The sequence below is a fragment of the Oncorhynchus nerka genome, unplaced genomic scaffold, assembly GCF_034236695.1.
Source record: "Oncorhynchus nerka isolate Pitt River unplaced genomic scaffold, Oner_Uvic_2.0 unplaced_scaffold_1246, whole genome shotgun sequence".
NCBI lineage: Eukaryota > Metazoa > Chordata > Actinopteri > Salmoniformes > Salmonidae > Oncorhynchus > Oncorhynchus nerka.
The window spans coordinates 1-71,459 of NW_027040095.1; the positions used below are offsets into that span (position 1 = coordinate 1).

Below are 71,459 nucleotides of genomic sequence, written 5' to 3' on the forward strand. Positions count from 1 at the left end.
AGGGAGGGAGGGTAGAGGATGTATCTCTTACAGGGAGGGAGGGAGGGAGGGAGGGTAGAGGATGTATCTCTTACAGGGAGAGGGAGGGAGGGAGGGTAGAGGATGTATCTCTTACAGGGAGGGAGGGAGGGTAGAGGATGTATCTCTTACAGGGAGAGGGAGGGAGGGTAGAGGATGTATCTCTTACAGGGAGAGGGAGGGAGGGGGAGGGTAGAGGATGTATCTCTTACAGGGAGAGGGAGGGAGGGAGGGGGTAGAGGATGTATCTCTTACAGGGAGAGGGAGGGAGGGTAGAGGATGTATCTCTTACAGGGAGAGGGAGGGAGGGAGGGTAGAGGATGTATCTCTTACAGGGAGAGGGAGGGAGGGAGGGAGGGAGAGGAGGGAGGGAGGGTAGAGGATGTATCTCTTACAGGGAGAGGGAGGGAGGAGGGTAGAGGATGTATCTCTTACAGGGAGAGGGAGGGAGGGAGGGTAGAGGATGTATCTCTTACAGGGAGAGGGAGGGAGGGAGGGAGGGTAGAGGATGTATCTCTTACAGGGAGAGGGAGGGAGGGAGGGTAGAGGATGTATCTCTTACAGGGAGAGGGAGGGGAGGGAGGGTAGAGGATGTATCTCTTACAGGGAGAGGGAGGGGGAGGGAGGGTAGAGGATGTATCTCTTACAGGGAGAGGGAGGGAGGGAGGGTAGAGGATGTATCTCTTACAGGGAGAGGGAGGGGGAGGGAGGGTAGAGGATGTATCTCTTACAGGGAGAGGGAGGGAGGGTAGAGGATGTATCTCTTACAGGGAGGGAGGGAGGGTAGAGGATGTATCTCTTACAGGGAGAGGGAGGGAGGGAGGGTAGAGGATGTATCTCTTACAGGGAGGGGAGGGAGGATGTAGAGGATGTATCTCTTACAGGGAGAGGGAGGGAGGGAGGGTAGAGGATGTATCTCTTACAGGGAGAGGGAGGGAGAGGATGTATCTCTTACAGGGAGAGGGAGGGAGGGAGGGTAGGAGGGAGGGGAGGGAGGGAGGGAGGGTAGAGGATGTATCTCTTACAGGGAGAGGGAGGGAGGATGTAGGGGGGGAGAGGATGTATCTCTTACAGGGAGGGGAGGGATCTCTTACAGGGAGGGAGGGTCTGTATCTCTTACAGGGAGAGGGAGGGAGGGTAGAGGATGTATCTCTTACAGGGAGAGGGAGGGAGGGTAGAGGGAGGGTGTGTATCTCTTACAGGGAGGGAGGGAGGGAGGGAGGGTAGAGGATGTATCTCTTACAGGGAGGGGAGGGAGGGGAGGGGAGGGTAGAGGATGTGTATCTCTTACAGGGAGAGGGGGAGGGGGTAGAGGATGGGGAGAGGAGGGAGGGTAGAGGATGTATCTCTTACAGGGAGAGGGAGGGAGGAGGGATGTATCTCTTACAGGGGGGAGGGAGGGAGGGAGGGTAGAGGATGTATCTCTTACAGGGAGGGAGGGAGGGAGGGTAGAGGATGTATCTCTTACAGGGAGGGAGGGAGAGGATGTATCTCTTAACAGGGAGAGGGAGGGTAGAGGATGTATCTCTTACAGGGAGAGGGAGGGAGGGTAGGGAGAGGGAGGGAGGGTAGAGGATGTATCTCTTACAGGGAGAGGGAGGGAGGGTAGAGGATGTATCTCTAATAGTGGTACATGTCTCCATTCCAGGGAGGCCCGGGAGGATCAGGCTGTGGCTTTGGGAACTTTGAAGAGATCGGACCCCTGGACAGAGACCTTGAGCCTAGGAAAAACTCTTGGGTAAACCTCACACACACAGCTCATCAATGGAAACTGAATGTCAGTGTTTAAAGTGTGTGTGTTTTGCCCCTGCAGGTTCAGTACTCCAGTGTATTGTTCGTTGATAACCCGGTAGGAACAGGCTTCAGCTACACGGACTCAGACGAGGCCTTCGCTACTGACGTGGCTACGGTCGCCTCCGACATGCTGGTGCTGCTCAAACAGTTCTTCAACAAGGAGGAACAGTTCCAGGTGGGTTCAGCTTCACACGGGTCGGATCACCAGGGGTGGGTTCAGCTTCACACGGGTCGGATCACCAGGGGTGGGTTCAGCTTCACACGGGTCGGATCACCAGGGGTGGGTTCAGCTTCACACGGGTCGGATCACCAGGGGAGAGTTCCAGGTGGGTTCAGCTTCACACGGGTTGGATCTCCAGGGGTGGGTTCAGCTTCACACGGGTCGGATCACCAGGGGTGAGTTCAGAACGGTGTTCGGCTTCACACGGGTCGGATCACCAGGGGTGAGTTCAGAACGGGGTTCAGCTTCTAATTCAGTGGAAACGGTACTGTATGGACCAGTTGGAGAACGGTGTGATTATGGAGGCACAGAGGGAGATTGTGTAGCATGGGGTTCAAGTTCTCGTCACTGCGACAGATTTCCGTCATGTGGATGACGCAGGAGGTTTGAGTAAGAACAAAATAATATATTTTTTAGGGGGGGGGGAGGTTATTATTTGGGGAGAAGAAGAGAACCTCCAGGCCACACTGGAACATCTAAAACAACATAGAAAGAATGGAGAAATGATGATGGACTTATATATTTTCAAATAACTGCTATTTTTCTGTCCCGCAAATTTGATTTTGACTTATAAATCGGTCATAAAATAAATCATCTGTGCGGCCCTCTGAATTTCAATGATTTAAACCTCAAACTATCTATAAATTGTAGAAATTCATATACAAATATTGAAAGCATATAATGAGAACTAAAAGATGTGAAAATATTGTCTCATTTACATCAGGGAATTTAACGGGCCCTTAACCAGCCCCGGAGATGGGCTATCCAAAGTCAAACCAATTTTGCCACGGTCGCACACCCTCCGGTTCAAGCTAATTGGCAAAATAATTTGGGTAACTCTTCCCACCTGCGGACACACACGACAACCAGGTCGAACCATACCCTGTAACCAAATGCCGCTAGCATTTCTTAATGAACCAAAACGAGACCAAATCAGGAAGTGCAGTCCCCCTTTTAAGTTTCAGTCCTGGGATTTTGTTGTTGCTTAAACGTGTGTGTGTGCTGCACAAGTTGTGCGATTTTTTTCAAGTGGTCACCCATATTGATCAGACCACACCAAACAGGAGAAAACATAACTCAAAGGCTCAGTTCCTGAGGAAACTTTTCATTCAGTACAAACAGTCACGCAAATGTTGAACCGAACTGAACGCACCCCAGGAGTCTCCTCTAGGGAGGGAAGGATGCATTTCAAAGTATTGGAACAGGGCTGGATTGGCTCAAATGTTGAACCGAACTGAACGCACCCCAGGAGTCTCCTCTAGGGAGGGAAGGATGTATTTCAAAGTATTGGAACAGGGCTGTATTGGCTCAAACTACTCAATGCATTTAAAAATATATATATTTTTAACCTATTATTTTTTGTCTTCTCTAGAGCGTGCCCTTCTACATATTCTCAGAGTCCTATGGAGGGAAGATGGCTGCCGCGATCTCACTGGAACTCACTAAGGTAGGCACAAATTACGTCCCCAATGGCATCCTATTCCCTGTACAGTGTATATGGGCTGTGGTCGAAAGCAGTGCACTCTAAAGGGAGTAGGGGAGCCATTTGGGATGAGAACCTACTGTCTCTGCTGTGGGGAAACCTTTTCCAGTTCTAACACTTGGTATGTAAGTGAATAGGAACCACGCATGGAGAAACTGGTAGCTCAGTTGTACCTGACTCGATAATAGAACAGTGTTTTCAAACTAAAGACTGATATTCACTGTCATGTGTTGAGCCATGCATGACACAGAGAGGAACTAATGACTGGTGCTAAGTTGGGGCCTACTTCCTCAAACCTCTACCCACACTGGTCAGCACAGTACCTTGGGTTCCTGTCTGTCTCGGTCTTTCTGGCTGTCTCTGTCTCTCTCAATTCAATATACTTTAATGACTGGAGGAGTTGTGCCTCTTTGCTAATGATATTCAAGATAATAATTGACTGATTAATTCATTGATATGATTTTATTAATTTGGTTATCCTGTCCAAATGAATCTGAGGGTCACCATTTAAGGGTTGGATTGGAGCTCTTTCGAATAAAATTTATCGGTAGTTATCACTAGCCGGTATACCATTTAATCCTATATCAACAATGGTCTTAATGAACAGTCAATTACTCCATTATCATTACAGTCAATTACTCCATTATCATTACGGTCAATTAATCCATTATCATTACGGTCAATTAATCCATTATCATTACGGTCAATTAATCCGTTATCATTACGGTCAATTACTCCATTGTCAATTACTCCATTGTCATTGTCAATTACTCCATTGTCATTACAATTACTCCATTGTCATTACAATTACTCCATTGTCATTACAGTCAATTACTCCATTGTCATTACAGTCAATTACTCCATTGTCATTACAGTCAATTACTCCATTGTCATTACAGTCAATTACTCCATTGTCATTAGTCAATTACTCCATTGTCATTACAGTCAATTACTCCATTGTCATTCTGAAGTCGTCAAGCTCTGAAACGTCAAGAACCCAATCGCTCACAAATTAACTCGACGCCAAAAATAATTCAGTTTGAAGGTTTTATTTACTAGATGAGGTAGTTAATAGAATATCATAAGCAGGGTAAAACAGAATACAACTCAGTCATTGAGGTGAGAATCTCCACAGGTCAATATCAATGAATTCCGTACTCCATAGTACATTCACCAGACTTGTAATCAGCTGATGCTGCCACACTCTGGTTTCCCTTCTGAGCTGGGTACACTTAATGTCTCAGTCCAGGAAATGTAAAGTCTATTAGAGTTGTCTTGGTTATTTCTCTGATTCACCCCGGCATGTATGGTGAACTCAGTCTATTGGTCTTGAATGAGCATCAGTGGGTTCCATCAGGGTTCTCTGGGGGGGGGGGTGATTTGTTTCTTTCTGCGTAGGAATAATTCTCGTCCAAGGAGATGGGCTCATTCGTTCAAAGGGTGTGGCCTCGACAAAACCTGATCTGATGTCTGTTAGCAGATCCTGTCATTTATAGGGATACTGAAGAGGGCGGGCCTTGACAACGTGGCACGGGAACGCCCCCCGTTGATTCAGAGAAACCCGCACATTTTCAAAGTTCATATGAGGATAAGTGTCCACAACATCTTTTTCTTGTACAGAAGTTTCACAATCTCTGCCCTGAAATGCGTAGCCGGTCGGTACTCAGCACTCGTTGTGTAAATGTGTGTACATTCATGCAAAATACCCGTTATGTTGCTTTTCTGACGTTGGAGGATCAGAAGAGAAATATCACATTGCTCCGAGTTGTATCAACATGTCCTGAGTCTGTCAGTTTTTTAAAAGAATTTGTTCTTAACTGACTTGCCTAGTTAAATAAAGGTTAAATAAAATAAGTGTTTAAGAAAACGTGTTTACTTTGTCATTTTGTGCTTATTGGCGCCAGATTTTCTCTTTGTCACAAAAAAATGGGACGAAAGTCCCTGACTCTTTTCTCTCTCTCTCTCTCTTTCAATACACATCTCTTGGTACACATCTCTTGGCTCTCAAGCCTGGCTGGTGGTAACCCATGCAGATCACAAGGTGTACTGCTGACAGACTGTCTTCTGACCTCCTCAGGCCATTCAGTCGTAAAGGTAGAGCAGTTTATTAGTCTTGTGATCGCTTGAAAGGGGCGCCGTCAAACACGGACCTGTACATCTGGAATGTAGCACTCTGTTCTCCATCAACCCCAACTGAGGGGGACTTCATCTGCTCTGTTCTCCATCAACCCCGACTGAGGGGGACTTCACTTCATCTGCTCTGTTCTCCATCAACCCCAACTGAGGTGACTTCACTTCATCGGCTCTGTTCTCCATCAACCCCAACTGAGGGGGACTTCAGTTCATCGGCTCTGTTCTCCATCAACCCCAACTGAGGGGGACTTCAGTTCATCGGCTCTGTTCTCCATCAACCCCAACTGAGGGACTTCACTTCATCTGCTCTGTTCTCCATCAACCCCAACTGAGGGACTTCACTTCATCGGCTCTGTTCTCCGTCAACCCCAACTGAGGGGGACTTCACTTCATCGGCTCTGTTCTCCGTCAACCCCAACTGAGGGGTACTTCATCGGCTCTGTTCTCCATCAACCCCAACTGAGGGGGACTTCACTTCATCGACTCTGTTCTCCGTCAACCCCAACTGAGGGGGACTTCATCGGCTCTGTTCTCCGTCAACCCCAACTGAGGGGGACTTCACTTCATCGACTCTGTTCTCCATCAACCCCAACTGAGGGACTTCACTCATCGGCTCTGTTCTCCGTCAACCCCAACTGAGGGGGCTCTTCCATCTGAGGGACTTCACATCGGCTCTGTTCTCCATCAACCCCAACTGAGGGACTTCACTTCATCGGCTCTGTTCTCCATCAACCCCAACTGAGGGGGACTTCACTTCATCGGCTCTGTTCTCCATCAACCCCAACTGAGGGGGACTTCACTTCATCGGCTCTGTTCTCCATCAACCCCAACTGAGGGACTTCACTTCATCGGCTCTGTTCTCCATCAACCCCAACTGAGGGGGACTTCATCGGCTCTGTTCTCCATCAACCCCGACTGAGGGGGACTTCATCGGCTCTGTTCTCCATCAACCCCAACTGAGGGGGACTTCACTTCATCGGCTCTCGGCACCACAAAAGTAAAACCTTTCCATGAATCAAAGTAAACGTGTAACAACGATGGTCAAATAAGACTGGAATATACTCTGGTGGTAATAATATTAACAGCAATTACAATACATAATGATAATTTTCTGGTACCTGTTGTAAAATGACTGTTAGTAATGGCATGTCAAAGACTAGTAATTGTGTGTCACTCACTCTCTCGAATTGTCTGCTATTCTAACACATCTCTCTTTCTCTCTCTCTCTCTCTCTAGGCCGTAGAAAAAGGAACCCTGAAGTGTAACTTTGTCGGAGTGGCTCTGGGAGACTCTTGGATCTCTCCACTGGGTCAGTATTTACCTCCGTGCACGGAACATCAGAACGCCCACTTAGAACATCAGAACGCCCACTTAGAGCATCAGAACACCCACTTAGAGCATCAAACGCCCACTTAGAGCATCAGAACGCCCACTTAGAGCATCCAAACGCCCACTTAGAGCATCCAAACGCCCACTTAGAGCATCAGGACGCCCACTTAGAGCATCAGGACGCCCACTTAGAGCATCAGGACGCCCACTTAGAGCATCAGGACGCCCACTTAGAGCATCGGAACGCCCACTTAGAGCATCAGAACACCCACTTAGAGCATCAGGACGCCCACTTAGAGCATCAGAACACCCACTTAGAGCATCAGGACGCCCACTTAGAGCATCAGGACGCCCACTTAGAGCGTCAGGACGCCCACTTAGAGCGCCCAGGACGCCCACTTAGAGCCTCAGGACGCCCACTTAGAGCCTCAGGACGCCCACTTAGAGCCTCAGGACGCCCACTTAGAGCCTCAGGACGCCCACTTAGAGCCTCAGGACGCCCACTTAGAGCCTCAGGACGCCCACTTAGAGCCTCAGGACGCCCACTTAGAGCCTCAGGACGCCCACTTAGAGCCTCAGGACGCCCACTTAGAGCCTCAGGACGCCCACTTAGAGCCTCAGGACGCCCACTTAGAAGAACGTCAGAACATGACTTTTCCCTTGTGAATATCAGATAATGTCAGAACATGTCTGATAGAACCTTCAGCAGACGGCTGTTTTAAAAGTCAGACCAGTCTTTACAACACTGTATTGGTCAGAAAGGTCTACTCTAACCCTGAAACGCCTGAGATTTACCACTAGTGTCCAGTTCAGGCTCACTAACCACAGGTGAACACACTGCGTACCAAATGCCACACTATTCCCTATATAGTGTACTACTTACGTCAAGAGCCCTATAGGCCACTACGGTTGACCAGGGCCCAACAGGAAATAAGGTGTAATTTGGTACTCCGCTGTTGTTCCCTGTGTGGTCATGTGACTGACTGAACAAAAGGTTAATCTACTGCTGCAGGTTTCTCCTCTTGTAAAAACCCTTGTCTGGATGGCTCAGTACAGCTTCATGCATGAGGGAGTTGTTGTACTATTCCGGTCAAAGTCACCAGGGGTGTGTTCATAAGTGCACACCCGTAGCAAACTGTTTTTGCAACGTGACCACGCATTTCTTATTGGAGAAGTTCAGGTAGGTCCCCTTTCGGTTTCAGCCCTGGTTGCTTCTGCGTTGTTCCACCCCCCCCTGGCTAGCTAACCAGTGTGTTCCCTACTGACGGTATAACCCTGGCTAGCTAACCAGTGTGTTCCCTACTGACGGTATAACCCTGGCTAGCTAACCAGTGTGTTCCCTACTGACGGTATAACCCTGGCTAGCTAACCAGTGTGTTCCCTACTGACGGTATAACCCTGGCTAGCTAACCAGTGTGTTCCCTGTGTATAACCCTGGCTAGCTAACCAGTGTGTTCCCTACTGACGGTATAACCCTGGCTAGCTAACCAGTGTGTTCCCTACTGACGGTATAACCCTGGCTAGCTAACCAGTGTGTTCCCTACTCACGGTATAACCCTGGCTAGCTAACCAGTGTGTTCCCTACTCACGGTATAACCCTGGCTAGCTAACCAGTGTGTTCCCTACTCACGGTATAACCCTGGCTAGCTAACCAGTGTGTTCCCTACTGACGGTATAACCCTGGCTAGCTAACCAGTGTGTTCCCTACTGACGGTATAACCCTGGCTAGCTAACCAGTGTGTTCCCTACTGACGGTATAACCCTGGCTAGCTAACCACTGTGTTCCCTACTGACGGTATAACCCTGGCTAGCTAACCACTGTGTTCCCTACTGACTGTATAACCCTGGCTAGCTAACCAGTGTGTTCCCTACTCACGGTATAACCCTGGCTAGCTAACCAGTGTGTTCCCTACTCACGGTATAACCCTGGCTAGCTAACCAGTGTGTTCCCTACTGACGGTATAACCCCGGCTGGCTAACCAGTGTGTTCCCTACTGACGGTATAACCCTGGCTAGCTAACCAGTGTGTTCCCTACTGACGGTATAACCCTGGCTAGCTAACCACTGTGTTCCCTACTGACGGTATAACCCTGGCTAGCTAACCACTGTGTTCCCTACTGACGGTATAACCCTGGCTAGCTAACCACTGTGTTCCCTACTGACGGTATAACCCCGGCTGGCTAACCAGTGTGTTCCCTACTGACGGTATAACCCCGGCTGGCTAACCAGTGTGTTCCCTACTGACGGTATAACCCTGGGTAGTGTTCAGTATGGCACCACTGTATTGGACGAGTCCAGGTAGTCCCCTTCCATTTCCCATTTTGTTATTGTCCCCATTTGGTGCCTAATGAACTGCACAGCAAAGCAAACTTTCTTCTCTTCATTTGCAGACTCTGTTATGACCTGGGGTCCTTATCTGTACACCACGGTGAGTCTCTCTCTCACACACACACACACACACACACACACACACACACACACACACACACACACAGCCTAGTAAAATGCGTTTTCCATGTTTTTTTACAGGCACATTTAGCTTTTGTTATATTTTACATTCTATGTAGTTCTTTCTGCAGACTGGGTTGTTTAAAGTCTGGAGAATACAAAATGCAGCTTGTTTTGGTACCTAGGTATTGTACTTTTTCTCTTCGACCGTCTCCCCATTGTCCTCCAGTCCCTGCTAGATGACTACGGCCTGCGGGAGGTGAACCGTGATGCATGTTGGGTAATGTAGTTCTCTGACCCGTCTCCCCATTGTCCTCCAGTCCCTGCTAGATGACTACGGCCTGCGGGAGGTGACCAGTGCAGCAGAGGCGGTGAAGCAGGCGGTGGATCAGGGGCAGTACCTGAAGGCCACAGAGCTCTGGTCTGTCACTGAGAGTGTCGTGGAACAGGTCAGTACCTGAAGGCCACAGAGCTCTGGTCTGTCACTGAGAGTGTTGTGGAACAGGTCAGTACCTGAAGGCCACAGAGCTCTGGTCTGTCACTGAGAGTGTCGTGGAACAGGTCAGTACCTGAAGGCCACAGAGCTCTGGTCTGTCACTGAGAGTGTCGTGGAACAGGTCAGTACCTGAAGGCCACAGAGCTCTGGTCTGTCACTGAGAGTGTCGTGGAACAGGTCAGTACCTGAAGGCCACAGAGCTCTGGTCTGTCACTGAGAGTGTTGTGGAACGGGTCAGTGGTGTGTGTTGGTGTGAACGCCATGGTCATTCCGCTCCCGTCTGATTTCAGAACACAAACGGAGTCAACTTCTACAACATCCTCACCCAGGAACCTGATGAGGAGATGTCCTCCGTGGCTGGAGAAGGATTCCTCTGTAAGATGCCTTTTCAGTTCTGTCTTAAACGAGAGAATAACAAACAAAAAACTGGTTTATTTGAACATCCTGGTACATATATGCAGAAACATACATAAAATATGATGTTATACAATATTTTAAAACACAAGTAACACAAGTTTTGATACAAATGATAGTCTGTGAAAAGATGGTCCTTACTAGATTACACTGTCACTTCCTGTTTTTTAAGTTAGTTTACTTTCCGTGGTCCCTCCCACAGCCCTGCTGATGCGGCATCACATTAGCCCCCTCCACCGCCAATCACTGAGCCAGTTGATGAACGGGCCAATCAGGAAGAAGCTGGGAATCATCCCTCAGAACGTCACCTGGGGAGGTAAGACACTGCTACTGGGTCAAAAATGGATTCATTTAAAAAGTGCTTTGTTTTAAAGCTGCAACATTTAACTTTTTTTGGCAACCAGACCAAATGCACAGATGTATGTTTTATAAATCTGTCATTCTACTTGAAAGGAAGTCTAGGAAGCGGTAGATCTATTCTAGGTGTGCTATTTCTATGCGTCACATTCTTAAGTTACATTTTGTGCGTCTTGTATACCAGCTTCAAACAGCTCAAATACAGTATTTTTGCTTATGGAAAGCTATTGCACCGCGCTTTAGATGGTACAATGATTCTCTACACAATGACTGTTTTGTCACAAACCGAAATTAGGCGAACTATTTAAAAATATATATATATATATTTTAAAAAAAATGTAACCAGGAAATGGTTGCATATTGTACCTTTCTTTAGAAATAAATGTGCCCTCCTCTCTGACCTCTCTCCCGCTCCACTTCTCAATCTCTCACCACCTCCTCCCTCCTTCCCTTCCCCCCTCTAGGTCAGGCTGAGGCAGTGTTCAGCAGCATGTCAGGTGACTTCATGAAGCCAGTGGTGGACGTGGTGGATCAGCTGTTGGATGCCGGGGTCAACGTCACTGTCTACAACGGACAGCTGGACCTCATAGTGGACACCATGGGTCAGTGATTCCCCTAGCTAGAGTTGTTTACAGGCGGAGGGGCACAATCATCATGCAACACTTACATTTTGTAGTGAAATCTGTTGAAGCATAAACAGTGGAGGCCGGGGAGGTGTCGTCGGGGCCGGGGAGGTGTCGTCGGGGCCGGGGAGGTGTCGTCGGGGCCGGGAGCGGGGCCGGGAGTTGTCGGGGCCGGGAGGTCGTCGGGGCCGGGGAGTTGTCGTCGGGGCCGGGAGTTGCGTCGCCGGGGAGGCGTCGCCGGGGCCGGGGAGGTGTCGTCGGGTGTCGCCGGGGCCGGGGAGGTGTCGCCGGGGCCGGGGAGGTGTCGCCGGGGCCGGGGAGGCGGGGCCGGGGAGGTGTCGCCGGGGCCGGGGAGGTGGCGTGGCCGGGGAGGTGGCGTCGGGAGGTGTCGCCGGGGCCGGGGAGGTTACTTTCTGAATGGAATCAGTTAGTAGCAGCTTGACAGGGGGGCGACGTGGATCTGGACAGGGGGGCGACGCAAACATTATTTCTGAATTTAAAAGTAATCTGGGTGATCTAGTTTTTCAAAAGTATCTGTAGTCATCTGATTATATTTTAGCTGGTAACGGATTATTTTTTATAATCTGTTACTCCCCAACCCTGGCTATAGTGCCGTCAACCATTTTATAAATATTACATTAATACATTGACTATTGGTCCCTGATAGACTTTCATACATGAGGATTGTTGATTGGATACAGATGATCAATTGATTACTGATCACTGATTTTGTCCAATCACAGGTCAGGAGCAATGGGTGAAGCAGCTGAAGTGGGTGGGGCTCCAGAGCTTCAGCCAAATGAAATGGACTGCCCTTAATGACCCCGCCTTCCCGGGGGTGACCGGCGCCTTCTACAAGACCTACAAGAACTTCTCCTTCTACTGGATCCTCAAGGCTGGTCACATGGTGAGGAAACAGAAACACGTGTCCTAAAATCTCTTTTCTTTTCAACATTTATATTTATTAGCTTTTCAAACGGGGTCAAGCATCAGTTGGTACAGTAATATTGCTCTCTCCTTTTCTCCCAAAGTGCAACCTTGTTTTACTTCTCTTCATGGATTTGAAACAAAATGACTAGTATATGGAAACATCCCCTATAGCCCATGCCTACATAAATCTGTTGTTTTTACAATGGTGGAGAGTAGTGAATGAGTGTACACTTCAGGAGGGAGAGATTATTGGGACGTGAGCCTAGTGTTGGAGTAGGAAGGGTGATGCAGAAGATTGAACCCCAGTATTCAGTCATTATAGCCTTTCATTGGGAATATCTCAATTGCCTCCTCTCTCCTTCTCAAAGCCTTGTTGGAGGAGAAGATAAGAGGGGAGGGGCCTCTGGCGTTCTCATCCAATGGGTTTTGAGAAGGAGACAAGGAGAAAGGTTATGCAATTGAGATCCTCCCCTAGTATCCCTTTTTGTCTTTCACTCCCATGATTCATTGCTCTCTCTCTCTGTTACCAGATCCCCTCGGACCAGGGACCCATGGCACTGCAGATGCTGAGGATGATCACACAACAGGACTGACACACACACATACTGCACACACTCTCTCATTTAGTAACACACACACATACTGCACACACTCTCTCATTTAGTAACACACACACATACTGCACACACTCTCTCATTTAGTAACACACACACATACTGCACACACTCTCTCATTTAGTAACACACACACATACTGCACACACTCTCTCATTTAGTAACACACACACATACTGCACACACTCTCTCATTTAGTAACACACACACATACTGCACACACTCTCTCACTTAATAACACACACACATACTGCACACACTCTCTCACTTAATAACACACACGCATACTGCACACACTCTCTCACTTAATAACACACACGCATACCGCACACACTCTCTCACTTAATAACACACACACATACCGCACACACTCTCTCACTTAGTAACACACACACATACCGCACACACTAGAGCTGGACGATATGGAGACAAACAAATCCAGGTTGTGATATATTTCCTTTTTTATTTTTATTTGTTGCGATATTCTTAGATCAGTTATTTTGGGGGAGGTGTGCTAAAGCCGGACCACATGGACTAAAAGTCCTATCGTGATGAATGGAACTATAGTGTTTAATGGTCAGTTACTTTACGTAATGAACCATAACGTTGGATGCCAACTCTCACCCTGTCGGACACACACAGTTCTGTTAACGACGTCGATGGCAGGCACACTCTCACTTAGGAACACACACACATACACTGGTTGCACTCTCTCACTTAATAACACACACACATACCGGACTCCGTTACACACTCTCTCACTTAATAACACACACACATACAGCGGTAACTCTCTCAGCTAGCTAACTCACACACACATAACTGGTTGGTAGCTAGGACACACTAAAGGCGGGAGGCAGCGGTAACTGGTTGGTAGCTAGCTAGGACTCCGTTACACAAGGTGGGAGGCAGCGGTAACTGGTTGGTTGCTAGCTAGGACTCCGTTACACAAGGCGGGAGGCAGCGGTAACACTGGTGCTATATTTCCGTTTTATTTTTATTTGTTGGCGGGATAACACTGGTCTTAGCTCAGTTATTTTGGGGGAGGCAGCGGTAACACTGGTTGGTTGCTAAACGAGCTAGGACTCCGTTACACAAGGTGGACAGCGGTAACACTGGTTGCTAGCTAGCTGACTGAACAAGGAACAGCGGTAACACTGGTGCTTTAACTGGTCACAAGGCGGGAGGCAGCGGTAACACTGGTTAGCTAGTAGGACTCCGTTACACAAGGCGGGAGGCAGCGGTAACTGGTTGGTAGCTAGCTAGGACTCTGGTACACAAGGCGAGAGGCAGCCGTAACTGGTTGGTTGGTAGCTAGCTGGGACTCCGTTACACAAGGCGGGAGGCAGCGGTAACGTTGGTTGGTAGCTAGCTAGGACTCCGGAACAAGGCGGGAGGCAGCGGTAACTGGTTGTTTACACAAGGCGGGAGGCAGCTGTAACACTGGTTGCTAGCTAGCTAGGACTCCGTTACACAAGGCGGGAGGCAGCAGTAACTGGTTGGTTGGTAGCTAGCTAGGACTCCGTTACACAAGGCGAGAGGCAGCGGTAACTGGTTGGTTGGTAGCTAGCTAGGACTCCGTTACACAAGGCGGAGGCAGCGGTAACTGGTTGGTAGCTAGCTAGGACTCCGTTACACAAGGCGGGAGGCAGCGGTAACTGGTTGGTTAGGACTCCATTACACAAGGCGGGAGGCAGCGGTAACTGGTTGGTAGCTAGGACTCCGGTACACAAGGCGGGAGGCAGCGGTAACTGGTTGGTTGATAGCTAGGACTCCGGTACACAAGGCGGGAGGCAGCGGTAACTGGTTGGTAGCTAGCTAGGACTCCGTTACACAAGGCGGGAGGCAGCGGTAACTGGTTGGTAGCTAGCTAGGACTCCGGTACACAAGGCGGGAGGCAGCGGTAACTGGTTGGTAGCTAGCTAGGACTCCGTTACACAAGGCGGGAGGCAGCGGTAACTGGTTGGTAGCTAGCTAGGACTCCGGTACACAAGGCGGGAGGCAGCGGTAACTGGTTGGTAGCTAGCTCCGGTACACAAGGCGGGACTCCTGGTTACAGCTAGGACTCCGGTACACAAGGCGGGAGGCAGCGGTAACACTGGTTGCTAGCTAGCTAGGACTCCGTTACACAAGGCGGGAGGCAGCGGTAACTGGTTGGTAGCTAGCTAGGACTCCGGTACACAAGGCGGGAGGCAGCGGTAACTGGTTGGTTGGTAGCTAGGACTCCGGTACACAAGGCGGTAACTGGTTGGTAGCTAGCTAGGACTCCGTTAGCACTAGGACTCCGGCGGGGAGGCAGCGGTAACTGGTTGGTTGCTAGCTAGCTAGGACTCCGTTACACAAGGCGGGAGGCAGCGGTAACACTGGTTGCTAGCTAGCTAGGACTCCGTTACACAAGGCGGGAGGCAGCGGTAACACTGGTTGCTAGCTAGCTAGGACTCCGTTACACAAGGCGGGAGGGTTGGGAGGCAGGTAACAGCGGTGGTTGGTAGCTAGCTAGGACTCCGGTACACAAGGCGGGAGGCAGCGGTAACTGGTTGGTTGGTAGCTAGCTAGGACTCCGGTACACAAGGCGGGAGGCAGCGGTAACTGGTTGGTTGGTAGCTAGGACTCCGGTACACAAGGCGGGAGGCAGCGGTAACTGGTTGGTAGCTAGCTAGGACTCCGGTACACAAGGCGGGAGGCAGCGGTAACTGGTTGGTTGGTAGCTAGGACTCCGGTACACAAGGACAGCCTGGTTGGTAGCTAGGACTCCGTTACACAAGGCGGGAGGCAGCGGTAACTGGTTGGTAGCTAGCTAGGACTCTGGTACACAAGGCGAGAGGCAGCCGTAACTGGTTGGTTGGTAGCTAGCTGGGACTCCGTTACACAAGGCGGGAGGCAGCGGTAACTGGTTGGTTGGTAGCTAGCTAGGACTCCGGTACACAAGGCGGGAGGCAGCGGTAACTGGTTGGTAGCTAGCTAGGACTCCGGTACACAAGGCGGGAGGCAGCGGTAACTGGTTGGTAGCTAGCTAGGACTCCATTACACAAGGCGGGAGGCAGCGGTAACTGGTTGGTAGCTAGGACTCCGGTACACAAGGCGGGAGGCAGCGGTAACTGGTTGGTTGGTAGCTAGGACTCCGGTACACAAGGCGGGAGGCAGCGGTAACTGGTTGGTAGCTAGCTAGGACTCCGGTACACAAGGCGGGAGGCAGCGGTAACTGGTTGGTTGGTAGCTAGCTAGGACTCCGGTACACAAGGCGGGAGGCAGCGGTAACTGGTTGGTAGCTAGCTAGGACTCCGGTACACAAGGCGGGAGGCAGCGGTAACTGGTTGGTAGCTAGCTAGGACTCCATTACACAAGGCGGGAGGCAGCGGTAACTGGTTGGTAGCTAGCTAGGACTCCATTACACAAGGCGGGAGGCAGCGGTAACTGGTAACTGGTTGGTTGGTAGCTAGGGACTCCGGTACACAAGGCGGGAGGCAGCGGTAACTGGTTGGTAGCTAGCTAGGACTCCGGTACACAAGGCGGGAGGCAGCGGTAACTGGTTGGTAGCTAGCTAGGACTCCGGTACACAAGGCGGGAGGCAGCGGTAACTGGTTGGTTGGTAGCTAGGACTCCGGTACACAAGGCGGGAGGCAGCGGTAACTGGTTGGTAGCTAGCTAGGACTCCGGTACACAAGGCGGGAGGCAGCGGTAACTGGTTGGTAGCTAGCTAGGACTCCGGTACACAAGGCGGGAGGCAGCGGTAACTGGTTGGTAGCTAGCTAGGACTCCGGTACACAAGGCGGGAGGCAGCGGTAACTGGTTGGTAGCTAGCTAGGACTCCATTACACAAGGCGGGAGGCAGCGGTAACTGGTTGGTAGCTAGCTAGCTAGGACTCCGGTACACAAGGCGGGAGGCAGCGGTAACTGGTTGGTAGCTAGGACTCCGGTACACAAGGCGGGAGGCAGCGGTAACTGGTTGGTTGGTAGCTAGGACTCCGGTACACAAGGCGGGAGGCAGCGGTAACTGGTTGGTAGCTAGGACTCCGGTACACAAGGCGGGAGGCAGCGGTAACTGGTTGGTAGCTAGCTAGGACTCCGGTACACAAGGCGGGAGGCAGCGGTAACTGGTTGGTTGGTAGCTAGGACTCCGGTACACAAGGCGGGAGGCAGCGGTAACTGGTTGGTAGCTAGCTAGGACTCCGGTACACAAGGCGGGAGGCAGCGGTAACTGGTTGGTAGCTAGCTAGGACACGGTTTAGTTTGCCCCTCATCATCAAGGCTAACCTCCTTCATGAAGTGATTTGTTTGACAATCAGATGAAAACCAGTCATGATGTTGTGTTCATGGCACATTAAAAGGTCATACATTTTCAGTTAAATGACATGTCTTCACACAGAGGAAGTCCCGTGAAGAAAACATAAGTGCCTCCTTATGGAAATCAAATGCCTGTCCAACTGATTCATCCTGGTGCCAGCCCTGAGGGACAGGTAGAGTTTTCATACAGGAATCAACAACAATGCATAGGCTATTACTGTTGACCAGGTAATGGTTCTAGAACAATCCACAGGAACATTGTGTAGCAAAATAACCCAAAACGATTTGGTATGAGGAAGATGGTGTCTGTAATTTTTTGGTTTATCGTCCCAGCTCTAGTACGTGCGCGCGCGCACACACACACACACACACTCTCTGATGCCAGCTGGAATGGCTCTGTCAGATATAAGACAATCAGGAAGAATCACCAAATATAACCGATTGCTCAGTCAGATTGATCTCTATCTCGTACCATTACTGACGACCAACTGCTCAGTCCCACATCATCCACACTACCATTATCCACCACAGAATCTGCTTCCAGACTGGTGCACTATATAGGGAATAGGGTGCCATTTCAGATGGTGCACTATATAGGGAATAGGGTGCCATTTCAGATGGTGCACTATATAGGGAATAGGGTGCCATTTCAGATGGTGCACTATATCAGTGTTCAGCTCGTCTCTTGCAGCAGTAGCTCTGGTCCAGGGTGTTTTTCCCCCGGCTTCGCTCTTCACTATTGGAAGACAATGGTGAGAGAGCAGCTGAAAGACACCCTGCACCAGAGCTACTGCTGGGGATACGGACTGGTACTCAAGATCTGTTGATTTAACTGATTGATTTTCTTTGTAAATTTGAGCTTAAGAACAATAATAAATAAAAGCTTTTCTAAATAGTGTGCCTGTTTGAATGCTTTGGTGGAGATTTGTTGAAACTAAGTCTTTAATTCTTTCATACATTTCTAAACTGTCCTCCATGATGTTTTGTCAAACAGAACTCTGTCAGACATTCAGTAACCAACATGGAACGCTGTAGTGGAACAAAATTCAGAAAGTTTAAACATATATTTTTAAGTATCTTTATTGATGCTTCAATTCATTTAGCATGTGGTGAACAATATTTTTCTAGATAAAAGGATGCGTAGCGTGTAGTTTAAACGTGTGCTTGCTTTTCTCCTTAGAAAAAAATAAAAGGGTGAGTGTCACTTCCTGTCGTGAGGAGACTGGTGCATCCTCTGTGGAAATCTGTAATGGGAGGGGCCACAGCCTCCTACGTTCTCCGATTAACGTATTGACACGCTCCTTGACCACTTGGTTTCTGGGTCACGGAGGGGAAGGTCTTTTGCCCAATTAGGGAGTATGTATTGTGTGTATTGTGTGTACTCTATGTATTGTGGGGAGTCTCTATGTTCTGCTGGAAGTATCCTTTCCTTGCTCTGCACCCAGAAGACACTGGACTGCGTTCTGGCTTCCTCTCACCTGTCCAGTCCTGCTTGCTCTCCGAGGATTCAATCTGGGGGCACGTTGTAGAGAGCTCTCAACAATGCACCTTTTTAAAGGCAATGTCCCTGCATCTGCTCAGATTGCATTCACAGTAAGGGCTGCAGATGTCTGCTCAATCAGGAATTACCTACAGCGCGCTTCATGTTGAATTCTGGCCTTAATTGAGTTCCCCTAATTGTTCTGGGAAGATTATATATATATATTTAATACTTTCTTGACTAGAAAACAATGGTTAACTCTATAGGTGACGAGGAGGATCACATCACTACAAACTAGCTTACTGAATCAGGATATCACTGACTGGCCAGGAGACCGGAAGTGGAGTAGCAAGTCCAGTAGTACATCCCAAATGGCACCCTATTCCCTATATAGTGCACTACATTGGCCAGAGCCCTATGGGTCCATGTAGTGCACTATATAGGGAATAGGGTTCCATTTGGGACAGCCAATACATTGCTACCCTTTCAGTGTCTTATGATTGGTCCGTCCTCTCCTCAGTATAACTGAGACTCCTCCTCCCCCATTGGGACTCAGGAACACGGAACCCCTCCCGGGACACGGGTTCCACCACCAGTTCTAGAAGACCTGGAGGTTCTGGAACCGTCAGCTCAGTCACCCGGAATAAGGGGCAGTAGGCTCGGCCAATCAGGGCCAGCTTGCCAGATGGGATCCGGGGGTCTGGACCCCTCAGCCGGCGCCAGTACACCAGGAAGTGGCGTACGAGTTGGGCAGGGTAGCGCCAGCGCAGGGTGGCGTTGAGATTAAGTTTATTGGCGCCCCTCAGCCACACCACGTCATAGAGACACACACTCTGGACTGGGAGGGGAGGAACGGAGAGGACTCAGCATCCAGGATCTGGGAGGAGGGAGACAGACAAACGTCTTATAAGAAACACGGACACACACTCTGGACTGGGAGGGGAGGAACGGAGAGAGACTCAGCATCCAGGATCTGGGAGGAGGGAGACAGACAAACGTCTTATAAGAAACACGGACACACACTCTGGACTGGGAGGGGAGGAACGGAGAGGGACTCAGCGTCCAGGATCTGGGAGGAGACAGACAGACAGACGTCTTATAAGAAACACGGACACACACTCTGGACTGGGAGGGGAGGAACGGAGAGGGACTCAGCATCCAGGATCTGGGAGGAGGGAGACAGACAGACGTCTTATAAGAAACACGGACACACACTCTGGACTGGGAGGGGAGGAACGGAGAGGGACTCAGCGTCCAGGATCTGGGAGGAGGGAGACAAAGACAGACATCTTATAAGAAACACGGACACACAAATCAATTACTTTTATAAATGATTGAAATGTACAAACAGTTACAACATTACTTATACTGAACAAAAAGATCTGGGAGGTGGAAAACACGACTGGTTCATTCTGCTGTATGTGGTGACCAGGTGGAAAACACATTCTGCTGTATGTGGTGACCAGGTGGAAAACACATTCTGCTGTATGTGGTGACCAGGTGGAAAACACATTCTGCTGTATGTGGTGACCAGGTGGAAAACACATTCTGCTGTATGTGGTGACCAGGTGGAAAACACATTCTGCTGTATGTGGTGACCAGGTGGAAAACATGACTGGTTCATTCTGCTGTATGTGGTGACCAGGTGGAAAACACGACTGGTTCATTCTGACTATATGTGGTGGCCAGGTGGAAAACATGACTGGTTCATTCTGCTGTATGTGGTGGCCAGGTGGAAAACACATTCTGCTGTATGTGGTGACCAGGTGGAAAACACGACTGGTTCATTCTGCTGTATGTGGTGACCAGGTGGAAAACATGACTGGTTCATTCTGCTGTATGTGGTGGCCAGGTGGAAAACACGACTGGTTCATTCTGCTGTATGTGGTGGCCAGGTGTAAAACACGACTGGTTCATTCTGCTGTATGTGGTGACCAGGTGGAAAACACGACTGGTTCATTCTGCTGTATGTGGCGGCCAGGTGGAAAACACGACTCATACATTCTGCAGAACAGGTATCGGCCTACTACATCTACAGGAGAGAGCTGTTGAGGAGAGTGTTGCCCAGCTACTCATTTGAAGTATATTTGCCATTTGCTAAAGCAACTAGAATTGTCCTAATGGTCCTGCCTTTGTAGCTATGTTGTCATTTGTACAGGTCAAACCGCAACTGAGCGAGTCCAATCAAACATTGTGGTTGTACTCGACCTCTGACACGAGGCCCCTCTGTTTCAGTCTCTGGCTGAGTCGTTGTATTTCCTGGTATGGCGTTGTGTTATTCCCCACAGGGATGATTCAGTCTCTGGCTGAGTCGTTGTATTTCCTGGTATGGCGTTGTGTTATTCCCCACAGGGATGATTCAGTCTCTGGCTGAGTCGTTGTATTTCCTGGTATGGCGTTGTGTTATTCCCCACAGGATGATTCAGTCTCTGGCTGAGTTTCCTGTTGTATTTCCTGGTATTTCCTGGTATGGCGTTGTGTTATTCCCCACAGGGATGATTCAGTCTCTGGCTGAGTCGTTGTATTTCCTGGTATGGCGTTGTGTTATTCCCCACAGGGATGATTCAGTCTCTGGCTGAGTCGTTGTATTTCCTGGTATGGCGTTGTGTTATTCCCCACAGGGATGAGTCAGTCTCTGGCTGAGTCGTTGTATTTCCTGGTATGGCGTAGTGTTATTCCCCACAGGGATGATTCAGTCTCTGGCTGAGTCGTTGTATTTCCTGGTATGGCGTTGTGTTATTCCCCACAGGGATGATTCAGTCTCTGGCTGAGTCGTTGTATTTCCTGGTATGGCGTTGTGTTATTCCCCACAGGGATGATTCAGTCTCTGGCTGTCGGTGTATTTCCTGTATTTCCTGGTGTATTTGATTCAGTCTCTGGCTGTGTGTTGTATTTCCTGGAATGGCGTTGTTTATTCCCCACAGGGATGAGTCAGTCTCTGGCTGTGTCGTTGTATTTCCTGGTATGGCGTTGTGTTATTCCCCACAGGGATGATTCAGTCTCTGGCTGTGTCGTTGTATTTCCTGGTATGGCGTTGTGTTATTCCCCACAGGGATGATTCAGTCTCTGGCTGTGTCGTTGTATTTCCTGGTATGGCGTTGTGTTATTCCCCACAGGGATGAGTCAGTCTCTGGCTGTGTCGTTGTATTTCCTGGTATGGCGTTGTGTTATTCCCCACAGGGATGAGTCAGTCTCTGGCTGTGTCGTTGTATTTCCTGGTATGGCGTAGTGTTATTCCCCACAGGGATGAGTCAGTCTCTGGCTGTGTCGTTGTATTTCCTGGTATGGCGTTGTGTTATTCCCCACAGGGATGATTCAGTCTCTGGCTGTGTCGTTGTATTTCCTGGTATGGCGTTGTGTTATTCCCCACAGGCTTTAAAGGGATGATTTTGACCATACGGGTGTTTTGAAATGCTAATAGCCAAGGTCAAAGCACGAGCACTGAGGCAGAGAACAATGGGTATGCATCAACGGTTATACCCTACCTGCCTATAATGCTCTTAGGATTGTTCTAGAAATGTCTCTTTTTTTTCTATGCGTACGAACATTCTAAATTCCGTATTTTAAAACAGTTTCTAAACAATATTGATAAGTGAGGCCTAAGAGTCGGGGACAATATTGATAAGTGAGGCCCCAGGCCTAAGAGTCGGGGACAATATTGATAAGTGAGGCCCCAGGCCTAAGAGTCGGGGACAGTATTGATAAGTGAGGCCTAAGAGTCGGGGACAGTATTGATAAGTGAGGCCCCAGGCCTAAGAGTCGGGGACAGTATTGATAAGTGAGGCCCCAGGCCTAAGAGTCGGGGACAATATTGATAAGTGAGGCCTACGAGTCGGGGACAGTATTGATAAGTGAGGCCCCAGGCCTAAGAGTCGGGGACAGTATTGATAAGTGAGGCCCCAGGCCTAAGAGTCGGGGACAGTATTGATAAGTGAGGCCCCAGGCCTAAGAGTCGGGGACAGTATTGATAAGTGAGGCCTAAGAGTCGGGGACAGTATTGATAAGTGAGGCCCCAGGCCTAAGAGTCGGGGACAGTATTGATAAGTGAGGCCCCAGGCCTACGAGTCGGGGACAGTATTGATAAGTGAGGCCCCAGGCCTACGAGTCGGGGACAGTATTGATAAGTGAGGCCCCAGGCCTACGAGTCGGGGACAGTATTGATAAGTGAGGCCCCAGGCCTAAGAGTCGGGGACAGTATTGATAAGTGAGGCCCCAGGCCTACGAGTCGGGGACAGTATTGATAAGTGAGGCCCCAGGCCTAAGAGTCGGGGACAGTATTGATTCCATTGATGGGTAATTCTGTGGTGAGGTCTCTCTCTCTCACCATAATCTCTCCGACCCGGCATTTGAAGGGTGTGTCCTTATCTCCTCCATCACGCTGCACGCTGACACACACGTCCCTCAGAGCACAGCCCTGCAGCTCCAACTGGGAACACCTGGCACACACACACACACGTTATTACAAACAGTATTACTAGCCTATATCACACACACACACGTTATTACAAACAGTATTACTAGCCTATATCACACACACACACGTTATTACAAACAGTATTACTAGCCTATATCACACACACACATCTCTCAGAGCACAGCCCTGCAGCTCCAACACACACTCACACAGAGGTCTTCTTACCTGACAGTCCATCCGTCTGGGTTCCACTGTCCACAGCTCTGAGAGAACTGTCTCATTAACTGGTGGTCCTCTGTTAAAGCAACAGGCTCAATACTGCTGGCTACACACACACACACACACACACACACACACACACACACATCAATAATAATACAACACTTTTACAACTCAGGGATATCCTGAACTGTGTGTGATATGACTCACTGGGTATATCCTGAACTGTGTGTGATATGACTCACTAGGTATATCCTGAACTGTGTGTGATATGACTCACTAGGTATATCCTGAACACCTCTGTGTGATATGACTCACTAGGTATATCCTGAACTGTGTGTGATATGACTCACTAGGTATATCCTGAACACCTCTGTGTGATATGACTCACTAGGTATATCCTGAACTGTGTGTGATATGACTTTCTAGGTATATCCTGAACACCTCTGTGTGATATGACTCACTAGGTATATCCTGAACACCTCTGTGTGATATGACTCACTAGGTATATCCTGAACTGTGTGTGATATGACTCACTAGGTATATCCTGAACACCTCTGTGTGATATGACTCTCTAGGTATATCCTGAACTGTGTGTGTGATATGACTCACTAGGTATATCCTGAACACCTCTGTGTGATATGACTCACTAGGTATATCCTGAACTGTGTGTGATATGACTCACTAGGTATATCCTGAACACCTCTGTGTGATATGACTCACTAGGTATATCCTGAACACCTCTGTGTGATATGACTCACTAGGTATATCCTGAACACCTCTGTGTGATATGACTCACTAGGTATATCCTGAACACCTCTGTGTGATATGACTCACTAGGTATATCCTGAACTGTGTGTGATATGACTTACTGGGTATATCCTGAACACCTCTGTGTGATATGACTCACTAGGTATATCCTGAACTGTGTGTGTGATATGACTCACTAGGTATATCCTGAACTGTATGTGATATGACTCACTAGGTATATCCTGAACTGTGTGTGTGATATGACTCACTAGGTATATCCTGAACACCTCTGTGTGATATGACTCACTAGGTATATCCTGAACACCTCTGTGTGATATGACTCACTAGGTATATCCTGAACACCTCTGTGTGATATGACTCACTAGGTATATCCTGAACTGTGTGTGATATGACTTACTGGGTATATCCTGAACACCTCTGTGTGATATGACTCACTAGGTATATCCTGAACTGTGTGTGATATGACTCACTGGGTATATCCTGAACACCTCTGTGTGATATGACTCACTAGGTATATCCTGAACTGTGTGTGTGATATGACTCACTAGGTATATCCTGAACTGTGTGTGACATGACTCACTAGGTATATCCTGAACTGTGTGTGATATGACTCACTAGGTATATCCTGAACATCTCTGTGTGATATGACTCACTAGGTATATCCTGAACTGTGTGTGTGATATGACTCACTAGGTATATCCTGAACTGTATGTGATATGACTCACTAGGTATATCCTGAACTGTGTGTGATATGACTCACTAGGTATATCCTGAACTGTGTGTGATATGACTCACTGGGTATATCCTGAACTGTGTGTGATATGACTCACTAGGTATATCCTGAACTGTGTGTGACATGACTCACTAGGTATATCCTGAACTGTGTGTGATATGACTCACTAGGTATATCCTGAACATCTCTGTGTGATATGACTCACTAGGTATGTCCTGAACACCTCTGTGTGTGCAGAGTGTAGCATCAGCAGTCTTTAACTCCAGAGAGACAGTGACCCCAGGAGACGGCTTATAGATCAGAGACACAAAGACCCTGGAGGATAGAGGCACCTGGAGAGAAAAGATCCTGGGAGGGGAGAGAGGGAGAAGAGAGGGAGCGATGAGAAGGGGAAGAGAGGGAGAAGAGAGGGAGCGATGGGAAGGGGAAGAGAGGGAGAAGAGAGGGAGCGATGGGAGCGATGGGAAGGGGAAGAGAGGGAGAAGAGAGGGAGCGATGGGAAGGGGAAGAGAGGGAGAAGAGAGGGAGCGATGGGAAGGGGAAGAGAGGGAGAAGAGAGGGATGGGAAGGGGAAGAGAGGGAGCGATGGGAAGGGGAAGAGAGGGAGTGATGGGAAGGGGAAGAGAGGGAGCGAAGGGAAGGGGAAGAGAGGGAGCGATGGGAAGGGGAAGAGAGGGAGCGATGGGAAGAGAGGGAGAGAGGGGAAGGGGAAGAGAGGGAAAGGGGAAGAGATGGAGCGATGGGAAGGGGAAGAGAGGGAGAGAGGGTAAGGGGGAGAGAGGGGAAGGGGAAGAGAGGGAGAAGAGAGGGGGAGCGATGGGAAGGGGAAGAGAGGGAGCGAAGGGAAGGGGAAGAGAGGGAGAAGAGAGGGAGTGATGGGAAGGGGAAGAGAGGGAGAAGAGAGGGAGCGATGGGAAGGGGAAGAGAGGGGAAGAGAGGGAGCGATGGGAAGGGGAAGAGAGGGAGAAGAGAGGGAAGGGGAAGAGAGGGAGCGATGGGAAGGGGAAGAGAGGGAGAAGAGAGGGAGCGATGGGAAGGGGAAGAGAGGGAGAAGAGAGGGAAGGGGAAGAGAGGGAGAAGAGAGGGAGCGATGGGAAGAGGGAGAAGAGAGGGAAGGGGAAGAGAGGGAGAAGAGAGGGAGGGAAGGGGAAGAGAGGGAGAAGAGAGGGAGGGAAGGGGAAGAGGGAGAAGAGAGGGAGTGATGGGAAGGGGAAGAGAGGGAGCGATGGGAAGGGGAAGAGAGGGAGAAGAGAGGGAGCGATGGGAAGGGGAAGAGAGGGAGAAGAGAGGGAAGGGGAAGAGAGGGAGAAGAGGGAAGGGGAAGAGAGGGAGAAGAGAGGGAGCGATGGGAAGGGGAAGAGAGGGAGAAGAGAGGGAGCGAAGGGGAAGAGAGGGAGCGATGGGAAGGGGAAGAGAGGGAAAGAGAGGGAGTGATGGGAAGGGGAAGAGAGGGAAGAGAGGGAAGGGGAAGAGAGGGAGAAGAGAGGGAGCGATGGGAAGGGGAAGAGGGAGAAGAGAGGGAAGGGGAAGAGAGGGAAGAGAGGGAGAGAGGGAGGGAAGGGAGAAGAGGGAGGAAGGGGAAGAGAGGGAGAAGAAGGGGGGAAGGGGAAGAGGGGAAGAGAGGGAGGGGAAGAAGGGGGAAGAGGGGAGAGAGAGGGGGAAGAGGGAAGAGAGAGAGGGAGCGATGGGAAGGGGAAGAGAGGGAGAAGAGAGAGGAGGGAGAGGAGGAAGAAGGGGAAGAGAGGGAAGAGGAAGAGAGGGAGAGAAGAGGAAGGGAAGGGGAAGAGAGAGAAGAGAGGGAGAAGAGGGAAGGGGGAAGAGAGGAGAAGAGAGGGAGCGATGGGAAGGGGAAGAGAGGGAGAAGAGAGGGAGCGAGGGAAGGGGAAGAGAGGGAGCGAGAGGGAAGGGGAAGAGAGGGAGGAAGGGGAAGAGTGAGGGAAGAGAGGGAGAAGAAGAGAGGAGAAGAAGGGAGAGGGGAAGAGAGGGAGCGATGGGAAGGGGAAGAGAGGGAAGAGAGGGAGCTGAGGGGAAGAGAGGGAAGGAGGGAGCGAGGGAGAAGGGGAAGAGGGGAAGGGGAAGAGAGGGGAGAGAGAGGGGAAGGGGAAGAGAGGAGAAGAGAGGGAAGAAGGGAGAAGAGAGGGAGAGAGGGAAGAGAGGGAGAAGAGAGGGAAGGGGAAGAGAGGGAGAAGAGAGGGAGCGATGGGGGAAGAGAGGGAAGAGAGGAAAGAGAGGAGGGAGCGAAGGGGAAGAGGGGAGCGAAGGAAGGGGAAGAGAGGGAGCGAGGGGAAGGGGGGAGAAGAGAGAGGGAGAAGGGGAAGGGAAGGGGAAGAGAGGAGAAGAGAGGGAGTGATGGGAAGGGGAAGAGAGAGGGAAGGAGAGAGCGAGGGAAGGGGAAGAGAGGGAGCGAGGGGAAGGGGAAGAGAGGGAGAAGAGAGGGAGCGAGGGGAAGGGGAAGAGAGGGAGAAGAGAGGGAGCGAGGGGAAGGGGAAGAGAGGGAGAAGAGAGGGAGCGAGGGGAAGGGGAGAGAGGGAGCGAGGGAAGAGAGGGAGAAGAGAGGGAGAAGAGGGAAGGAGGGGAAGGGGAAGAGAGGGAGAAGAGAGGGAGCGAAGGGAAGGGGAAGAGAGGGAGCGAGGGAAGGGGAAGAGAGGGAGCGAGGGAAGGGGAAGAGAGGAGAAGAGGGAGCGAGGGAAGGGGAAGAGAGAGAGGAGGGAGCGAGGGGAAGGGGAAGAGAGGGAGCGAGGGAAGGGGAAGAGAGGGAGAAGGGGAAGAGAGGGAGAAGAGAGGGAGCGAGGGGAAGAGAGGAGGGAGAGCGAGGGGAAGGGGAAGAGAGGGAGAAGAGAGGGAGCGAGGGAAGGGGAAGAAGAGGGAGAAGAGAGGGAGAGGGGAAGAGAGGGAGAAGAGAGGGAGCGATGGGAAGGGGAAGAGAGGGAGCGAGGGAAGAGAGAGGAGCGGAAGGGGAGAAGAGGGGAAGAGAGGGAGCGAAGAAGAAGGGAGAAGAGGGGAAGGGGAGAAGAGAGGGAGGGAAGAGAGGGGAAGAGAGGGAGCGAGGGGAAGGGGAAGGAGGGAGAAAGAGGAAGAGAGGGAGCGAGGGGAAGGGGAAGAGAGGGGGAGGGAGGGGGGGAAGGGGAAGAGAGGGAGCGAGGGGAAGAGAGGGAGAGAGGGGAAGGGGAAGAGAGGGAGCGAGAGGGAAGGGAAGGGAGAAGGGAGAGAGAGAGGGAGCGAGGGAAGGGGAAGAGAGGGAGAAGAGAGGGAGCGAGGGGAAGGAAGAGAGGGAGAAGAGAGGGAGCGAGGGGAAGGGGAAGAGAGGGAGAAGAGAGGGAGCGAGGGAAGGGGAAGAGAGGGAGAAGAGAGGGAGCGAGGGAAGGGGAAGAGAGGGAGAAGGGAGAAGGGAGAGGGGAAGGGGAAGAGGGGAAAGAGAGGGAGCGAGGGAGGGGAAGAGGGAAGAGAGGGAGCGAGGGGAAGGGGAAGAGAGGGAGAAGAGAGGGAGCGAGGGAAGGGGAAGAGAGGGAGAAGAGAGGGGAAGAGAGAGGGAGCGAGGAAGGGGAAGAGGGGAGAAGAGGGAGCGAGGGAAGAGAGGGAGAAAGAGAGGGAGCGAGGAAGGGAAGGAAGGAAGAGGGGAAGGGGAGAGAGGGGAGCGAGGGGAAGGGGAAGAGAGGGAGAAGAGAGGGAGCGAGGGGAAGGGGAAGAGAGAGAGAAGAGAGGGAGCGAGGGGAAGGGGAAGAGAGGGAGCGAGGGGAAGGGGAAGAGAGGGAGCGAGGGGAAGGGGAAGAGAGGGAGAAGAGAGGGAGCGAGGGGAAGGGGAAGAGAGGGAGAAGAGAGGGAGCGAGGGGAAGGGGAAGAGAGGAGAGGGGAGCGAGGGAAGAGGGGAGCGAGGGAAGGGAGAGAGAGGGAGCGAGGGGAAGGGGAGAAGAGAGGGAAGGGGGAAGGGGAAGAGGGAAGAAGGGGGAGAAGAGAGGGAGCGAGGGGAAGGGGAAGAGGGAGAAGAGAGGGAGCGAGGGAAGGGGAAGAGGGAGAGAGAGGGGAAGGAGGGAAGGGGAAGGGGAAGAAGAGGGGAAGGGGAAGAGAGGGAGAAGAGAGGGAGCGAGGGGAGAAGGAGGGGAGCGAGGAAGGGGAAGAGAGAGAAGAGAGGGAGCGAGGGGAAGGGGAAGAGGGAGAAGAGAGGGAGAAAGAAGAGAGGGAGAAGAAGAGGGAGCGAGGGGAAGGGGAAGAGAGGGAGAAGAGAGGGGAAGGGGGAAGAAGAGAGGAAGAGAGGGAAGGGGAAGAGAGGGAGAGCGAGGGGAAGGGGAAGAGAGGGAGAAAGGGAAGAGAGGGAGCGAGGGGAAGGGGAAGAGAGGGAGAAGAGAGGGAGCGAGGGGAAGGGGAAGAGGAGGGAGCGAGGGGGGGAAGGGGAAGAGAGGGAGAAGAGAGGGAGCGAGGGGAAGGGGAAGAGAGGGAGAAGAGAGGGAGCGAGGAAGGGGGAAGAGAGGGAGAGGGAGCGAGGGAAGGGGAAGAGAGGGAGAAGAGAGGGAGCGAGGGGAAGGGGAAGAGAGGGAGAAGAGAGGAGCGAGGGAAGGGAAGAAGAGAGGAGGGAAGGGGAAGAGAGGAGAAGGGAAGAGAGGGACAGAAGGGGAAGAGAGGAGAAAGGGGAAGACAGGGAGAGCGAGGGGAAGGGGAAGAGAGAGAAGAGAGGGAGCGAGGGAAGGGGAAGAGAGGGAGAAAGGGGAAGAGAGGGAGAAGAGAGGGAGCGAGGGGAAGGGGAAGAGAGGAGAAGAGAGGGAGGAGGGAAGAAGAGAGGGAAGGGGAAGGGAAAGAGAGGGAGCGAGGGGAAGAGGGAGAGAGAGGGAGCGAGGGGGAAGAGAGGGAGAAGAGAGGGAGCGAGGGAAGGGGAAGAGAGGGAGAAGAGAGGGAGCGAGGAAGGGGAAGAGAGGGAGAAGAGAGGGAGCGAGGGAAGGGGAAGAGAAGCTAGGGAAGGGGAAGAGAGGAGGAGAAGGGGAGAGAAGAGAGGGAGCGAGGGAAGGGGAAGAGAGGGAGAAGAGAGGGGAGCGAGGGGAAGGGGAAGAGAGGGAGAAGAGAGGGAGCGAGGGAAGGGGAAGAGAGGGAGAAAGAAGAGAGGGAGCGAGGGAAGGGGAAGAGGGAAGAGAGGGAGCGAGGGGAAGGGGAAGAGAAGAGAGGGAGCGAGGGGAAGGGGAAGAAGGGAAAGAGAGGGAGCGAGGGGAAGGGGAAGAGAGGGAGAAGAGAGGGAGCGAGGGGAAGGGGAAGAGAGGGAGAAGAGAGGGAGAGCGAGGGAAGGGGAAGAGAGGGAGAAGAGAAGGGAGCGAGGGGAAGGGGGAAAGAGAGGGAGGGAGCATTATAAGGGGAAGAGAGGGAGAAGAGAGGGAGCGAATGGGAAGGGGAAGGGAGGGAGAAGAGAGGGAGAAGGGGAAGAGAGGGAAGAAGAGGGAGCGAGGGGAAGGGGAAGAGAGGAGAGAGAGGGAGCAGGAAGGAAGAGGAAGAGGGAAGAGAGGGAGAAAGGAGGAAGAGAGAAGCGAGGAAGGGAGAAGAGAGGGAGCGAGGGGAAGGGGAAAGAGAGGGAGAAGAGAGGAGCGAGGGGAAGGGGAAGAGAGGAAAAGAGAGGGGAGAAGAGAGGGAGCGAGGGGAAGGGGAAGAGAGGGAGAAGAGAGGGAGCGAGGGAAGAAGGAAGCGAGGGGAAGGGAAGAAGGGAGAAGGAGGAGCGAGGAAGGGAAGGGAAGGGAAGAGGGAGAAGAGAGGGAGCGAGGGGAAGGAAGAGGGAAGAGAGGGAGAAGAGAGGGAGCGAGGAAGGGGAAGAGAGGGAGAGAGGGGAGAGGGAGGGGAAGAGAGGGAGCGAGGGAGAAGGGGAAGAGGGAGAAGAGAGGGAGCGAGGGGAAGGGGAAGAGAGGGAGAAGAGAGGGAGCGAGGGGGGAAGGGGAAGAGAGGGAGAAAGGGAGAGAGAGGAGCGAGGGAAGAAGAGGAAGCTACAGAGAGGGGAAGAGAGGGAGAAGAGAGAAGAGAGGGAGAAGAGAGGGAGCGAGGGGAAGGGAAGAGAGGAGGCCATAGCATTTGAATCCTTAAAGCTGTAAGAGGAATATACAAGCCCTCATGAACACACACTCCCCACACTCCCCCACACAAAATCCCAACACTCCCCCACACACTCCCCCTACACTCCCCCACACACACTCCCTACACACTCCCCCACACTCCCCCACACACACACCCCCTTCACACTCCCCCCACACTCCCCCACACTCCCCACACACTCCCCCACACACACCCCCACACACTCCCCCCCCACACACTCCCCCACACACTCCCCTTCACACACACTCCCCCACACACAGCTCCCACTCCCCCACACACTCCCCACACACACTCCCCCACACACTCCCCAAACACTTCACACTCCCCAAAACTCCCCCCACACACCCCCCACACACTCCCCCCCCACACTCCCCTTCACACTCCCCTTCCACACACTCCCCAAACTCCCCCACACACTCCCCTTCACACTCCCCTACACTCCCCCACACACTCCCCCACACACTCCCCACACACTCCCCTTCACACTCCCCTTCACACTCCCCACAAATCCCCTTCACACTCCCCTACACTCCCCTACACTCCCCCACACACTCCCCTACCTGGCGCAGACTTTAGACAGCATGGAGGGTAGGACGCCCTCTACGAGCAGAGAGCTGCCCCCGCTCCAGGCATCTTCAGGGCAGCCCTGGGTCCTCAGCCAGCCCTCCCCCTCGAGGGTCTCTCTGTAGTATAGGGGTTGCAGCTCCTGGGCATCCAGGTTGAACCAGCTACGATCCACCTCACGCTACACAACCCAGCAGACACACACAGGACAGATCAGAGGGTAACTACAGGACACGAATAGGACAGAATCCCATCCAATGATACATATTGCAGTACAATGCATTCCAAAGAAGACCCAGATCCTTGTTGTTCCTCATAGTGTGACAGTCATGGACTTTTGGATGCATGATAATTGGGCAGCCAAACGACCGCAGTCTCCGTAATAACCGCTGAGCACATTTTCTCCCTTCCTCCTCTCCTAACTGCATGTGCTGCCATAGAAATCTAATGAATAGAACAGGCGTCCCCATTCAAGTCAATTATGGCATAATGGGTGGACTGGCAGCCATTGCGAGTGTACCCCATAGGAGCAGAGCAGGAAGTGTACCCATTGGAGCAAAGCAGGAAGTGTACCCATCAATATGTGCTGTGATTTGTTGATACAATTCAACTGACAAATACATTATATTGCATGAGGCACATCAGTTAACATAATTTGAATGAAAATTCTACATTATCATGGAAAGTATTGCATCACAATACCCAGGCAGCCATGGTGGGGGCAATTTTATGAATATTCTAGACATAGAACCCGTCCTCTGATTGGTTGACTCACTCACCTGTCCCCTCCAGTAGAGGCTGGTCCCAGCACCCTGGCAGAAGGATGAGACGAAAGGGAGGGGCGACGAGGGCCGGTGGACATATAGGAAGTCAGACAGAAGAGACCAGAACCTGCACACAGGAAATAGGATGTGACATTGTAGGATACGACATAGGAGGGTCACTTTCGACTGTGGCTATGCTACGTGTGGTATGAGTGAGCGCTTTTATAAGAGAGAAAATATAGTCTATTTTATTAGTTTATTCAACAGGGTCCAGGGACCATGTATAACAAACATGGCACCAGATGTTAGCATCAGATGTTAGCGCCAGATGTTAGCATCAGATGTTAGATGTTAGCACCAGATGTTAGCACCAGATGTTAGCACCAGATGTTCGCACCAGATGTTAGCGCAGATGTTAGCGCCACATGTTAGCGCCAGGTGTTAGCGCCAGGTGTTAGCACCACATGTTAGCGCCAGATGTTAGCGCCAGATGTTCGCATCAAGTGTTAGCACCAGATATTGGCACCACATGTTAGCATCACATGTTAGCGCCACGTGTTAGCGCCACGTGTTAGTGCCACGTGTTAGCGCCAGGTGTTAGCGCCAGATGTTAGCGCCAGATGGTAGCGCCAGATGTTATACGGTGTGGCGTTCGAAAAAACATCCCACTACACTAGACAAAATCCCCAAAACAACCACAGCGCTACACTAGACAAAATCCCCAAAACAACCCCAGCGCTACACTAGACAAAATCCCCAAAACAACCACAGCGCTACACTAGACAAAATCCCCAAAACAACCACAGCGCTACACTAGACAAAATCCCCAAAACAACCACAGCGCTACACTAGACAAAATCCCCAAAACAACCCCAGCGCTACACTAGACAAAATCCCCAAAACAACCACAGCGCTACACTAGACAAAATCCAAAACAACCACAGCGCTACACTAGACAAAATCAAAACACAGCGCTACACTAGACAAAATCCCCAAAACAACCACAGCGCTACACTAGACAAAATCCCCAAAACAACCACAGCGCTACACTAGACAAAATCCCCAAAACAACCACAGCGCTACACTAGACAAAATCCCCAAAACAACAACCCAGCGCTACACTAGACAAAATCCCCAAAACAACCCCAGCGCTACACTAGACAAAATCCCCAAAACAACCACAGCGCAAAATACACTAGACAAAATCCCCAAAACAACCCCAGCGCTACACTAGACAAAATCCCCAAAACAACCACAGCGCTACACTAGACAAAATCCCCAAAACAACCACAGCGCTACACTAGACAAAATCCCAAAACAACCCCAGCGCTACACTAGACAAAATCCCCAAAACAACCACAGCGCTACACTAGACAAAATCCCAAAACAACCACAGCGCTACACTAGACAAAATCCCCAAAACAACCCCAGCGCTACACTAGACAAAATCCCCAAAACAACCACAGCGCTACACTAGACAAAATCCCCAAAAACAACCACAGTGCTACACTAGACAAAATCCCCAAAACAACCACAGCGCTACACTAGACAAAATCCCCAAAACAACACAGCGCTACACTAGACAAAATCCCCAAAAAACAACCACAGCGCTACACTAGACAAAATCCCCAAAACAACCACAGCGCTACACTAGACAAAATCCCCAAAACAACCCCAGCGCTACACTAGACAAAACCCCAAAACAACAGCGCTACACTAGACAAAACAACCCAGCGCTACACTAGACAAAATCCCCAAAACAACAGCGCTACACTAGACAAAATCCCCAAAACAACCACAGCGCTACACTAGACAAAATACACTAGACAAAAAAATCAACCACAGCGCACACTAGACAAAATCCAGCCAAAACAACCCCAGCGCTACACTAGACAAAATCCCCAAAACAACCACAGCGCTACACTAGACAAAATCCCCAAAACAACCACAGCGCTACACTAGACAAAATCCCCAAAACAACCCCAGCGCTACACTAGACAAAAACAACCACAACCTACACCCCAAAATCCCCAAAACAACCACAGCGCTACACTAGACAAAATCCCCAAAACAACCCCAGCGCTACACTAGACAAAACAACCACAGCGCTACACTAGACAAAATCCCCGCTACAAGACAAAATACAGCAGCTACACTAGACAAAATCCCCAAAACAACCACAGCGCTACACTAGACAAAATCCCCAAAACAACCCCAGCGCTACACTAGACAAAATCCCCAAAACAACCACAGCGCTACACTAGACAAAACAACCACAGCGCTACACTAGACAAAACAACCACAGCGCTACACTAGACAAAACAACCACAGGGCTACACTAGACAAAACAACCACAGCGCTACACTAGACAAAATCCCCAAAACAACCACAGCGCTACACTAGACAAAATCCCCAAAACAACCACAGCGCTACACTAGACAAAATCCCCAAAACAACCCCAGCGCTACACTAGACAAAATCCCCAAAACAACCACAGCGCTACACTAGACAAAATCCCCAAAACAACCACAGCGCTACACTAGACAAAATCCCCAAAACAACCACAGCGCTACACTAGACAAAATCCCCAAAACAACCCCAGCGCTACACTAGACAAAATCCCCAAAACAACCACAGCGCTACACTAGACAAAATCCCCAAAACAACCACAGCGCTACACTAGACAAAATCCCCAAAACAACCACAGCGCTACACTAGACAAAATCCCCAAAACAACCCCAGCGCTACACTAGACAAAACAACCACAGCGCTACACTAGACAAAATCCCCAAAACAACCACAGCGCTACACTAGACAAAATCCCCAAAACAACCACAGCGCTACACTAGACAAAATCCCCAAAACAACCCCAGCGCTACACTAGACAAAATCCCCAAAACAACCACAGCGCTACACTAGACAAAATCACCAAAACAACCACAGCGCTACACTAGACAAAATCAAAACAACCAGCGCTACACTAGACAAAACAACCACCTAAAGACAAAACCCACAGCGCTACACTAGACAAAATCCCCAAAACAACCACAGCGCTACACTAGACAAAATCCCCAAAACAACCACAGCGCTACACTAGACAAAATCCCCAAAACAACCACAGCGCTACATTAGACAGTAAAAGCAGCAGAAGTTCATCTCACTTGTCCTGTTCCTTCCTGAAGTCATTCTTGTCTGGGATGGACTCGTACACCCAGCCTGGAGCAAAGATGGCCGTGGAGAAGTCATGTTTACGAATCATCTCCAGAGCCTGGGGAGGGAGGGAGGGACAGATGTTTATATATTGTTACGAGTACACACCACTTTATGATCACACACACACACACACACACACACACACACACACACACACACACACACACACACACACACACGCAACCATAATAAACTCCACTTCTTTAAGAAGACACACACACACGTACCTGTGACTAAGCACTGACACACACACCCTCCCCCAAAATCTCCCACCATCCCCCCTCCCACCCACACACCCCACCCTTCTCCCACCATCTCCCTACTCTCCCCCTCCCAAAATACCCACACACCCCACCCTTCTCCCACCATCTCCCTCCTCCTCCCCTTCCCCACTCCGACCCTCCCCAAAACCCTCCGCTACCCTCCAACCCTCCTACCCACACACCCCACCCTTCTCCCACCATCTCCCTCCTCCCCCTCCCCCCCTACCCCCTCCTAGACCCTCCGACCCGACTCTTCCAGTTCTAACCTTATTAGTCTCCAGCTTCCCCCCCACCACCTCTCCCCTGGCGAACACGTCCACCCCAACAAAGATGTCCGCCAGCCGGCCCTGAGCAGCTGAGTAGGCCTTCATTCCCTCCAGGTTCTGCTCTGTCCAGTTATAGTTGGTGAAGATACCATCACACGCTGAGAAAAACACTCTGAGAGAAGGGGGGAGTGGAGAGAGAGAGAGAGAGGTGGGGAGTGGAGAAAAGAAACAGAGGTGAAGGGGGAGTAGAGAGAGAGAGAGAGAGGGTGAAGGGGGAGTGGAGAGAGAGAGGTGAAGGGGGAAGTGGAGAGAAGGTGAAGGGGGAGTGGAGACAAAGAGACCACAGCGCTGAAGGGGGAATGGAGAAGAGAGGTGAAGGGGGAAGTGGAGAGAGAGGTGAAGGGGGAGTGGAGAGAGAGAGGTGAAGGGGGAGTGGAGAGAAGAGGTGAAGGGGGAGTGGAGAGAGAGAGGTGAAGGGGGAGTGGAGAGAGAGAGAGGTGTAAAAGATCTCCTTATCTTCCCTATCCGCATTTTCCACTCCCTCCCCTCCTCTCCCCCTCCCCTCAACCTCCTCTCCCCCTCCCTCCTCCTCCCCCTCCCTCACCTCCTCCCCCCCACAGCCTCACCTCCTCTCCCCTCACCTCCTCTCCCCCTCCCTCACCTCCTCTCCCCCTCCCTCACCTCCTCTCCCCCTCCCTCACCTCCTCTCCCCCCCTCCCCTCACCTCCTCTCCCCCCCCTCACCTCCAAAATCCCCAACCCCCTCACCTCCTCTCCCCTCACCTCCTCTCCCCCATCCCTCACCTCCTCTCCCCCTCACCTCCTCTCCCCCCTCCCTCACCTCCTCTCCCCCGTCCACCTACCTGTTGGATGGGTTGAGTTCGTTCTGCCATTTGAGCTGTCCGTTCTCCAGAACAGAGTCATACCACAACACCATACTACCAGGGACTCTCTCGTGCATCTGGTCCGTCAGATAACGTAGAAACAGAGGAGTGTTCTTCACAGCAGTCTCCTAATTACACGAGAGGAGACGGAGGGCAGGGAACATACACGTTATCAATCATCGACGTGTTTCCCAAATGGCCCCCTCTGTCCCCTAGTCCACTACTTTAGACCAGGGCCCATTACGTCTGCACTGTTGTCATGTTGTATGTGGCAGGCCAACGTGTTTCCCAAATGGCCCCCTCTGTCCCCTAGTCCACTACTTTAGACCAGGACCCATTACGTCTGCACTGTTGTCATGTTGTACGTGGCAGGCCAACGTGTTTCCCAAATGGCCCCCTCTGTCTCCTAGTCCACTACTTTAGACCAGGGCCCATTACGTCTGCACTGTTGTCATGTTGTATGTGGCAGGCCAACGTGTTTCCCAAATGGCCCCCTCTGTCTCCTAGTCCACTACTTTAGACCAGGGCCCATTAAGGCTGCACTGTTGTCATATTGTACGTGGCAGGCCAACGTGTTTCCCAAATGGCCCCCTCTGTCTCCTAGTCCAGCAGATAACAGGGAGGCTGTCGACCTAAAGGAGACGTGTCATTGTTGACGTTCAGCACAGTAATACAGGTCAGTATACTGTAGGACAGCAGATAACAGGGAGGCTGTCGACCTAAAGGAGACGTTTCATTGTTGACGTTCTGGGTTCAGCACAGCGTGCAGGCAACTGATGAGGTCATTATTGCTGTTTCTACCATACTGATTTAGCCTGTACAACCTGTATGTAGTGCACTAGTTATAGGGAATATAGTGCACTAGTTATAGGGAATAGAGGGGGAATATAGTGCACTAGTTATAGGGAATAGAGGGGGAATATAGTGCACTAGTTATATGGAATAGAGGGGGAATATAGTGCACTAGTTAGGGAATAGAGGGGGAATATAGTGCACTAGTTATAGGGAATAGAGGGGGAATATAGTGCACTAGTTATAGGGAATATAGTGCACTAGTTATAGGGAATAGAGGGGGAATATAGTGCACTAGTTATAGGGAATAGAGGGGGAATATATAGTGCACTAGTTAGGGAATATAGTGCACTAGTTATAGGGAATAGAGGGGGAATATAGTGCACTAGTTATAGGGAATATAGTGCACTAGTTATAGGGAATAGAGGGGAATATAGTGCACTAGTTATAGGGAATATAGTGCACTAGTTATAGGGAATAGAGGGGGAATATAGTGCACTAGTTATATGGAATAGAGGGGGAATATAGTGCACTAGTTATATGGAATAGAGGGGGAATATAGTGCACTAGTTATATGGAATAGAGGGGGAATATAGTGCACTAGTTATATGGAATAGAGGGGGAATATAGTGCACTAGTTATAGGGAATATAGTGCACTAGTTATAGGGAATAGAGGGGGAATATAGTGCACTAGTTAGGGAATAGAGGGGGAATATAGTGCACTAGTTATAGGGAATAGAGGGGGAATATAGTGCACTAGTTAGGAATAGGGAATATAGTGAACTAGTTATAGGGGAGGGGAATATAGTGCACTAGTTATAGGGAATAGAGGGGGAATATAGTGCACTAGTTATAGGGAATATAGTGCACTAGTTATAGGGAATAGAGGGGGAATATAGTGCACTAGTTATAGGGAATATAGTGCACTAGTTATAGGGAATAGAGGGGGAATATAGTGCACTAGTTATAGGGAATAGAGGGGGAATATAGTGCACTAGTTAGGGAATAGAGGGGGAATATAGTGCACTAGTTATAGGGAATAGAGGGGGAATATAGTGCACTAGTTATAGGGAATAGAGGGGGAATATAGTGCACTAGTTATAGGGAATAGAGGGGAATATAGTGCACTAGTTATAGGAATAGAGGGGGAATATAGTGCACTAGTTATAGGGAATAGAGGGGGGGAATATAGTGCACTAGTTATAGGGAATAGAGGGGAATATAGTGCACTAGTTACCATATGGAATAGAGGGGAATATAGTGCACTAGTTATAGGGAATAGAGGGGTTCTTCAATATAGTGCACTAGTTATAGGGAATAGAGGGGGAATATAGTGCACTAGTTATAGGGAATAGAGGGGAATATAGTGCACTAGTTATAGGAATAGAGGGGAATATAGTGCACTAGTTATAGGGAATAGAGGGGGAATATAGTGCACTAGTTATTTCCCAATATGGTGCACTAGTTATAGGAATAGAGGGGGAATATAGTGCACTAGTTATATGGAATAGAGGGGAATATAGTGCACTAGTTATAGGAATAGAGGGGGAATATAGTGCACTAGTTATGGGAATAGAGGGGGATATAGTGCACTAGTTATATGGAATAGAGGGGAATATAGTGCACTAGTTAGGGAATAGAGGGGGTTTTCCCAATATAGTGCACTAGTTATAGGGATAGAGGGGGAATAGTGCAGGCTATAGGGAATATAGGGGAATGTCACTAGTTATAGGAATAGAGGGGGAATATAGTGCACTAGTTATAGGGAATAGAGGGGAATATAGTGCACTAGTTATAGGGAATAGAGGGGAATATAGTGCACTAGTTATAGGGAATAGAGGGGGAATATAGTGCAATATAGTAGAGGGGGACACTAGTTATAGGGAATAGAGGGGGAATATAGTGCACTAGTTATAGGGAATAGAGGGGGAATATAGTGCACTAGTTATAGGGAATAGAGGGGGAATATAGTGCACTAGTTATAGGGAATAGAGGGGAATATAGTGCACTAGTTATAGGGAATAGAGGGGAATATAGTGCACTAGTTATAGGAATAGAGGGGAATATAGTGCACTAGTTATAGGGAATAGAGGGGGAATATAGTGCACTAGTTATAGGGAATAGAGGGGAATATAGTGCACTAGTTATAGGGAATAGACTAGTTAGGGAATATAGTGCACTAGTTATAGGGAATAGAGGGGAATATAGTGCACTAGTTATAGGGAATAGAGGGGAATATAGTGCACTAGTTATAGGGAATAGAGGGGAATATAGTGCACTAGTTAGGGAATAGAGGGGGAATATAGTGCACTAGTTATAGGGAATAGAGGGGAATATAGTGCACTAGTTATAGGAATAGAGGGGGAATATAGTGCACTAGTTATAGGAATAGAGGGGGAATATAGTGCACTAGTTATAGGGAATAGAGGGGAATATAGTGCACTAGTTATAGGGAATAGAGGGGGAATATAGTGCACTAGTTATAGGGAATAGAGGGGAATATAGTGCACTAGTTATAGGGAATAGAGGGGGAATATAGTGCACTAGTTATAGGGAATAGAGGGGAATATAGTGCACTAGTTAGGGAATAGAGGGGAATATAGTGCACTAGTTATAGGGAATAGAGGGGAATATAGTGCACTAGTTATAGGAATAGAGGGGAATATAGTGCACTAGTTATAGGAATAGAGGGGGAATATAGTGCACTAGTTATAGGGAATAGAGGGGAATATAGTGCACTAGTTATAGGGAATAGAGGGGGAATATAGTGCACTAGTTATAGGGAATAGAGGGGAATATAGTGCACTAGTTATAGGGAATAGTGCACTAGTTATAGGGAATAGAGGGGAATATAGTGCACTAGTTATAGGGAATAGAGGGGAATATAGTGCACTAGTTATAGGGAATAGAGGGGAATATAGTGCACTAGTTATAGGGAATAGAGGGGAATATAGTGCACTAGTTATAGGGAATAGAGGGGAATATAGTGCACTAGTTATAGGGAATAGAGGGGAATATAGTGCACTAGTTATAGGGAATAGAGGGGAATATAGTGCACTAGTTATAGGGAATAGAGGGGAATATAGTGCACTAGTTATAGGGAATAGAGGGGAATATAGTGCACTAGTTATAGGGAATAGAGGGGAATATAGTGCACTAGTTATAGGGAATAGAGGGGAATATAGTGCACTAGTTATAGGGAATAGAGGGGAATATAGTGCACTAGTTATAGGAATAGAGGGGAATATAGTGCACTAGTTATAGGGAATAGAGGGGGAATATAGTGCACTAGTTATAGGGAATAGAGGGGGAATATAGTGCACTAGTTATAGGGAATAGAGGGGGAATATAGTGCACTAGTTATAGGGAATAGAGGGGAATATAGTGCACTAGTTATAGGGAATAGAGGGGGAATATAGTGCACTAGTTATAGGGAATAGAGGGGAATATAGTGCACTAGTTATAGGGAATAGAGGGGAATATAGTGCACTAGTTATAGGGAATAGAGGGGGAATATAGTGCACTAGTTATAGGAATAGAGGGGAATATAGTGCACTAGTTATAGGGAATAGAGGGGGAATATAGTGCACTAGTTATAGGGAATAGAGGGGAATATAGTGCACTAGTTATAGGGAATAGAGGGGAATATAGTGCACTAGTTATAGGGAATAGAGGGGAATATAGTGCACTAGTTATAGGGAATAGAGGGGAATATAGTGCACTAGTTATAGGGAATAGAGGGGAATATAGTGCACTAGTTATAGGGAATAGAGGGGAATATAGTGCACTAGTTATAGGGAATAGAGGGGAATATAGTGCACTAGTTATAGGGAATAGAGGGGAATATAGTGCACTAGTTATAGGGAATAGAGGGGGAATATAGTGCACTAGTTATAGGGAATAGAGGGGGAATATAGTGCACTAGTTATAGGGAATAGAGGGGAATATAGTGCACTAGTTAGGGAATAGAGGGGAATATAGTGCACTAGTTATAGGAATAGAGGGGAATATAGTGCACTAGTTATAGGGAATAGAGGGGGAATATAGTGCACTAGTTATAGGGAATAGAGGGGAATATAGTGCACTAGTTATAGGGAATAGAGGGGAATATAGTGCACTAGTTATAGGGAATAGAGGGGGAATATAGTGCACTAGTCATAGGGAATAGGGGGAATAGACTAGGGAATATAGGGGAATATAGTGCACTAGTTATAGGGCATAGAGGGGAATATAGTGCACTAGTTATAGGGAATAGAGGGGGAATATAGTGCACTAGTTATAATAGGGGGGAATAGAGGGGAATATAGTGCACTAGTTACAGGGAATAGAGGGGAATATAGTGCACTAGTTATAGGGAATAGAGGGGAATATAGTGCACTAGTTATAGGGAATAGAGGGGAATATAGTGCACTAGTTATAGGGAATAGAGGGGAATATAGTGCACTAGTTATAGGGAATAGAGGGGAATATAGTGCACTAGTTATAGGGAATAGAGGGGAATATAGTGCACTAGTTATAGGAATAGAGGGGAATATAGTGCACTAGTTATAGGGAATAGAGGGGAATATAGTGCACTAGTTATAGGGAATAGAGGGGAATATAGTGCACTAGTTATAGGGAATAGAGGGGAATATAGTGCACTAGTTATAGGGAATAGAGGGGAATATAGTGCACTAGTTATAGGGAATAGAGGGGGATATAGTGCACTAGTTATAGGGGGGAATAGAGGGGAATATAGTGCACTAGTTATAGGGAATAGAGGGGAATATAGTGCACTAGTTATAGGAATAGAGGGGGAATATAGTGCACTAGTTATAGGGAATAGAGGGGAATATAGTGCACTAGTTATAGGGAATAGAGGGGAATATAGTGCACTAGTTATAGGGAATAGAGGGGAATATAGTGCACTAGTTATAGGGAATAGAGGGGAATATAGTGCACTAGTTATAGGGAATAGAGGGGAATATAGTGCACTAGTTATAGGGAATAGAGGGGGAATATAGTGCACTAGTTATAGGGAATAGAGGGGGAATATAGTGCACTAGTTATAGGGAATAGAGGGGAATATAGTGCACTAGTTATAGGGAATAGAGGGGAATATAGTGCACTAGTTATAGGGAATAGAGGGGAATATAGTGCACTAGTTATAGGGAATATAGACTAGTTATAGGGGGAATATAGTGCACTAGTTATAGGGAATAGAGGGGAATATAGTGCACTAGTTATAGGGAATAGAGGGGGAATATAGTGCACTAGTTATAGGGAATAGAGGGGGAATATAGTGCACTAGTTAGGAATAGAAGGGGAATATAGTGCACTAGTTATAGGGAATAGAGGGGAATATAGTGCACTAGTTATAGGGAATAGAGGGGAATATAGTGCACTAGTTATAGGGAATAGAGGGGAATATAGTGCACTAGTTATAGGGAATAGAGGGGAATATAGTGCACTAGTTATAGGGAATAGAGGGGAATATAGTGCACTAGTTATAGGGAATAGAGGGGAATATAGTGCACTAGTTATAGGGAATAGAGGGGAATATAGTGCACTAGTTATAGGGAATAGAGGGGGAATATAGTGCACTAGTTATAGGGAATAGAGGGGAATATAGTGCACTAGTTATAGGGAATAGAGGGGGAATATAGTGCACTAGTTAGGGAATAGAGGGGAATATAGTGCACTAGTTATAGGGAATAGAGGGGAATATAGTGCACTAGTTATAGGGAATAGAGGGGAATATAGTGCACTAGTTATATGGAATAGAGGGGGAATATAGTGCACTAGTTATAGGGAATAGAGGGGAATATAGTGCACTAGTTATAGGGAATAGAGGGGGAATATAGTGCACTAGTTATAGGGAATAGAGGGGAATATAGTGCACTAGTTATAGGGAATAGAGGGGAATATAGTGCACTAGTTATAGGGAATAGAGGGGAATATAGTGCACTAGTTAGGGGAATAGAGGGGAATATAGTGCACTAGTTATAGGGAATAGAGGGGAATATAGTGCACTAGTTATAGGGAATAGAAGGGGAATATAGTGCACTAGTTATAGGGAATAGAGGGGGAATATAGTGCACTAGTTATAGGGAATAGAGGGGGAATATAGTGCACTAGTTATAGGGAATAGAAGGGGAATATAGTGCACTAGTTATAGGGAATAGAGGGGGAATATAGTGCACTAGTTATAGGGAATAGAGGGGGAATATAGTGCACTAGTTATAGGGAATAGAGGGGGAATATAGTGCACTAGTTATAGGGAATAGAAGGGGAATATAGTGCACTAGTTATAGGGAATAGAGGGGGAATATAGTGCACTAGTTATAGGGAATAGAGGGGGAATATAGTGCACTACTTATAGGGAATATAGTGCACTAGTTATAGGGAATAGAGGGGGAATATAGTGCACTAGTTATATGGAATAGAGGGGGAATATAGTGCACTAGTTATAGGGAATAGAATGGGAATATAGGGCACTACTATAGGGAATAGAAGGGGAATATAGGGCACTACTATAGGGAATAGAGGGGGAATATAGCGCACTAGTTATATGGAATAGAGGGGGAATATAGCGCACTACTTACAGGGAATAGAAGGGGAATATAGTGCACTAGTTATAGGGAATAGAAGGGGAATATAGCGCACTACTTACAGGGAATAGAAGGGGAATATAGTGCACTAGTTATAGGGAATAGAAGGGGAATATAGCGCACTAGTTATATGGAATAGAGGGGGAATATAGCGCACTACTTACAGGGAATAGAAGGGGAATATAGTGCACTAGTTATAGGGAATAGAAGGGGAATATAGCGCACTACTTACAGGGAATAGAAGGGGAATATAGTGCACTAGTTATAGGGAATAGAAGGGGAATATAGCGCACTACTTACAGGGAATAAAGGGGCAATATAGTGCACTACTTATAGGGAATAGAGGGGGAATATAGTGCACTAGTTATAGGGAATAGAAGGGGAATATAGTGCACTAGTTATAGGGAATAGAAGGGGAATATAGCGCACTACTTACAGGGAATAGAAGGGGAATATAGTGCACTACTTATAGGGAATAGAAGGGGAATATAGTGCACTAGTTAGGGAATAGAGGGGGAATATAGTGCACTAGTTAGGGAATAGAGGGGGAATATAGTGCACTAGTTAGAGGGGAATATAGTGCACTAGTTATAGGAATAGAAGGGAATATAGTGCACTAGTTATAGGGAATAGAGGGGGAATATAGTGCACTAGTTATAGGGAATAGAGGGGGAATATAGTGCACTAGTTATAGGGAATAGAGGGGAATATAGTGCACTAGTTATAGGGAATAGAGGGGAATATAGTGCACTAGTTATAGGGAATAGAGGGGAATATAGTGCACTAGTTATAGGGAATATAGACTAGGGGGGAATATAGTGCACTAGTTATAGGGAATAGAGGGGGAATATAGTGCACTAGTTATAGGGAATAGAGGGGAATATAGTGCACTAGTTATAGGGAATAGAGGGGAATATAGTGCACTAGTTATAGGGAATAGAGGGGGAATATAGTGCACTAGTTATAGGGAATAGAGGGGAATATAGTGCACTAGTTATAGGAATAGAGGGGGAATATAGTGCACTAGTTATAGGGAATAGAGGGGAATATAGTGCACTAAGTTATAGGGAATAGAGGGGAATATAGTGCACTAGTTATAGGGAATAGAGGGGAATATAGTGCACTAGTTATAGGGAATAGAGGGGAATATAGTGCACTAGTTATAGGGAATAGAGGGGGAATATAGTGCACTAGTTATAGGGAATAGAGGGGGAATATAGTGCACTAGTTATAGGGAATAGAGGGGGAATATAGTGCACTAGTTATAGGGAATAGAGGGGGAATATAGTGCACTAGTTAGGGAATAGAGGGGGAATATAGTGCACTAGTTATAGGGAATAGAGGGGGAATATAGTGCACTAGTTAGGGAATAGAAGGGGAATATAGTGCCATTTTTCAACGCACCCACAACATAATGAAAACCAACGTCTCTACAGCACAGCAATAGACAAGAGTTTAGTACAGAATAACAAACTGTTAAAAGTTATAAAACTCACACCGAGAGGGTTCTCGATGTTGATCAGCCAACCATCGAAGCCGTAACAGTGGGCTATCTGAACCAGCCTATCAGCTACGGCCCTGTAAGACTCCTCCTCTTTCAGGAAGACCTCGCACATCTTCCCCCCGTCCGTCCACTCAGTGATGAAGGTGCCTGGAGAACAAGCCAATCACAGCCGTCGATCAGTCACTGTGGAACTCAAACAGACCAATCAGCAGTGTGACTTTGAGGCCGTCAGATCGGCACCTATATTCTCAACGTGAGCCCTATCAGTACTGAAGAAGGAAAACGTTCCAACCGTTTCAGATATGAATCCAACACTTAGAATATAATCTGTTTGACATAGAAGGCTTGTGTTCTCTCTCATGTACATTGTGTAAACTATTAGAATTTCATCTGTTAGGTTCAACCCCTTATTGTGTACATCTCACTGTATATGACCTGAGTGAGACAGTCACTCTGACACACACACAGTCACGTACACAGTGAGACAGTCACTCCGACACACACACACACACACACACACACACAGTGAGACGTGAAAACCACAGACTAAATCCTGAAGGTCACAAACAATAGAGGTTTTAAAAGTGAAACTAAACCTCTCGACTGGCTGAGAAAGTAGAGCAGCGTCTCTCCAACACTTCCTCTGAGTGTAGACAACACTTCCTCTGAGTGGTAGACAACACTTCCTCTGAGTGTAGACAACACTTCCTCTGAGTGTAGACAACACTTCCTCTGAGTGTAGACAACACTTCCTCTGAGTGTAGACAACACTTCCTCTGAGTGGTAGACAACACTTCCTCTGAGTGGTAGACAACACTTCCTCTGAGTGTAGACAACACTTCCTCTGAGTGTAGACAACACTTCCTCTGAGTGTAGACAACACTTCCTCTGAGTGTAGACAACACTTCCTCTGAGTGTAGACAACACTTCCTCTGAGTGTAGACAACACTTCCTCTGAGTGTAGACAACACTTCCTCTGAGTGTAGACAACACTTCCTCTGAGTGTAGACAACACTTCCTCTGAGTGTAGACAACACTTCCTCTGAGTGTAGACAACACTTCCTCTGAGTGTAGACAACACTTCCTCTGAGTGGTAGACAACACTTCCTCTGAGTGGTAGACAACACTTCCTCTGAGTGTAGACAACACTTCCTCTGAGTGTAGACAACACTTCCTCTGAGTGACAACACTTCCTCTGAGACAACACTTCCTCTGAGTGTAGACAACACTTCCTCTGAGTGTAGACAACACTTCCTCTGAGGCCGTGTAGACAACACTTCCTCTGAGTGTAGACAACACTTCCTCTGAGTGTAGACAACACTTCCTCTGAGTGTAGACAACACTTCCTCTGAGTGTAGACAACACTTCCTCTGAGTGTAAACTACGAATTCCTCTGAGTGTAGACAACACTGCCTCTGAGTGTAGACATCTCACTTCCTCTGAGTGTAGACAACACTTCCTCTGAGTGGTAGACAACACTTCCTCTGAGTGTAGACAACACTTCCTCTGAGTGTAGACAACACTTCCTCTGAGTGTAGACAACACTTCCTCTGAGTGTAGACAACACTTCCTCTGAGTGTAGACAACACTTCCTCTGAGTGGTAGACAACCCTTCCTCTGAGTGGTAGACAACACTTCCTCTGAGTGGTAGACAACACTTCCTCTGAGTGTAGACAACACTTCCTCTGAGTGTAGACAACACTTCCTCTGAGTGTAGACAACACTTCCTCTGAGTGTAGACAACACTTCATCTGAGTGTAGACAACACTTCCTCTGAGTGTAGACAACACTTCCTCTGAGTGTAGACAACACTTCCTCTGAGTGTAGACAACACTTCCTCTGAGTGTAGACAACACTTCCTCTGAGTGTAGACAACACTTCCTCTGAGTGGTAGACAACACTTCCTCTGAGTGTAGACAACACTTCCTCTGAGTGTAGACAACACTTCCTCTGAGTGTAGACAACACTTCCTCTGAGTGTAGACAACACTTCCTCTGAGTGTAGACAACACTTCCTCTGAGTGTAGACAACACTTCCTCTGAGTGGTAGACAACCCTTCCTCTGAGTGGTAGACAACACTTCCTCTGAGTGTAGACAACACTTCCTCTGAGTGTAGACAACACTTCCTCTGAGTGTAGACAACACTTCCTCTGAGTGTAGACAACACTTCCTCTGAGTGTAGACAACACTTCCTCTGAGTGGTAGACAACACTTCCTCTGAGTGGTAGACAACACTTCCTCTGAGTGTAGACAACACTTCCTCTGAGTGTAGACAACACTTCCTCTGAGTGTAGACAACACTTCCTCTGAGTGGTAGACAACACTTCCTCTGAGTGTAGACAACACTTCCTCTGAGTGTAGACGCTTCCTCTGAGTGGTAGACAACACTTCCTCTGAGTGTAGACAACACTTCCTCTGAGTGTAGACAACAGTAGACAACACTTCCTCTGAGTGTAGACAACACTTCCTCTGAGTGTAGACAACACTTCCTCTGAGTAAAGGCAGAGAACAGACTGGTGGAAACCAGTAGTGTACAATAATGTACTACATACTGTACCCCTTTCACACTGCTGGGCCGGCCAGAATGAACCTAACCGTGATGACTTGAATATTTGGACATTTCAGCATGCTTCACGACACATTACCAGGCCCACTTAGACCCTACAGCTGGGGTTCGGCTCGGTTCGGCACTGTGAAAAGATATATAACTACAAGGGCATTATTGACTCCCAATAATCTCTGCTTTCTCCCAAAGTGTGCACTTATTCACTTTCCTTCATGGATTTGACAGGAAATGACTGTTATAAAAAAAAAATCCCCTCTCTACCCCCATCTCTATACCAATCCAATGTTTTCCCATTCGTGGGGAGTAGTGAACAAGTACACACTTGTTCAGGAGGAAAGAGAGGTTATTGGGACGTGGCCCCGTTGACTCTCACCCAGGACGATGACTCCGTGTCGGTGAGCAGCGTTGGTCCAGACGGCAGGGGGGATGGTCACCGTGTTGTGGCTGAAGTAGTTAAACACGTCGATGTACTGCCAGTGGTAGAACACATAGGGAGCATCCGACTCTGTTCCCTGCAGAAACCTGAGGGGGAGAGGTCAGGGGTCAAAGGTGAGAGGGAATTTAGTCGTACCACTTAGCAAAGGGCCTTCCAACACAATGAGTACGTTGTTATGTGAGAATTTAGTAATAGCCCATCGTAGAAGAGTCATGGGTGTGCAAACAAAGTCTACAGCAGTTCATTGATTCCACAGGTGAGAGTTCAGAGGTGAGAGGTCAACCTACCTGTCATCCAGGTATCCGCCCATCATGTCGTGACTCACCAGAGTCCGGTGCGGCGTGCTGGCCAGAGAAGGCTCCCGATTGGCCAGGGGCACCGTCGCCACGTTGAAGGGGTTGGCCTCGCTGCGTTTCCACGACAACAGCTCCTCCAGGGACTGAAGGCCGGAGCTGATTGGCTCGGTGGTGTCCGGGTCATAATGCTTAGCTGTAAAGGGAAAGGCACAGATTGGTTCGTTCTTTGTGCTTTAGGTAACATTTGAGTTTTCACTGAATACGGTTGATTACTGTGTCTTCAGGTCGGCCTGGCGACCAAACAACTGGGTGAGCAGAACGAACAGGGACAGTATCACTATAACCTGAGTGTTAGAGCTATTTCATCATTCCACTGTCCTGTCATTTCCTAAGGATGAAAACCCTTCTGAATCTCAGAGGCTCTGTACTGTTAGACATTCTATACTATGTACTGTTATACAGTCTATACTCTGTACTGTTAGACAGTCTATACTCTGTACTGTTATACAGTCTATACTCTGTACTGTTAGACAGTCTATACTATGTACTGTTAGACAGTCTATATTCTGTACTGTTAGACAGTCTATACTCTGTACTGTTATACAGTCTATACTATATACTGTTAAAGAGTCTATATTATGTACTGTTATACAGTCTATACTCTGTACTGTTATACAGTCTATACTCTGTACTGTTATAGTCTATACTCTGTACTGTTATACAGTCTATACTCTGTATACAGTCTATACTCTGTACTGTTATAGTCTATACTCTGTACTGTTATACAGTCTATACTCTGTATACAGTCTATACTCTGTACTGTTATACAGTCTATACTCTGTACTGTTATACAGTCTATACTCTGTATACAGTCTATACTCTGTACTGTTAGACAAGTCTATATTCTGTATACAGTCTATACAGTCTATACTCTGATACAGTCTATACTCTGTACTGTTCTACACTCTGTACTCTGTACTGTTATACAGTCTATATTATGTACTGTTATACAGTCTATACAGTCTATACTATGTACTGTTATACAGTCTATGCTCTGTACTGTTATACAGTCTATACTCTGTACTGTTATACAGTCTATACTCTGTATACAGTCTATACTCTGTACTGTTATACAGTCTATATTATGTACTGTTATACAGTCTATACTCTGTACTGTTATACAGTCTATACAGTCTATACTCTGTACTGTTATACAGTCTATATTCTGTATACAGTCTGTATTCTGTACTGTTCTACAGTCTATACTCTGTACTGTTATACAGTCTATACTCTGTACTGTTCTACACTCTGTACTCTGTACTGTTATACAGTCTATACTCTGTATACAGTCTATACTCTGTACTGTTATACAGTCTATACAGTCTATACTCTGTACTGTTATACAGTCTATACTCTGTTATACAGTCTATACTCTATACTGTTATACAGTCTATACTCTGTTATACAGTCTATACTCTGTATACAGTCTATACTCTGATATACAGTCTATACTCTGTATACAGTCTATACTCTGTATACAGTCTATACTCTGATACAGTCTATACTCTGTACTGTTATACAGTCTATACTATATACTGTTATACAGTCTATATTTTGTACTGTTATACAGTCTATACTCTGTACTGTTATACAGTCTATACTATATACTGTTATACAGTCTATATTTTGTACTGTTATACAGTCTATACTCTGTACTGTTATACAGTCTATACTCTGTACTGTAATACAGGCTGTACTCTGTTATACAGTCTATACAGTCTATACTCTGATACAGTCTATACTCTGATACAGTCTATACTCTGTACTGTTATACAGTCTATACTCTGTACTGTTATACAGTCTATACTCTGTACTGTTATACAGTCTATACTCTGTATACAGTCTATACTCTGTACTGTTATACAGTCTATACTCTGTACTGTTATACAGTCTATACTATATACTGTTATACAGTCTATACAGTCTATACTCTGTATACAGTCTACACTCTGTACTGTTATACAGTCTGTACTCTGTACTGTTATACAGTCTATACTATATACTGTTATACAGTCTATACAGTCTATACTATACAGTCTATACTCTGTATACAGTCTATACTCTGTACTGTTATACAGTCTGTACTCTGTACTGTTATACAGTCTATACTATATACTGTTATACAGTCTATACTCTGTATACAGTCTACACTCTGTACTGTTATACAGTCTGTACTCTGTACTGTTATACAGTCTATACTATATACTGTTATACAGTCTATACAGTCTATACTCTGTATACAGTCTATACTCTGTACTGTTATACAGTCTGTACTCTGTACTGTTATACAGTCTATACAGTCTATACTCTGTATACAGTCTATACTCTGTACTGTACAGTCTATACAGTCTATACTCTGTATACAGTCTATACTCTGTACTGTTATACAGTCTATACTCTGTATACAGTCTACACTCTGTACTGTTATACAGTCTATACTCTGTATACAGTCTATACTATGATACAGTCTATACAGTCTATACTCTAATACAGTCTATACTCTGATACAGTCTATATAGTCTATACTCTGTACTGTTATACAGTCTATACTCTGTACTGTTATACAGTCTATACTCTGTACTGTTATACAGTCTATACTCTGTATACAGTCTGTATTCTGTACTGTTATACAGTCTATATTTTGTACTGTTATACAGTCTATACTCTGTATACAGTCTATACTCTGATACAGTCTATACTCTGTACTGTTATACAGTCCATACTCTGTACTGTTATACAGTCTATACTCTGTACTGTTATACAGTCTATACTCTGTACTGTTATACAGTCTATACAGTCTATACTCTGATACAGTCTATACAGTCTATACTCTGTACTGTTATACAGTCTATACTCTGTACTGTTATACAGTCTATACTCTGATACAGTCTATACTCTGATACAGTCTATAGAGTCTATACTCTGTACTGTATACAGTCTATACTCTGTACTGTTATACAGTCTATACTCTGATACAGTCTATACTCTGATACAGTCTATACAGTCTATACTCTGTACTGTTATACAGTCTATACTCTGTACTGTTATACAGTCTATACTCTGTACTGTTATACAGTCTATACTCTGTACTGTTATACAGTCTATACTCTGATACAGTCTATACTCTGTACTGTTATACAGTCTATACTCTGTACTGTTATACAGTCTATACTCTGTACTGTTATACAGTCTATACTCTGATACAGTCTATACTCTGATACAGTCTATAGAGTCTATACTCTGTACTGTATACAGTCTATACTCTGTACTGTTATACAGTCTATACTCTGTATACAGTCTATACTCTGTATACAGTCTGTATTCTGTACTGTTATACAGTCTATATTTTGTACTGTTATACAGTCTATACTCTGTACTGTTATACAGTCTATACTCTGTACTGTTATACAGTCTATACTCTGTATACAGTCTATACTCTGTATACAGTCTATACTCTGTACTGTTATACAGTCTATACTCTGTACTGTTATACAGTCTATACTCTGTACTGTTATACAGTCTATACTCTGTACTGTTATACAGTCTATACTCTGTACTGTTATACAGTCTATACAGTCTATACTCTGATACAGTCTATACAGTCTATACTCTGTATACAGTCTGTATTCTGTACTGTTATACAGTCTATACTCTGTACTGTTATACAGTCTATACAGTCTATACTCTGATACAGTCTATACTCTGTACTGTTATACAGTCTGTACTCTGTACTGTTATACAGTCTATATTCTGTACTGTTATACAGTCTGTACTCTGTACTGTATACAGTCTGTACTCTGTACTGTTATACAGTCTGTACTCTGTACTGTACAGTCTATACTCTGTACTGTTATACAGTCTATATTCTGTACTGTCATACAGTCTATACTCTGTACTGTATACAGTCTGTACTCTGTACTGTTATACAGTCTATACTCTGTCTGTACTCTATACAGTCTGTACTCTGTACTGTTATACAGTCTGTACTCTGTACTGTTATACAGTCTGTACTCTGTACTGTTATACAGTCTGTACTCTGTACTGTTAGACAGTCTGTACTCTGTACTGTTAGACAGTCTGTACTCTGTACCAACCTGGCAGAGACGAGGCTCCATACTTGATGACTTCATGAACACTTCTCAACTCAACTGGCTCATCCAAGCAAGACTCCAAACTGGTGAAATATGAATGACAATACATTTAAAATGTACAGTACAGTACCATACAGTACAGTACCATACAGTACAGTACCATAGAGTACAGTACAGTACCATACAGTACAGTACCATAGAGTACATTACAGTACCATACAGTACAGTACCATACAGTACAGTACAGTACCATAGAGTACAGTACAGTACCATACAGTACAGTACCATAGAGTACAGTACAGTCCATAGAGTACAGTACCATATAGTACAGTACCATAGAGTACATTACAGTACCATAGAGTACAGTACAGTACCATGCAGTACAGTACCCAGAGTACAGTACAGTACCATAGAGTACAGTACCATACAGTACAGTACCATAGAGTACAGTACAGTCCATAGAGTACATTACAGTACCATACAGTACAGTACCATAGAGTACAGTACAGTCCCATATAATACAGTACCATAGAGTACAGTACAGTACCATACAGTACAGTGCCATAGAGTACAGTACAGTCCATATAGTACAGTACCATAGAGTACAGTACCATAGAGTACAGTACAGTCCATAGAGTACATTAGTACCATAGAGTACAGTACCATACAGTACAGTACCATAGAGTACAGTACAGTCCCATATAATACAGTACCATAGAGTACATTACAGTACCATACAATACAGTCCCATATAATACAGTACCATAGAGTACAGTACAGTACCATACAGTACAGTGCCACAGAGTACAGTACAGTCCATATAGTACAGTACCATAGAGTACAGTACCATAGAGTACAGTACAGTCCATAGAGTACAGTACCATATAGTACAGTACCATAGAGTACAGTACAGTACCGTACAGTACCATAGAGTACATTACAGTACCATAGAGTACATTACAGTACCATACAGTACAGTACCATAGAGTACAGTAGCATAGAGTACAGTACAGTACCATAGAGTACAGTACCATAGAGTACAGTACAGTCCCATAGAATACAGTAGCATAGAGTACAGTACAGTAGCATAGAGTACAGTACAGTAGCATAGAGTACAGTACAGTACCATACAGTACAGTACCATAGAGTACAGTACCATAGAGTACAGTACAGTAGCATAGAGTACAGTACCATAGAGTACAGTACAGTACCATAGAGTACAGTACCATAGAGTACAGTACCATAGAGTACAGTACAGTAGCATAGAGTACAGTACCAAACAGAGACCATGTGTGAAGCCAAGCATAGATTTAAAATTCAGTAGTGTATTCCTTTCAACCATGTTATTTATCATTGCATGTGATTGATTAAATCATTATGTTTATTCTAGCTGCTGTAAAATGTGGGTTGTGTGCTCTGTGAACTTAAACAACTCTACTTATCAGCGGCCCAGAGGGAGGCCGACACAACCTACGAAGTGGCAGCTGTCAACAAAAAAGTTACCCTGTGGTTTCCGTTTTTGACAACTTGCTCCCGATCTGATCCTCTCCTTCGTCTTCTGTCTTTCTCCTCCGCAAAGACCCATCCTCCTGATGCTCAGTAGTCAATGCACCGTCCATGGTGAGAAATATGAGTTAGAAGTCTATGACTCAACGGAAGACATAAACATGCATCAACGGCAGGATGTTGCATTGCTCATGTTCGGGACAGAGCGCGAAAGAAACATTTCCTTGTTTCCTGCGATTGGCTGCAGTTGTGCTGATGTTCAAAGCGTGTGCTTCGGCCAACGAATGACAGCTGAGATAAGGCGATCACGTGGAATGCGTTTTTTGACAGCGACTGTCGTTAGTCGTGCTGTTGGGCAGAAAACCCGGCATGGAGTTTTGGCTCTGGTGGATTTTTGACCTCATACCGGCCACTAGATGGCAATATAAACCCCCTTGTCATACTGACATGCCAGTCATTCAAAAGGTCACGTAAACACAGTGTATAAAACATTAAGAACACCTTCCTAATATTGAGTTGCACCCCCCCACCCCTTCTGCCATTAGAGCAGCCTCAATTTGTTGGAGCATGGACTCTACAAGGTGTTGAAAGCTGGCCCATGTTGACTCCAATGCTTCCCACAGTTGTGTCAAATTGGCTGGATGTCCTTCGGGTGGTGGACCATTCATGTCACAGAAAGAGCAGGTGTTCATAATGTTTTGTCCACTATAATTAGATATAATTATAGTGGGATTATCGTGTCCAAAAATCATAATTGCTGGACCTGCCAATAGAGTGACCTACCCAGCAAACACACCAACGTTGCTTGGACGTTGACTGCACATTGCGGGCCTCACAATAACCCTCATCATCATCACTAGTGGTTGCCTGTGAAATGAAAGATGATCTCTTGGGTGTTCCTAATCAGTCTATCTGGGGGAGTGTAGGCTACTAGTCACAGATATTAACTATTTAACAACGTTTAATTAACCCGCTTTAATTTAGGACAGATTTTTTTTAAATAAACAAAATGTATTTAACTTGGGAAGTCAGTTAAGAACAAATTCTTATTTACAATGACAGGCTAGGAACAGTTGGTTAACTGCCTTGTTCAGTGCCAGAACAAGAGATTTGTACCTTGTCGGCTCGGGGATTCAATCAAGCAACCTTTCGGGTTACTGGCCCAACGCTCTAACCAGTAGGCTAGCTGCCGCCCCAGATGCTCTAATTAGATTAGATTAGAGAGTTTATCAGTCACATGTACAGGGTTGACCATGTAATTACAGGGTACAGTGACAATCATAAGCTCTGAGGTCCAACAATACAGGGCTAAGTGAAATAAAAGTGACATTGAGAGCCACGTACTGTTAGTGTATTCAACGTAAAATAGCTAGGTGAGACAAACACATATCACAGCCGTAGCAAGTACATTTTTCCTCAGTAAAGTAGCTATCAGCTAAGTCAGAGCTAGTAAGAGGGGGAAGAAAGGCTTTTTTAATAAAATCATTTTTTGGAGGGGGTTGGGGTGAGGAGAGGCTGCGAGTCGGGGTGCTGTGGGATTATTTAAGATACTCTTTGAAGAAGTAGGGTTTCAGATGTTTTCAGAAGATGGGCAGGGACTCTGCTGTCCTAGTTTCAGGGGGAGGTTTAGGGTTCTATATGTTTTCAGAAGATGGGCAGGGACTCTGCTGTCCTAGTTTCAGGGGAAGTTTAGGGTTCTATATGTTTTCAGAAGATGGGCAGGGACTCTGCTGTCCTAGTTTCAGGGGGAGGTTTAGGGTTCTATATGTTTTCAGAAGATGGGCAGGGACTCTGCTGTCCTAGTTTCAGGGGGAAGTTTAGGGTTCTATATGTTTTCAGAAGATGGGCAGGGACTCTGCTGTCCTAGTTTCAGGGGGAAGTTTAGGGTTCTATATGTTTTCAGAAGATGGGCAGGGACTCTGCTGTCCTAGTTTCAGGGGGAGGTTTAGGGTTCTATATGTTTTCAGAAGATGGGCAGGGACTCTGCTGTCCTAGTTTCAGGGGGAAGTTTAGGGTTCTATATGTTTTCAGAAGATGGGCAGGGACTCTGCTGTCCTAGTTTCAGGGGGAAGCTGGTTCCACCATTGGGATGCCAGGACAGAGAAGTTCTTGGACTGGGCTGAGCGGAACCTGCCCTCCTGTAGGGGTGGGAGGGGCCAAGAGACCAGAGGTGTCAGAACAGAGTTCTCAGGTTGGGGTGTCAGGTCTGAGCATCATGGAAGAGGTGTCAGAACAGAGTTCTCAGGTTGGGGTGTCGGGTCTGAGCATCATGGAAGAGGTGTCTGGCCCCCCAATGGTGGAACAAACTCCCTCACGACGCCAGGACAGCGGAGTCAATCACCACCTTCCGGAGACACCTGAAACCCCACCTCTTTAAGGAATACCTAGGATAGGATAAAGTAATCCTTCTCACCCCCCTTAAAAGATTTAGATGCACTATTGTAAAGTGGCTGTTCCACTGGATGTCATAAGGTGAATGCACCAATTTGTAAGTCGCTCTGGATAAGAGCGTCTGCTAAATGACTTAAATGTAAATGTAAATGTAATGTGTCAGAACAGAGTTCTCAGGTTGGGGTGTCGGGTCTGAGCATCATGGAAGAGGTGTCAGAACAGAGTTCTCAGGTTGGGGTGTAGGATCTGTGCATCATGGAAGAGGTGTCAGAACAGAGTTCTCAGGTTGGGGTGTAGGATCTGTGCATCATGGAAGAGGTGTCAGAACAGAGTTCTCAGGTTGGGGTGTAGGATCTATGCATCATGGAAGAGGTGTCAGAACAGAGTTCTCAGGTTGGGGTGTAGGATCTGTGCATCATGGAAGAGGTGTCAGAACAGAGTTCTCAGGTTGGGGTGTAGGGTCTGAGCATCATGGAAGACAAACATAATCAGACATTTCAAGCCCCCATCAAAGGTTTGGTATAAATCTGTCTAGTGTTTAGTTTTTAACTCATGGGACTCTGTTGGCTGACTTTATCTTTTTCTTTTGAACTTGTGCCAAAACACATAAGGTCCCTTGAGAAAACACTCTCATAGTCTATTCACCATAGAACCCAGCCCCAGCATGCATTGGGACTGTCAGGTATAGACACCGGAATTAACTATGAAGGATGCAGGAATGTATGGGGACTCGGGATGAGTCCCAAATGGCACCCTATTCCCGTATTCAATGTACAACGCTACATGGTCTAAAGGGCCCTACATGGCCTAAAGGGCCCTACATGGTCTAAAGGGCCCTACATGGTCTAAAGGGCACTCCCTACATGGTCTAAAGGGCCCTACATGGTCTAAAGGGCCCTACATGGTCTGTGGGGAGATACACATTTGAATAGCTGTGTCCAAAATGTCACACTATTCCCTACATAGTGCACTACTTTTGAGAGAGCGAGAGAGAGAGAGAGAGCGAGAGAGAGCGAGAGAGAGAGAGAGAGAGAGAGAGAGAGAGAGAGACAGAGAGAGAGTAACTACTGTGTAACTACTGTCTCCTTGTACAGTGTGAGTTGGATATGTTGTTACAATGTGTCTCCCTCTGATCTCCTCTGCAACTACCTGCAGCAACAGGGTTTGAACGTTTACTTCAAAATGTTGCTTGACTGGTGGTGAAGCTATTAGCTGGCCAAAATGAGGCTACATGAAAAGTACAATACTGTTAATATAACCGGTTTTATAACAGGTTTTCGGTGAATTTATGTCAATCATGAAGCTCATCTGCATGTCCTGCGGTGCAGAAAAATTCTCATCAACAAAAGAGTGATGAAATTAAGATCCTACATTTCTACCTGGCAGTGTGTTTGGTTCTGCCAGTACTTTGAGAGGGTTGACAAGGGAGTGCGTATTGTTTTGGTTTACAAGGGAGTGCGTATTGTTTTGGTTTACAAGGGAGTGCGTATTGTTTTGGTTTTGGGGTGGCAGGGTAGCCTAGTGGTTAGAGCATTGGACTAGTAACCGAAAGGTTGCAAGTTCAAATCCCCGAGCTGACAAGGTACAAAATCTGTTGTTCTGCCCCTGAACTGCCCCTGAACTGTTCCTAGGCCGCCATTGAAAATAAGAATTTGTTCTTAACTGACTTGCCTAGTAAAATAAAAATAAATAAATAAAACAAGGGAGTATTGTTTTGGTACAGAGCGCTAATAGACTTCCAGCGCATTGGATTCAACGTGACTCACGGAGTACTTTCATTATGTAATGTCTCTGTGTCAAGCCAAGCCGAGGAGCCATGTGACAGTCTTGTATTGTGATAGTAGGCTATGGCCGTGAGATACCCGTGGAATTAGAATACTTACAGCAGTGGCCTCAGGCATTGGTTACCTTATAGCCAATCAGCATGTACGATCACAGAGTATCAGTGCGTGTGGTGTAACCAAGGTGATCGAATTTCATGCTGACCCCCTTCTTGAAACACACCATCCAGGGCCAGGAACAATGGCCAATATGCACACACACACACACACACACACACACACACACACACACACACACACACACACACACACACACACACACACACACACACACACACTGTGTCCAAGGCCCATCTGTATATGTAATGTCAACAGTACTGTAGTTGGTGTTGAGCTTGTTGTTGACTTGTCCATTCACCCTGAAGCTCTAAAACAACCTGTTGGTTGATTGGTCGACACGACATTTACAAACCTCCACATTTTAGAGTTAGTTTTTGCATGAACAGGGTGTGTAAAGTAAGCACAACTAAGATTATCTAGGTTTTAGGACAAACAAGTCAATTGAATGGACATTGTATGATTAGAATGGACATTGCTAAGATTGGAGGAAAAAGAAAGGAACAGAGAGAGTAGCTTTAAATTCATGCCTTTGGGCAGGAATGACAAATCATCTCGTTCGATGTCGTTATGTCCTATACTGCAACGTGTCTAGTTCCTCGGCAGCTTGTAAAACCTTGCAGAAGGCAGCATGTTTCAATGTGCAAATCAGAACACTACCTTACAACGACAATGTCTTCTTCTAAATGTGTGGCTCAGAGAGCAGAGGACAAAAGGTCTGAATCCACAGAGCAGGAAACTGAGTCTACACACTGGGGACCAGTTTAGCATATTCATTCAGTTCAGTCATTTCTTTATTACTCTTTAGGCCATCCAGTAGAATCCAAATTAATTAGTCCAACGGTAACTATGGTGATTATTTTAGTAAGTGTTTCTTCCTTCAGACAAAAAAAACATACTTCTGGATTAAATCGTTATTACAACGAATCCCAACTAAATTAATCCATATTGCTTTGTTCTCTAAATGCAGTAGACAATACAGTGGGGCAAAAAAAGTATTTAGTCAGCCACCAATTGTGCAAGTTCTCCCACTTAAAAAGATGAGAGAGGCCTGTAATTTTCATCATAGGTACACTTCAACTATGACAGATAAAATTAGATTTTTTTTCTCCAGAAAATCACAATGTAGGATTTTTAATTAATTAATTTGCAAATTATGTTGGAAAATAAGTATTTGGTCAATAACAAAAGTTTATCTCAATATTTTGTTATATACCCTTTGTTGGCAATGACAGAGGTCAAATGTTTTCTGTAAGTTTTCACAAGGTTTTCACACACTGTTGCTGGTATTTTGGCCCATTCCTCCATGCAGATCTCCTCTAGAGCAGTGATGTTTTGGGGCTGTTGATGGGCAACACAGACTTTCAACTCCCTCCAAAGATTTTCTATGGGATGGGGATCTGTAGACTGGCTAGGCCACTCCAGGACCTTGAAATGCTTCTTACGAAGCCACTCCTTCGTTGCCCGGGCGGTGTGTTTGGGATCATTGTCATGCTGAAAGACCCAGCCATGTTTCATCTTCAATGCCCTTGCTGATGGAAGGAGGTTTTCACTCAAAATCTCACGATACATGGCCCCATTCATTCTTTCCTTCACACGGATCAGTCGTCCTGGTCCCTTTGCAGAAAAACAGCTCCAAAGCATGATGTTTCCACCCCCATGCTTCACAGTAGGTATATGACTTTCTCCCAATATTTCTCCCATGACTTTCTCCCAATCTTCTTCTGGATCATCCAAATGCACTCCAGCAAACTTCAGATGGGCCTGGACATGTACTGGCTTAAGCAGGGGGACACGTCTGGCACTGCAGGATTTGAGTCCCTGGCGGCGTAGTGTGTTACTGATGGTAGGCTTTGTTACAATGGCCCCAGCTCTCTGCAGGTCATTCACTAGGTCACCCCATGTGATTCTGGGATTTTTGCTCACCGTTCTTGTGATCATTTTGACCCCACGGGGTGAGATCTTGCGTGGAGCCCCAGATCGAGGGAGATTATCAGTGGTCTTGTATGTCTTCCATTTCCTAATAATTGCTCCCACAGTTGATTTCTTCAAACCAAGCTGCTTACCTACTGCAGATTCAGTCTTCCCAGCCTGGTGCAGGTCTACAATTTTGTTTCTGGTGTCCTTTGACAGCTCTTTGGTCTTGGCCATAGTGGAGTTTGGAGTGTGACTGTTTGAGGTTGTGGACAGGTGTCTTTTAAACTGATAACAAGTTCAAACAGGTGCCATTAATACAGGTAATGAGTGGAGGACAGAGGAGCCTCTTAAAGGTCTGTGAGAGCCAGAAATCTTTCTTGTTTGTAGGTGACAAAATACTTATTTTCCACCATAATTTGCAAATAAATTCATTAAAAATCCTACAATGTGATTTTCTATAATTTTTTTTCTCATTTTGTCTGTTATACTTGAAGTGTATCTACGATGAAAATGACAGGCCTTTCTCATATTTTTAAATGGGAGAACTTGCATAATTGGTGGCTGACTAAATACTTTTTTGCCCCACTGTATATATCCTTTAGCCATGTGGTCTATGTAACCACCTTCTATATCAACTCTGATTGGTCTGTGAATACAGGAAATATTCATGATGTAACCACCTTCTATATCAACTCTGATTGGTCTGTGAATACAGGAAATATTCATGATGTAACCACCTTCTATGTCAACTCTGATTGGTCTGTTGGATACAGGAAATAATCATGAAGTGGGGATAATTTTTGTGACATCACTACTGTGAATGGACTATAAGAAAATCCTCTAAAACAATGTGTCCAGCCTTCTGCTCCATGTGTGTGTGTGTGTGTGTGTGTGTTCACAATTCATGTGCACACTTTCATTTTAATTAGGGCATTTTAATTTAATCATGGTGGTAATATCAAAGCTCTGTACTAAACCCATTGTGTGTGTTGGCAGAGCCAGATTAAACAGACAGCAGCTGTACTCTCCATGATTATTCTATATCAACTCTGATTGGTCTGTGAATCCCAAATATTCATGGCATCTTCTATTCCCTAATCATGATGTAACCACTACTTATGACCAGGGCCCATAGGGGCCTCTGGGCTCAGGTCAAATTCAGTGCACTATACAGGGAATAGGGTGCCATTTGGGACACAGACATATATCTGCTGGAGCAGAATGGATCCGGATGATCACTCTAAATTCACTTAGAGGGAAGGGAAATATTCATGATGTAACCACCTTCTAATCACAGAGGAAACACAGTATCACATGCTGCCAGCCTGATTGGTCTGTGAATACAGGAAATATTCATGATGTCATTCTATTGAAGTCATTCCTATTGAAGTCATTCCTATTGTAGTCATTCCTATTGAAGTCATTCCTATTGTAGTCCTTCCTATTGAAGTCATTCCTATTGAAGTCATTCCTATTGAAGTCATTCCTATTGAAGTCCTTCCTATTGAAGTCATTCCTATTGAAGTCATTCCTATTGAAGTCATTCCTATTGAAGTCATTCCTATTGAAGTTATTCCTATTGGGCTCAGTCAAATTCCTATTGAATATTTTGGGACCTTGACAGCCGCTGGGTAATGGAACCGGAAGTCATTCCTATTGAAGTCCCTGACAGCCGTGGGTAATAGAACTGGAAGTCATTCCTGAAGCCAATGGAAGTCCCTATTGAAGTCATTCCTATTGAAGTCATTCCTATTGAAGTCATTCCTATGGAAGTCATTCCTATTGAAGTCATTCCTATTGAAGTCATTCCTATTGAAGTCATTCCTATTGAAGTCCCCTGACAGCCGTGGGTAATAGAACTAGAAGTCATTCCTATTGAAGTCCCCTGACAGCTGTGGGTAATAGAACTGGAAGTCATTCCTATTGAAGTCATTCCTATTGAAGTCATTCCTATTGAAGTCCCCTGACAGCCGTGGGTAATAGAACTGGAAGTCATTCCTATTGAAGTAATTCCTATTGAAGTCATTCCTATTGAAGTCCCCTGACAGCCGTGGGTAATAGAACTAGAAGTCATTCCTATTGAAGTCCCCTGACAGCCGTGGGTAATAGAACTAGAAGTCATTCCTATTGAAGTAATTCCTATTGAAGTCATTCCTATTGAAGTCCCCTGACAGCTGTGGGTAATAGAACTAGAAGTCATTCCTATTGAAGTCCCCTGACAGCCGTGGGTAATAGAACTAGAAGTCATTCCTATTGAAGTCATTCCTATTGAAGTCCCCTGACAGACGTGGGCAATAGAACTGGAAGTCATTCCTATTGAAGTCATTCCTATTGAAGTCATTCCTATTGAAGTAATTCCTATTGAAGTCATTCCTATTGAAGTCCCCTGATAGCCGTGGGTAATGGAAGTCATTCCTATTGAAGTCATTCCTATTGAAGTCATTCCTATTGAAGTCCCCTGACAGCCGTGGGTAATATAACTGGAAGTCATTCCTATTGAAGTCATTCCTATTGAAGTCATTCCTATTGAAGTCCCCTGACAGCCGAGGGTAATAGAACTGGAAGTCATTCCTATTGAAGTCCCCTGACAGCTGTGGGTAATAGAACTGGAAGTCATTCCTATTGAAGTCCCCTGACAGCCGAGGGTAATAGAACTGGAAGTCATTCCTATTGAAGTCCCCTGACAGCTGTGGGTAATAGAACTGGAAGTCATTCCTATTGAAGTCATTCCTATTGAAGTCATTCCTATTGAAGTCATTCCTATTGAAGTCATTCCTATTGAAGTCATTCCTATTGAAGTCCCCTGACAGCTGTGGGTAATAGAACTAGAAGTCATTCCTATTGAAGTCCCCTGACAGCCATGGGTAATAGAACTAGAAGTCATTCCTATTGAAGTCATTCCTATTGAAGTCCCCTGACAGACGTGGGCAATAGAACTGGAAGTCATTCCTATTGAAGTCATTCCTATTGAAGTCCCCTGACAGACGTGGGCAATAGAACTGGAAGTCATTCCTATTGAAGTCCCCTGACAGCCGTGGGCAATAGAACTGGAAGTTATTCCTATTGAAGTCCCCTGACAGGCTTCAATAGGACGACAGGCAGGCAACACACACACTTTCACACGTGGTACATTGATCAGCTAAGGTGTGGTACGTTGTTCAGCTAAGGTGTGGTAGGTAGATCAGCTAAGGTGTGGTACGTTGTTCAGCTAAGGTGTGGTAGGTAGATCAGCTAAGGTGTGGTACGTTGATCAGCTAAGGTGTGGTAGGTAGATCAGCTAAGGTGTGGTAGGTAGATCAGCTAAGGTGTGGTAGGTAGATCAGCTAAGGTGTAGTAGGTAGATCAGCTAAGGTGTGGTAGGTAGATCAGCTAAGGTGTGGTACGTTGATCAGCTAAGGTGTGGTACGTTGATCAGCTAAGGTGTGGTAGGTAGATCAGCTAAGGTGTGGTAGGTAGATCAGCTAAGGTGTGGTAGGTTGATCAGCTAAGGTGTGGTACGTTGATCAGCTAAGGTGTGGTACGTTGATCAGCTAAGGTGTGGTAGGTAGATCAGCTAAGGTGTGGTAGGTAGATCAGCTAAGGTGTGGTACGTTGATCAGCTAAGGTGTGGTACGTTGATCAGCTAAGGTGTGGTACGTTGATCAGCTAAGGTGTGGTAGGTAGATCAGCTAAGGTGTGGTACGTTGATCAGCTAAGGTGTGGTACGTTGTTCAGCTAAGGTGTGGTACGTTGATCAGCTAAGGTGTGGTAGGTAGATCAGCTAAGGTGTGGTACGTTGATCAGCTAAGGTGTGGTAGGTAGATCAGCTAAGGTGTGGTAGGTAGATCCGCTAAGGTGTGGTACATTGATCAGATAAGGTGTGGTACATTGATCAGATAAGGTGTGGTACGTTGATCAGCTAAGGTGTGGTAGGTATCTGAAGGGTTGCCACATATAGATGTCATATTAACCCAGGTTTTACGTAACAGGCCAAGTCAACTAGTTTGAATACTTATAACACATCCTTTCCTTGAAGCGATCTCTGATCTGACATGGATGGATGGACGCAAGTTATGTTGACAAACCTCTCTCCCAGAACCACAGGAGAGAACCACAGGAGAGAACCACAAGAGAGAACCACAGGAGAGAACCACTGGAGAGAACCACAGGAGAGAACCACTGGAGAGAACCACAGGAGAGAACCACAGGTAAGAACCACAGGAGAGAACCACAGGAGAGAACCACTGGAGAGAACCACTGGAGAGAACCACAGGTAAGAACCACAGGAGAGAACCACAGGAGAGAACCGCAGAGAGAACCACAGGAGAGAACCACTGGAGAGAACCACAGGAGAGAACCACAGGTGAGAACCACAGGAGAGAACCACAGGAGAGAACCACAGGAGAGAACCCTTGGAGAGAACCACTGAGGACAGGGGAGAATGACCATCTACTTCCAGGCATGATTTGTCCTATTTGAATAGACCTGTTTTCTCCCCCCTGATTTCCTTTGGGGTCTGTGTTATTAAAGAATAACATCAACTGCCAACACCAGGATGACTCATAACAGCCCAGTCCTCATGCCTGGCTGGTTGTGTGAAGCCTCGCTCACTGACTGAGACATTTGAATCTCCTCAGTTACATCTGGCCCAAATGACACCCTAGTCCCAATCCCTATACACTACCCGTATGGGCTCTGGTCAAAACCAGTGTACTGCATATAGAATAGGGTGCCATTTGGGACTCGGACAGTTTGATTGAGCGGTTGATTTACCCAGCATGCCCTGGTCTTTTAAAGTGTTGAAGCCTGGAGGGGCGAGCTGAGTCATTGCTCCGGCGACGTCACGGCTACGTCATGACAACATGTCCTGACAGATACTTCCTACACTAGATGGACTGACAGATTCAAGTCTTATCGCAGTATGGATGACTGTGAACTGTTACTTGAATAAAATAGACGTCATGATAGGACAGTAGTAGGGTAGATAAGTGGGGTTGTTTTCGGACACTCCCATACCTCCTCCTCCTTTCCTCATTCCTATTTACACCTCTCGATGGCCATTCCTAGAAGCCATGATTGTAAAAAGTCAATCATTGGATAACTGGAGTGATAAGTGGAGTTTGTGCCTCTTGGTTTCCACCCGGTTATGTCAGAACTAACAGAGGGCATTGATCATGTGTGTAATGAGAGGCCCCGGGGGGGGGGGTTCTCTGGCACTAACTGAGCGGCTGTGAAATGAGACTATTAACTTGTTGGTTGTATTCCTGAGCTGGCAAAGCAGGGTGGAAAAGTATATTGACAGAGAGGGTTGAGAGATGTTGCTAAGAACTAGGAGCAGCAGGGAAACTTCTGTGTAAATATTTAGTATAGTTTGTACTTTTCCGTTGGTGGGGTGAGTGCAGATGAGGGCATATAAAATAAAAATGTTACTTGTCAAATGCTTAATAAACAACAGGTGTAGACTAACAGTGAAATATTTCCTTACGGGTCCTTCCCAACAATGCACAGAGGTAGCTATTAGTGGGTAGCTATTAGTTAACCATTTCACAAACTATTTAGCAGTCTTATGACTTGGGGGTAGAAGCTGTTCAGGGTCCTGTTGGTTCTTGACTTGGTGCATCGGTACCGCTTGCCGTGGTGTAGCAGAGAGAACCGTCTATGACTTGGGGGTAGAAGCTGTTCAGGGTCCTGTTGGTTCTAGACTTGGTGCATCGGTACCACTTGCCGTGGGGTAGCAGAGAGAACCCTCTTCAACATCAACTGTGTATGTAGACTGGTAGATATGATATCTATGTGTACCAGGGTCGTCACTATCAGACAATTGGAGAATGGTGTTTGGTATTTTATTAGGATCCCCATTAGTTGTTGCGAAAGCAGAAGCTACTCTTCCTGGTGTCCACACAACACATGAAACATGACATAATACAGAACATTAATAGACAAGAACAGCTCAAGGAGAGAACTACATGAAAAAAAATAGAAAATGTTCTTAATTTATTTATTTCACCTTTATTTAACCAGGTAGGCAAGTTGAGAACAAGTTCTCATTTACAATTGCGACCTGGCCAAGATAAAGCAAAGCAGTTCGACACATACAACGACACAGAGTTACACATGGAGTAAAACAAACATACAGTCAATAATACAGTAGAAACAAGTCTATATATATATATATATACGATGTGAGCAAATGAGGTGAGATAAGGGAGGTAAAGGCAAAAAAAAAGGCCATGGTGGCAAAGTAAATACAATATAGCAAGTAAAACACTGGAATGGTAGATTTGCAGTGGAAGAATGTGCAAAGTAGAAATGCACACGTAGCTTAAATGACAGTGGGCGTGGGTTCACTCTGAGAACAATTTGTGTTTCCTTTGTCATTTTCTTTTGTGTGTGTTTCTTATTTTGTAACACTTCTCTTGAACCAGGAAGTGTTGCTGTGTGGAACAGGCTGACAGGATGTTGTTATTCAAGTGATGCTGTAGTGTTTTTATGCCTTTCCTGTTTTAACCAGATGCACAGGCTGGGGTTTACACACAGGGTGTGCGTCCCAAATGGCACCACATTCCATATAGTACATTACTTTTGACCTAAAGTAGTGCACTATTTAGACTAGGATAGGGTTCCATTAGGGAACAGGGAATCCGGTTTCACCTGGTTTTACCGGCCATCTCTCCGTTTCCTTGTCATCCCATGCCTAAAGACACACCCAGACTCCCTGATTGATCAACATGTCCTTTTTAATGTTTACAACGAGATTGAGATTGAGATTTTTATGTTTTAAATTATATATTTGTCTTATTTCTTATGTAGGCCTACTATTACACAATGTTGATTAATTAAATACATTAAAAAAATAACTGTAGATTGATGTGTGTCTCAATATACTGTGCAATAATTTCATCGCAACATAAAAGCTTGTTGTAGAGGTTATTAAAAACGACAAACACACTGTGAACATGACAGTTAGATAATACTCATGCTAGCTTTTACATGTCATACTGGACAAAGGAAATTGATTCAACCCTGGCTTTGTTGTTATTGTGTCAAGGCAAGCCCTTCCCAGCCCCAGCTCCCCTCCCCCATGCCAGATATTTACCATGGCCAGCCGTTGCTAAGGGAAGTGACGACACCGACGTACAACAGATTGCTGAACGACGAGAAGTCGCATATTAACTATGTGGAAAAAGCCAGACGCAGAGACAGTGGTGAAAGAACATAGCAAAAAAATACAAGGGCAACGTCTTCAAAATCCATCTTCATCTTCGGGAAAAGCAAATCGGGATGATATCGAAAATAGCAAGAGCATAAACTACACACGTTAACCGTCAAAACAAACCCAGTATTATGATTTTATGACATTAGGATTGTTTTAAAAAGAGAGGTGAAAGATAGTTTGTTGGATTGTAGCTAGGGACAGTGTTACTATATCCGGATAGATAGACTACGGGAAGCAGAAAGAAGAGAGAGAAAAATAACCTTTTTTTGGAAATAATTTTGCCTTTAAAAAATATATTTGGACTAAAACTTTTTGGGACTTTTGCCTGAAACATTTTTTTTGTGGATTTTGAGCTAGCTTGCTAGCTATAAATTGTCAATCATGGAATTGAGAGTGGGAAACCGATACAGACTGGGCAGAAAAATTGGAAGTGGTTCGTTTGGAGATATTTATTTGGGTAAGTTTCTAATATAAAACAGTTAATAGTATTTATTTTCCTCATCTGTTATTTTAGCTTTTTTTAAACATTGTTTATAGCAAGCTTACATGGCATTTGCTAGCTGGCTAATAACTCCAACGGTAGACTCGATCCAACGTCAGCTGTTCCGTTTTCACCAGCTGATTCTAGCAAACGTTGGAACACATTGTCCCGTTTGAATGTAACTTATCAATGCGCAGATATTTTTATCAGAGTATATCTATGAGATACTACACACGTCAATTGTTCTTGTTGGTGATATAAACCACCTTCATTTGGGTGATCATAACCACTAGCTAAGCCAGCTGGAAAGGTTTTAAGTCCAATGCTGTCGACCTTTTGTCAAGCTACAGAGAGAGACAACGTTTGGTTGTGCAGAAGTCAACCAGGAAGCTGTCTGTCTGTAACGATAAGCTAAGTACCAAAGCTGAATATAGTGTCTCTAAATGTCCAATTTGACTGGTAACTCACGATCTGCCAGAGGCAATGGCTGACTTGACATATATTGTATTGACTGATCTCTCAACATGTTCACCACCGGTATTATAATATAACTGTGTGTAATGAATTTCAGTTGTTATCAGTCCCTCTTGAAAACGTTAACGCGATGGAACTGCGCGGAACACTATTTTCATTGGAGTGTTGTTGTATCAGCTATCTACTCCAATCCCTATTGACTGTCGTCGCTACTAGTTGTCAGATTGGCCATGTTATGACATGTTCTGGTGGTTTGTATGTAGTGTATGGATGAAAGTGCTGCTGCTCATCCCTTTCGACTCTCAGCTGAGATCAAACTGGCCTCAGGTCCAGGTGGATAGGGGCCTAACAAGTTGATAAGACATTATCAAATCAAATGCATGGACATTACAAACTGTCCGTGGCCTAACCTAGATAACATGATGGATGGTATTTTGTCTGTTTTTCATTGATTATTTTCCTTCATTCAGCTTCAGCTGATTCATTGGGGGTGAGATAGAGCAAGGTCATGTTTGTGACACAGAAACTGATGCAGGCCTGTGTGTGTGTCCAACTTCCATCAGGGTAGGTTATGATAAGGGCTCATACCCTCACTTACCTCATTTGTTTTACTTGCAAACAACAACTGGGCTAGACCTAGTTGGATCACTTGTCACTCTGGTTTTAACAACACCGCAAACCAAACTAGATTAAAAACGACAACATTATTATAAAATAATATACATTTTCTTTTGCAAAGCGTTTTGTTACAGTGTGCACTGCTGAATATGCCTCCTAGCCACGTATTATTGCGCTGAAAGGACTGGATAATTAGCTATATATTAAGGACTCCACCACCTTGCCCACTGGCAGGCTTCAGGGCCTATCCAATTCTTTCTGCCCCAGGCTACATGAAGCACTAATGTGTAGGAGTCTAGGGGTTGATTTGGAATCAGCCAGCAGTGTAGGAGGCTAGGGGTTGATTTGGAATCAGCCAGCAGTGTAGGAGGCTAGGGGTTGATTTGGAATCAGCCAGCAGTGTAGGAGGCTAGGTGTTGATTTGGAATCAGCCAGCAGTGTAGGAGGCTAGGGGTTGATTTGGAATCAGCCAGCAGTGTAGGAGGCTAGGGGTTGATTTGGAATCAGCCAGCAGTGTAGGAGGCTAGGGGTTGATTTGGAATCAGCCAGCAGTGTAGGAGTCTAGGGGTTGATTTGGAATCAGCCAGCAGTGTAGGATTCTAGGGGTTGATTTGGAATCAGCCAGCAGTGTAGGAGTCTAGGGGTTGATTTGGAATCAGCCAGCAGTGTAGGAGTCTAGGGGTTGATTTGGAATCAGCCAGCAGTGTAGGATTCTAGTTGTTGATTTGGAATCAGCCAGCAGTGTAGGAGTCTAGGGGTTGATTTGGAATCAGCCAGCAGTGTAGGAGTCTAGGGGTTGATTTGGAATCAGCCAGCAGTGTAGGAGTCTAGGGGTCAGCCGGCACTGTAGGAGTCTAGGGGTCAGCCGGCACTGTAGGAGTCTAGGGGTCAGCCGGCACTGTAGGAGTCTAGGGGTCAGCCGGCACTGTAGGAGTCTAGGGGTCAGCCGGCACTGTAGGAGTCTAGGGGTCAGCCGGCACTGTAGGAGTCTAGGGGTCAGCCGGCACTGTAGGAGTCTAGGGGTCAGCCGGCACTGTAGGAGTCTAGGGGTCAGCCGGCACTGTAGGAGTCTAGGGGTCAGCCGGCAGTGTAGGAGTCTAGGGGTCAGCCGGCAGTGTAGGAGGCTAGGGGTCGATTTCGAAATCTGTCTGTAGTTTGTCATGATTGACCGCCGACCTTGCCCCTTATTGTCCTGGAACCAGGGTTGAGGAGTAGGGGCTCTATTGTCCTGGAACCAGTGTTGGAGGAGCAGGGGCTCTATTGTCCTGGAGCCAGGGTCGGAGGAGCAGGGGCTCTATTGTCCTGGAACCAGGGTCGGAGGAGCAGGGGCTCTATTGTCCTGGAACCAGGGTTGGAGGAGCAGGGGCTCTATTGTCCTGGAACCAGGGTTGGAGGAGCAGGGGCTCTATTGTCCTGGAACCAGGGTTGGAGGAGCAGGAGCTCTATTGTCCTGGAACCAGGGTTGGAGGAGCAGGGGCTCTATTGTCCTGGAACCGGGGTTGGAGGAGCAGGGGCTCTATTGTCCTGGAACCGGGGTTGGAGGAGCAGGGGCTCTATTGTCCTGGAACCGGGGTTGGAGGAGCAGGAGCAGGGGCTCTATTGTCCTGGAACCAGGGTTGGAGGAGCAGGGACTCTATTGTCCTGGAACCAGGGTTGGAGGAGCAGGGGCTCTATTGTCCCGGAACCAGGGTTGGAGGAGCAGGGGCTCTATTGTCCCGGAACCAGGGTTGGAGGAGCAGGGGCTCTATTGTCCTGGAGCCAGTGTTGAGGAGCAGGGGCTCTATTGTCCTGGAGCCAGGGTTGGAGGAGCAGGGGCTCTATTGTCCTGGAGCCAGGGTTGGAGGAGCAGGGGCTCTATTGTCCTGGAACCAGG

At 46.9% G+C, this 71,459-nt stretch overlaps 3 protein-coding genes and 1 long non-coding RNA gene across 7 annotated transcripts in view; 3 read left to right on the forward strand and 1 right to left on the reverse strand.

The window, feature by feature from the left end:
• The first annotated feature begins 1,645 nt into the window (after positions 1-1,645).
• On the forward strand, positions 1,646-13,273 carry scpep1 (serine carboxypeptidase 1). Its single transcript, XM_065015867.1, has 11 exons — positions 1,646-1,756; positions 1,832-1,987; positions 3,405-3,479; positions 6,885-6,957; positions 9,368-9,405; positions 9,746-9,874; positions 10,212-10,296; positions 10,538-10,651; positions 11,157-11,294; positions 12,059-12,222; positions 12,776-13,273. The coding sequence occupies exons 1-11, from the start codon at positions 1,652-1,654 to the stop codon at positions 12,836-12,838; spliced, it is 1,140 nt and encodes a 379-aa protein (XP_064871939.1). The 5' UTR covers positions 1,646-1,651; the 3' UTR covers positions 12,839-13,273.
• A 1,890-nt stretch (positions 13,274-15,163) lies between these two features.
• LOC135569041 (uncharacterized) lies at positions 15,164-16,272 on the forward strand. Of its 2 annotated transcripts, none has more exons than XR_010462812.1 (3): positions 15,164-15,311; positions 15,625-15,760; positions 15,817-16,272. It is a non-coding gene; the product is annotated as an uncharacterized LOC135569041 (long non-coding RNA). The 2 variants fall into 2 exon arrangements; XR_010462813.1 differs by having other exon boundaries at positions 16,021-16,272.
• A 1,935-nt stretch (positions 16,273-18,207) lies between these two features.
• Positions 18,208-54,831, reverse strand: engase (endo-beta-N-acetylglucosaminidase). 3 transcript variants are annotated; one of them, XM_065015863.1, is made up of 15 exons: positions 54,610-54,831; positions 53,110-53,189; positions 48,947-49,148; positions 48,597-48,745; positions 45,650-45,804; positions 36,750-36,898; positions 35,888-36,059; positions 35,307-35,413; positions 32,161-32,272; positions 31,378-31,562; positions 24,966-25,108; positions 23,263-23,362; positions 22,948-23,059; positions 19,542-19,596; positions 18,208-19,446 (listed from the first exon to the last, which is right to left on the reverse strand). In XM_065015863.1, the coding sequence occupies exons 1-15, from the start codon at positions 54,723-54,725 to the stop codon at positions 19,118-19,120; spliced, it is 2,166 nt and encodes a 721-aa protein (XP_064871935.1). In that variant the 5' UTR covers positions 54,726-54,831; the 3' UTR covers positions 18,208-19,117. The 3 variants fall into 3 exon arrangements, with proteins under 3 accessions (XP_064871935.1, XP_064871936.1, XP_064871937.1); XM_065015864.1 differs by lacking the exons at positions 18,208-19,446; positions 19,542-19,596 and adding an exon at positions 19,613-19,788; XM_065015865.1 differs by lacking the exons at positions 18,208-19,446; positions 19,542-19,596 and adding an exon at positions 19,795-19,884.
• A 13,101-nt stretch (positions 54,832-67,932) lies between these two features.
• LOC115126873 (casein kinase I-like) overlaps positions 67,933-71,459 on the forward strand; it is a 55,813-nt gene continuing 52,286 nt past the window's right edge. The window contains exon 1 of the mRNA XM_065015866.1: positions 67,933-68,470. Coding sequence (XP_064871938.1) covers positions 68,395-68,470 — 76 coding nt within the window. The 5' untranslated portion in view covers positions 67,933-68,394. The remainder of the gene's footprint in view (positions 68,471-71,459) is intronic.

What these genes read in the sequence shown, in the direction of transcription:
- scpep1 (XM_065015867.1), top strand. Translation starts at nt 1,652, where the DNA reads ATGTCTCCATTCCAGGGAGGCCCGGGAGGATCAGGCTGTGGCTTTGGG. An exon ending in GGCTGGAGAAGGATTCCTCT is followed by an intron (nt 10,297 to 10,537) that starts GTAAGATGCCTT and finishes TCCCTCCCACAG; the next exon opens with CCCTGCTGATGCGGCATCAC. An exon ending in TCCTCAAGGCTGGTCACATG is followed by an intron (nt 12,223 to 12,775) that starts GTGAGGAAACAG and finishes CTCTGTTACCAG; the next exon opens with ATCCCCTCGGACCAGGGACC.
- engase (XM_065015863.1), bottom strand. Translation starts at nt 54,725, where the DNA reads ATGGACGGTGCATTGACTACTGAGCATCAGGAGGATGGGTCTTTGCGG. An exon ending in TGGAGCCTCGTCTCTGCCAG is followed by an intron (nt 49,149 to 53,109) that starts GTTGGTACAGAG and finishes TTCCCTTTACAG; the next exon opens with CTAAGCATTATGACCCGGAC. An exon ending in TTCAGGAAGGAACAGGACAA is followed by an intron (nt 32,273 to 35,306) that starts GTGAGATGAACT and finishes TCCTGTGTGCAG; the next exon opens with GTTCTGGTCTCTTCTGTCTG.